The sequence below is a fragment of the Anolis carolinensis genome, chromosome 1, assembly GCF_035594765.1.
Source record: "Anolis carolinensis isolate JA03-04 chromosome 1, rAnoCar3.1.pri, whole genome shotgun sequence".
Classification (NCBI taxonomy): domain Eukaryota; kingdom Metazoa; phylum Chordata; class Lepidosauria; order Squamata; family Dactyloidae; genus Anolis; species Anolis carolinensis.
This window is the reverse complement of record NC_085841.1, coordinates 280,440,764-280,512,852: the sequence shown is the minus strand read 5'-3', so window position 1 is coordinate 280,512,852 and position 72,089 is coordinate 280,440,764. Positions and strand designations below refer to the sequence as shown.

Here is a 72,089-nt window from a genome sequence, read left to right as displayed (position 1 = left end):
CCATATGTTACTTTAATTAAAAAAAACTAATTGGTGGTTATAATAAAAATAATGGCTAACGTTCTATTGGTTGCCTTCAGACAGGCCCTTTGACAAAAATCTTGTTAGGCACAATGTGCAGAGTGGGCTCTTAAAATTGGTGAGTTAAGGTACAAATCTAACAAGTGATTTAATGGTCTGCTGTAGTCAGCCTTAACCACCAAAGAGGCCTTAAATACTCAGTTAAATGTTTTACATAAAGATAATAAAGATGGTACTGTAAAAACCCCTTATCCATAGACCAATTTCCACTTGTCCATGCTTCAGAAATACCCCCCCCCCCCCAAAAAATTGTGGGTTTCTCTGTGTCTTCCTGTTTGATTCTATGGTTTTCTTGTGGCCCAAGTATAGTCAAAATATCGCATTCACTATTATTTGCAGTTTCCTGTATCCACTGTATGTGTGTGTATGTGCATGACGGGAGTTGTACGAGATAACATGTAATTTTAAAGTTGTAATTTTTCCTTCTTTGTAGAAAAATATGGATATGATAAAATATGAACAAAGCAGAAAGCTTTTGGTTGACTCTCTGGACTCCAGACTGATGTATTGTCTGAACTTTCCTCTTATATCCCCTGCTCCCAAAAAAGATCAACTCAATCCATTGTTGAATAGCATGTGGACACATAAGTAAGTCCCATTGATTTAATGGGTCTACTGAAGTCAGCAGTAAAAAAAAGATTTAGGCTTTTGATGCCAACAATAATAATTATCACACCACCAAATAACTATAATACACAAAAATATTCCAAATATTCCACATACATTGTCGCACCTCAGCACTGGTTCACCTTGCTACAACACACACACTCCACCACAGAAGGCTTGGGTTTTCCAGTTTATTGATAAAGAATAGCAAAACGTAATAAAAAGCAATAAAGAAAGCAATAATCCAATTGCGAGTGCAATCCATAAAACACAGTTCAGAGTCTTCGTAGATAAAAGTACAGAGTCCCCCCCCCCAAAAAAAAAGCAAGGCAGTTCCGAAGAAACCAGGTAACATGAGCTTTAAAAGTATAATTCAAACACAGATTCTAAACATGAGACGAGGCATTAACCGAAACTAAGCAAGAGATGAATCTCCAATAGTGATGTTGCTCTGACTGAAATCTTTCCAAATTACATCTCCTTTTAACTCTCCTTGCAAGCTAGAAACATATTCCTCTAGGCTCTAGCTCCCCTGCGCCTGCCTCCAATTCTCACGGAGCCTAATCTCTACTTAAACGTGGAATCCCTGTCTAACAAGAATTCATCCTCTTCATTTCCATCTGGGCTTTGTAGATATTGACAGTTCTCAGACTCCTGTGAAAGGTCATCCTTATCACAAACTTCAGCAGCATCTCTGCTAAACTCAGAGATTTCCACATTCCCCTGTTCTGTCTGTTTTTCTAAGCCATCAACACTTCCTGATTCCACCTGCATTTCAGAGTCATCAACATTCCCAGGGACAAACTGCTGTTCCACATATCCTGGAACAGACTACTGAAACCCAAATCGTCTTTCAAATCCCCCTTCATCATCAGACTGAACCACAACACACATTATCATGGTAATGCATATCGACATTCTATAGATGAAGACAGCATAATCTTCCCAATCTCATAAATGGAGAGACTGACGACCTTATCACATGAGCCAGGAAAAGCACTGACCCGTGTCACTCTCCTACATTGATAACATATATTATAATATATATATATTGATAACATATAACATATAATTGATAATCCTATAACATGTAGGAAGCATCACCTGAGCTGCAAGAATCTGTTCTGGCTCCATTGGAGCCGGCTCAAAACGGGCAGGCTCCTGTGTTGGGATGCTTCCCCTCCAGTTGTGGGCGGGGCCTTCACCAGAAGTCCAGTGATGTTGTGGGATGGGCAGTGTGCCCATCCATTGTTGGACAGTGGGGAAGCATTTTACTGTGCTTCCCAAGCCCTTTCTCATGAGGTCCTTAGACTGCTACTGCTACTGATTTGCATCAAGCAAATTTGAACCTTGAATTCCCTGTGTATTCAGGGAATGCACATTTGTTTACAATATGTGTGAAAACTTCATGAACATGTTCCCTCATGTTGTCTTTGAGAAATGGTGGCATCCTGTTGCCAGACCACAGTTAAGTTTACTTATAGAACAATAATTTCAGGGGGATTGGGGAAGTCAGATTAATACACAAACCTGTGTACCAGTTTGCATATTGGGCATTATATCTACAGGCCAAGAGGTCATAATTATAAATATGAAAATGATAAGCTGGCAGAATTCAGTTGAAGCAACTAGCAAAATGTCTTAGGAGCAAAACAGAATAAGGACAGGCTTAAAGACAGGCAGACATGCAGATAGACAGACAGACTGACAGACATCCTACTGTAATAATCAATGTATAATCCAAGCTGCAGGGTTAGTTAAATAAAATGTGAAGGCTGTATTAATGAACCCTTTTGGTATCCAGCACGGCATTTCATTTTCTTTCACAGGCTACATAATGCAGAGCCTGGGAATAAATTATAAATGAAATCTCCATCATATGTTTATAAATACACTAACATTAGCATTTTACTTCCTCATAAATCTCCCTTAAACATTCAGGCGCAAGATCGAAAGCCCTGTAAAACAATGATATATTCTCGGCTCACAGGCCTTGACTAGTGGCCCATTCATTTCTACCGCTGTTCTTCAAACATTACTTCTTTCGTTCATGCCCCCTCATTTAAAATCCATTTTAATTTAAAGATGCTCGGTGCCGTCCTAGTGGTACATTTACTCATCCTAGTTATACATCATGGAGCAGGGAAAAGAAAATTGTTTAATCTAGAGATACGGTTCAATGTGGTCACCACTGAACAGTGGAGTAATTACCAGATCAGCTCCGCTAAAAATGCACTCAGGGTGTTCTGTGACCTATCATCTTCTAATCTGCATAGTGAAGTATGGCTTCATAACTATAAATTGCTGACTTAATTAAAACCAGGACCTTTCTGTCATTTAATTACAGGGAGAAAGGTTATTGCTTAAATGCAATTTTCCAAATGTGATTTCTTAACAGTTATTAACTGCTTCACCATCATTTATTGTTTCAGATTTTTCAATTTGAAAATAGTCCCTGTGACAGAAGTAATGACTTCATGAAAAACTCAATCTAGATGGAGCTGAGTAGACCCATTTGTTTCTCGTAAGTGGAGCAGACAGAAAACTTGAAAATGTCACCGGAGGATCTTCTGATTGCTCTCACTTTGAAGGAGTAATTAAAAACCTGGGGTTGTATTAGAGGTGAAGGGAAGAGGTTTATGGCCATTTCAGAGTTTGACCTCCCCCCAACCATTGGCAAAATAAGATAGATGCATTATCCTCTCTGCAAGATGGGAGAGAGGCGATGGATACTTTTCTAGGAATGAATGTATACTGATTCCAGCCACACATACAGATGTATATTCCTAAATCACACTATAGATCTGATGGTGAAAAAATAAAATGGAAAAGAAAAAACGAGCTCTCTGAATGGGCGCAAAAAGAGAAAAAACAGGTTCTCAAGGCATTCTGTGTCTTGCTAACTGGTGCTCACATTGGGGGAAAATATAAATATTCTTCAAAATGACATTTTAGCAGCATTTCATTACCTAAAACAGACCTGCTCATCCATGAAATATAGATAAAATGGTCTTGACTTGCATGGCACTTAAACCAGTTGTGCCATGGTGTAACGAAAAGAGGGTAAGAGAGAGAGGAAGACTTTCAAAATTACAGATCAAATTCTATTTCTACTTGCCCATTTCATGTTGTTCTTTCAAAATGAGCTTTCAATTATTAATTAAAGGCATCTCTTATGCCTTGAACAATAGTTTATCTTCTGGGAGAACTTGCTTGTGTGATAAACTTGTGATGAAACTGCATTGCATTATACTTTTGGAAATTCCTATTTTAAAAAGTTATAGAACAATGTCCTAGGTAAAGTTTGTTGAAAACTGATTATGTTTTCAGCATTTTCATCACAAAAACTCTGTGTGGCAATCTGTTGAGAGCAAATGCTAATTTTCCAATGTTACCCAATAGTTTTTGTGGCTAAGTGAGGATACAGTCTGAGGTATTTGCTGTTTGAGGCTAGCCATCTTAAGTGCCATGGCACAAAAGAACAGAGAACTGGAGAATGAAGAAAAAATTAATGTATTTATTCACAATTTCCTCAATGGAGGATTAGTTTAATTTTAAAAGTTCTACAGCGTATTGATACACTGTATTTTTATTCAGCCTCCTGCTTTTTTTCTTGGCAAATTCGGAGTCTATTTTTGTTCAACCTTATACTGTCCAGCTTGAAGAAACTGCCAAGAAGTCATTTTTATATTCACTTTTTTAAATCTTTTTTTCTTTTTTTTCCTTTCCTGTCTTCTCTTGACCTTTTCTCTCCTTTTCTTTTTTGCCCAATTAGGGGTTTTTGCTTTTTATTATTCTGTTAAAACTAATAAAGATTATTTTATAAATAATAATAATAATAATAATTCCTCCTCCTCCTCCTCCTCCTCCTCCTCCTCCTCCTCCAATTTAGCATTGTCATTTGACATGGGATGGGTTAGGGTTAGGGTTATTTACTAGAAACAAACAACAGTTCCCAAAGAGATATAATAATAACGGATATGGTTTGGATCTAAATCTAGTGGAACTAGGCTGCCAGTGTCTGGTTGTTTTAAGACAAGTGGTCCTTGGTTGAGGAGGCTTTCCAAAGCCATTTTCCCTGACTACATAGAAATGAGTTAACATCATTTCACTCACAGACAACGTCCCACTCATAGATACACACCTCATAAGTTCTTCCCTGACCTGGTGTCCATGTTTATTAGACAACTCTTATCATCACAAGAACCCAAACAATTTACCATATTTGTAGTCCAACACATCTAGAAACCACCAGAGTTGGTAAGGGAGAAATACGTAAAATATAGACACATGGGAAATGGAATCACAGAGTTGGAAGAGATCACATGAACCATCAAGTCCAATCCCCTGCCATGCAGGATAATCCACATTTTGGCTTGGTTTCTTTAGAGTTGTATTTATAAGCCAGGAACCCAGGCTGTCAAGCCTTTTATACAAAAGTCTCTAGTGCAAACCATCTGATATCTGATGCACATATAGGGCAGCATCCAAGACCTTCTTGTGCAAAATAAGGAGCAGCAGCAATGAACCATAGTGGGCAACCCCAGCCACCTACTGAATATATACATGTTTGCCTCTCCAGGACATCTCCCACATACCACCAGCAAAAGGTCCTTAGAGACAAATTATGTGCTTTTTCCTCATCCACCTCACCTATATTACTCAAGGTCAATAATGTCTATAATTTAATAGGATGACGATATTGTGGGAGACACATTCACCTCCAGCTAATTTCACCATTTAGGCATCACTATTGAAATGATCCTGTCATATGTCACTTACAAGTTGCACAACTGATAGCGATAGTGGTATAAGACCGCATCATATAGTGACAGCAATGTGATGTACTTCCAGGGACAACTAGAGCAGTTGCAGAGATAACTTTAGCACTTTCTTGCAACTTATCAAAATAGTTATCTCGTGGTGGTCAGCTATGCAGTTGCAAAGGTTAGAAATTCAGCTTAATTCAGTATGCCTCCTTCTTTCTTGTTACAACCCATCAGATAAGCAGTTGTTATCAAGAAAAGCTTCTTCAAGCTACTTTCAGTGCCAACTAATGTGAGGACCCTAAGAAGGGGCATGGTGACACAATGAATCCAAGGACCTATTTTTCTTCATGCTGACTCTTTTTGACAATATAATTACCTTTTTTAAGTGGCAGTTTCTTAATAGTTAATAGCACAGTCTGCCCATGGCTTCCATTTTTTTGTGCTGTTATCTCTGCTCAGGAACTGGAGATAACAACCTGCCGAAGCCCAGGAAGCTGATACATGGAACAGAGATGTGATTGGCAAACTGTTTCTTGGAACAAAGCATTGGTGTGAAAGACTCAGAAGCTGTATGATAATTATTTTGTTAATATAGCTGAATTTTCCAGTTGGCATCAAGGTTTAGGGCAGTTAGATAAACATGATAAATCTTTCTTGATGAAAGCTGTCACATCCTTGGAGTCTGAGTCCATAAATGATGAAAGGAAAGTTCATTTGAGATCAGTATGACAGGGAGTTAAGGCAGCTGAATGTCCATTTATTACCTGCTCTTAGGCAGCAACTAGAACAATAAAAGTTAACTCGTGTGGTATGGAGTTATTTATTTTGTGTCAAATGCATTGCATAAAGAAGTATAAAACTGATAAAAAATAGAGGGAACATGAGCAGCTAACTTTTCCTAGAAGCTAAGGAACCATTTAAGTACCATTTTGCACAATGCAAAATGACACTGAATATTGATTGAATAGGAAGACAAAATGAAGATACAACTTGATCTATTAGCAACATGCCCTAATTGATTCATGTGAGTTTGATTGTCACAAAGCAGTTCAACAACACCTTGAATTTCAAATGCATTCTCGGCACTGAAAGCATTGCAATTATTTCCTCCCACAGTAGATCATGATCAGAGCTGAGAATGCATCTGAGCAATTAAAATTGACTAGGGAAGATAAGTATTAGTTGCAGTCTTTAGGAGTCGGGCAGGAGACATCCTTCAAGATAGATCCAGGGATTCGAGATGCTTGTCCCTAGCAGCTCACAAATGTAACACACACACACACACACCCTTTAAAGGCTAACATGATAAAACATAGTCTTGTAATGTAGGTAATTACTTCATTTGCTCATAAAAGGAGTTCTCTTCTGTGAATGCAAGCCTAGATTGTTATAGCAGTATCTGCTTTGGGAGGATAATGAAAGAGGGCCAGAGTCACATTGACACTTGATTATGTCTGCAGTAAACCATAGAACAAAGTTTGAATGGAAAAATAATAGGATTCGACTCAAGCTGATTCTACTGTTGCGTGTGTAGCCTTCCTACAAAAGGCAAGGTAAATCAGCACCTACCCACAGCATCCCTTATTAATCATGCATGAGCAGAAAAACAGAAAAAAAGGGGGGGATAGATAAGCTTCTTTTATTAGATACTCCCAGCTTGCTCATCAGATAATCACCAAAATGGAAATCGTAAGAAAAATGGAAGTGAGTATAAAAGAAAGTAATCTCTGGATGTTGTTGAGAAGTCTTCAAATGGACTCTATAGGATTTGACATGTTTTTGTTTACTTATGAAGACTTATCTCGACATTACATTTTCAACTGCATATTATTTAGTTCCAAATAAAAGGTTTGCTGAAACCTCTTGAATTTTTCTTCATTTTTGGAGTGCAGGGGCCTATCTCAACTCCTTCCATATTATTTCTGCAAGTGGCACCATTTTTTTCTGTTAAAGAAGTAAGATCCAGTACTTGAGTCCTGTTCTGTGGGATATCAGAAAAAGAGTCTTTCCCCCTTCAATATGATTGCGTTTTGGATATTTGAAAAATGTGATCATATTCACCCTTAGCCTTCTGTTCTCCAGACGAAACATGAACATTTTTGTAACTTTTACCTCATAGGGCTGGTTTTCTGCTGTGGACAGTCTTCTTCCCATTCTCTGTTTCCTTTTTAAATAATACCCAGAACTGGTTTGATGGCATTTTCCTGCATAGAAGAGAGATGGACTGGATGGATGGCCCTTGTGGTCTCTTTCAACTCAATGATGAAATAAATCATGAAATAAATGCTAATAAGTGTAGGATAAACTCCACTCCAAAAAAAGCATTCTCAGTGACTATCAAAAGAATACAAATCTATGTTGATACTTGATATACCTATGGAATAAGGACAATTTCAGACTATATCAAGTACTAGTTAGTAAGAGTGTAAGCCAGAGGGTAAGGACATTTTTGTTGTTCTTTTACTTGCCAAGTGCTATGTATAATGACAGTGCTAAATAAGTAAGTAAATAAATAAATAAAGTCATGAGGAGTAATGTTGTTGCCTAAGACAAAGAACAAAATGTTGAATGGGAGGGCAAAAGGAGACTGGATTGGGTGTTGATCTTTATGTCAATAATGGTGATAGGACAGTATTCTCCATTGCATCCTGATCCAGCAAGCCAATTTAGAGTTTCTTAGGAAGGCCATATGACATACAGTTCTGTCCATCAGCACTTCAGTGGCTCTTCTCATCTCCCAAACATCTGTTGTCATAGATAGGTGTTGTCTTTCACCTAATTAGACAGTCTCCAAGGAAAACACACAAAGGGAAAGGGAAAGACAAAACTTCCAGTTCTGAAAACCACCTCTTCTCCAATCAAGAGCACTTTCAGAACGTATGGTGTTCCTTTTTTATCCTTATTTTATCAGGTAGACTAATGCATTTGTGGCAATAAATATAGAATATAGTCAAACTGTATTACCAAATCTAATCAAGCTTTCCAATTTCACTGGATAAAATATTGGCATTGCCTATCTCATAATTTTCAACACAGAAAACTGGAAATTAAAAAAGGTATGTGTATTTACAGATGGTTAATTTTGAAGGCTCCGTCAGAAAGAAATGCTTTACAGAAAGCATGATTCCCTTCTATAAAGAGAGCAATATGACTCCTTGCTTTTCACAATTTGAATAGATAGCTTACATTTGGTAATGCGATACAGGAGCGTATTTACAGATTGTCAAACTGTGCTACATTTCTGAGCTCTCAGTGTGCGGTATGTACAGAAATGCATGCCTATCACACGAGCACCTCATGGGTTGCTGACCACATTGTATGACATTCAGTTTAATAGCCTGAAAATACAGCAATCCTTGTTCAGGTTTGTTCATTTGATAAACTGTGACAAGTCAATTGTCATGCAAGATTATTCTGAAGTCTGGGATTCCAGTTATTTAGTGTCTGCAAGAAATGGTTCTGGAGAATTCGAGAACTTAACATTCTAATGGCAAGCCCCTGCCACCATTGTCTCTTCCCACAATTGTAATTCTATGTTCTGATAATAAAATTTCATTAGTGTCGGCACATTCTCTTCCTAGTCTTTGAAGTACTGTCTCGTGCTGAAACAATTAGCAGTACTTTATGTCCTATCACTTGACTGTTTGACAAGCAGTGTGAGCGAACTAAATTGTGAGGAATTAAAATTTCTGACAATTCCCATTACTTTTAAATTGCTGATAAATTAAAGGATATTTACTTCTACAAATATTAAAGGTTGTTTAAAATTTAAACTGACTTTATTTTATCAGGAGGTTCTGCAATGTGCTAATTCAAAATGACTACACGGCCTTATTTGAATAAATTACCAAGTCATATTCCAAACGCCAAGGACATTTCCTCCAGGCAGGTTTTTTCTCTCTCTTCCCCTTGCCTCCCATTTTCTCCAGTCTTCTTCTTTACTGTTTGTGTCAGTAGTAAAAAAAAGAAAGAAAGAAATACTTATGAATATTTCAGGATTGCAGGTCGGTGAGTTACTTGCTTCCTTTAACCCAGAGTAATGGTGAAGCAGATTAGTATACATCTGATATTTAATAATAAGTATGCTCTCTGGACTATTGATTCTGTCACAAGACATTAATTGGAAAGAAGGAAAAATGTTGGTTGGGATTCTGTTCAATATTTACAAGATTGTAAACCTGATTTACAATCTCATAACTTCTGGGATTCATATTTACAGATTCATGTTTACAGCTGTTAATGTCTTTTAAGCCACAAAGTGCTCTAAACAAGGGGTGCAAGAGGCACTTCAGAGCGAGGCACTGGGAAATGAGGACTGCCGAGCTTTCCCAGTCCTGGGATACATTGAGATGGGCAGGTTTGGAGAGAGACCCCTTTAGGTCTTGCTGCAGCTGCTTTTAGATGGTTAGCATCCTATTCAATATTTATTTATGTATTTATTTTTAAAATAATTTTGAGTATATAATAGGCAAAGTGCGTTAAAGCACTGAGCTGGAGACCGATAAAAAAATGGAATTAGGAAAACTGGAATAACTGTTTATTTGAGAAAATACAATTGGACATTATAGCATGTGTAGTTTGGGAAGATACACGTGAAGATATTTATTTATTGTGTCAGAAGCAAACTGAGGGTTCAAGCTGTAATGTATTTGAAAACACAAACAAAGTTTTAAAAACTTGCCATTATACTAAATGTTCTTTGACCAGTAGCTGGCCACTTGGAGTGCCTCTGGTGTTGCTGTAAGAAGGTCCTCCATTGTCCATGTGGCAGGGCTCAGACTGCATTGTAGTAGGTGGTCTGTAGTTTGCTCTTCTCCACACTCGCATGTCGAGGACTCCACTTTGTAGCCCCATTTCTTAAAGTTGTCTCTGCACACATGAGGATAAAATAGAAGAAATTGAAGAGAAATTGAAGACTTATATGAAATGGATAGAAGATGGTGAAGCCAGTATAGATATTGTACAAAGATTAAGAAAACTGTGTTCATGGTTAAAGATAAAGATATTGAGGAAAATGTGGTGTGGAGAAGGGGAAGGGAGGGTAGAGAGGGGGAGAAAATGTTTACCTTGACTGGTATTTTGAATAATTTCTCCATTTTTATTATCTTTTCCCAAAACGTTGTGCTCATCTCCATTTCTAAGCTGAAGAGCCGGTGTTGTCTATAGGTCATGTGACTGGCATGACTGCATGGAGTGCCATTACCTACCCACTGGAACAGTACCTATTGATCTACTCACATGTGCATGTTTTCGAACTGCTAGGCTGGCAGAAGCTGGAGCTAACAGCAGGAGCTCACTCCGCTCCCTGGATTCGAACCGCCAACCTTTCAGTCAGCAAGTTCAGCAGCTCAGCGGTTTAATCCACTGCACCATTGGGGGCTTCTATCTCTATATAAGTTTTTATAATATAAAAGTGTTTAGTGCAAGTGTGTGTGTTTAATAAAGATTATTTCAACAAAATGTAATAGTAATAATAATAATAATAATAATAATAATAATAATAATAATAAAAAATAAAACTTTATTTATAGTCTGCCCTATCTCCCCAGGGGGACTCAGGGTGGATTCCAACATACAAAAAGGCAAACATTCAATGCCTTAATAAAACAAACATGTACAGACAAAATAATCCAGAATAATCCCACATATGAAAACAACATGAGAACCTAACATCAATAAATTAAACAAAACCATAATCAAACAAAATTATATAGTGACATAAAACCTAAACATAAAACAACCACATTGATTTACAGGAGCCAACAGAAGAGGAGGGAGGGAACATCTTTATTTCTTTAGGGAGAGAGTTCCAGAAGTGGGGGGCGATCATGGAGAGGCCCTTTCCCTTGTTCCCACAGCCTCGCTTGAGAAGGGGGTGGATTCGAGAGCAGGGTCTCCTCCACTGACCGCAGTGCTTGAGCTGGTTTGTAAGAGGAGATATGATTGGTCAAATAGCCTGGATCTGAGCCCTGTCTCTATGAAAGCTAATACAAGAAAGAGTTGTGTGGTATCTTATATATTTATTACAAATCTCACTTGTACAAAAATTATAAGTTTATATTTGCACAAAGTTTCATGGATGACACCCAGGTTAATCAGATATAAATTATATTATTTCTCTTGTATAGACAACACATTGGCGGGAGAAGAATTGATAATGATAGCCAAGGAAAACTAAATACAGAAACTACTGTCAGAAAAACTAAAGCATTCAGAATGCAACAATCTGAACATGAAGTAATCCAGGAGGACTATAAGAATCTACTATTCGAATTCAAGCAACTGGTGAGAGACTGGAAGGAACCACTGAATGAACTGCAACTTAAAAATCCTTCTCTCTTTCTCTGTCTTTGTTTCTCCTATCTATTAATTACTTTACTCCAGAATGGGGCCATGACAGGTTGAAGTGTCCTCTCCCTGTTTTTGAATATTGCCATTTCTGGTGTCAAATTTGTGTTTATTGTTTTTGAAGAGACAGAAGACAGGAGCAGAATTCAAAACGATCTTAACAGACTAGAGAGATGGGCCGAAACTAACAAAATGAAGTTCAACAGGGACAAATGCAAGATACTACACTTCGGCAGAAAAAATGGAATGCAAAGATACAGAATGGGGGATGCCTGGCTCGACAGCAGTACGTGTGAAAAAGATCTTAGGGTCCTCGTGGACAACAAGGTAAACATGAGCCAACAATGTGATGCGGCTGCTAAAAAAGCCAACGGGATTTTGGCCTGCATCAATAGGAGTATAGTGTCTAGATCCAGGGAAGTCATGCTCCCCCTCTATTCTGCCTTGGTCAGACCACACCTGGAATACTGCATCCAATTCTGGGCACCGCAATTGAAGGGAGATGTTGACAAGCTAGAATGTGTCCAGAGGAGGGCAACTAAAATGATCAAGGGTCTGGAGAACAAGCCCCATGAGGAGTGGCTTAAAGAACTGGGCATGTTTAGCCTGCAAAAGAGAAGACTGAGAGTGTAGCGGAACCTTTGTGCTACGGTCCTTGCGAGCGCAGTGGGAGGGATTTGGAGACGGACAACTGGAGTAATTCCAAGAAAGCAGTTTTATTTGGCAAGTGGCCACTAGGGTTCCCCCTCGCACAAAATAAGTGCTTTCTCAGGGAGAACCCCCAGCGGCGGGCTGAGTAAATATTTATACACACTACAGGGTTCGGGTTATGCCCGCCCACAAGCAAATTCATTGGCTTAGAGTTGTGACGCTGCTTGACTTGCATCCAATCAGCGCTGACCAGCGGCCCGGGCGCACTCTTTCTGTGCCGTGTTCACAATCATTCAGAGCGCCTGCGTGCGCATGCGCTGTTTGTTTATCTTTAGCTTTCATTTCTTCAGAAACACATGATTTCCCAGAAACCACATGTTTCTGTGAGTTTATGCACCCGGGTCGCTAGCCGTCGCCATCTCTGCCCATATATGGTATTTCCTGGGGTTCTTTAACCTCCCGCCTCACTCCCCCATTTTCTTTTTGCAAAGCGCGTGTACAAAAGCTGAAGCAAAGCATTATGGTTCCATCCAATCCCGCTTGGCTTGGAGTATGGCTATCTTTTCTCCAGGTAAAGATTGTGTGACACACCTAGTACACATTTGCATCATTATTGGAGTGCAGCACATAACTATGAGAACAATGAACAATCCTAAAATCCCTACCAACAATATGTCCTTCAACCATTCTACTGAGGGTAACCAGCTAGTCACCCAGGAGAAGGGAGACCAACCTTCTACCTCCTGGACATTATTGTAAATTAACTTTTGTAATGACTCGATGTCATCTTCAATAGTACTATTCAAGTTATGAAATTTCACTACACAACGCCCTCTAACCATGGCGCATAAACCCCCCCTGGCCGCCAGTAGGTAGTCAAGGGCCAGCTTATGCTGTAGGGCCATCTGGCTGATTTCTTCTACTTCAGACTGGATTTCCCGGAAAATTTTACCAGTGGCATTTATGGACTTTTCAAGACGGCAAGTCAGGCCTAGAACACTTCTACGATTTGCTTGAGCTACAATCCCTGGGTAGGCACCCAGGGTCAACAAGCCTGTGATCAGGCCTCCTCCTACACGGGAGGCTTCTGAACCTGACAGGGCCTTGTTAATTATGACCTCATCCGAACATTCTGGTCCTAGAGGGCCTGTTTGCACAATGTCCCGTTTCAGGCGCTGATGCCTTTTGTGTAAGACCTGAACTGGGAATGTCAAATAACCCACACCGACACACTGGTAGTTGCCGGGGTGATAATTTGTGGCCCATTTATCAAAGAAAAACCATAGATTTGGATCCCTAATTTGCCATAACGGACAGAGACTTTTACCTAGGCTCAGTTGGGTTAATTGTTGCAGTATGTTCATATAAGATTTTAGGCCCTCAATAGAATCATTCACACTAAATGTAGGATAATCTGGATACATGCTAGCCCACTCGGTTGCGGTTAGATTTAATCGTGAGACATAAGATGTATTAAATCGTCCATGTAGATAGAACCGGTCTCGACAATGGGAGTAATTGCCTAATCGGGAAAAGAACGCCTGCCTAGTTCCCCAGTGTCTCCACTCAGAATTCCATATTCCCGATCCTCCACAACAGAAGCACAAACCCCTGGTGGAGGTATGGTATCTAAGCCGTCGAAACCAAGTTTGATTTATTTTTTGCGGTATGCTAGAAAACACAGTAGGTGGACCCTCCTGAGCCTTGGACAATCCCTCCAACACAATCTGTGGTTCATCAATTAAATCGGGAAGAAATGAAAAATCTCCTATGGTGAGGGGGTGTTCATATATTAACGCTACCTCTTTCCCGTGCTGCTCAAACATATAATTGGCATGTTCTTTTATCCAATTCCCATGTGCTCTTTTTCCAAAAGAGAGAATAAAACTCAGCACAAATAATATACCAAAAACAGTACGCTTTCCTCCCCTCCTCATAACTTGTCTCCCACTTTTTCCTCTCAAAATGTCTAGCCACCATCTCCCGGAGAGCGCCTTTGTTGGGCCATGCTGCGACATACTTGACCACCGACGCTCCGTTGCACCCGAAGGGATCAGCTTCATGGCCTTGTTGACCCCTCAGGGAGTTGCCGGATGATCCTGAGTCTCAGGTCCTCACCAGGAACTCGCTCCGTCCGCCACTCCTCAGGTGCTAGTTTTACACGGGTGTAATGTATCCACGGCTTAATCTCCTTCACCTTCACTGCAGTGGGGGTAGACAGGAGCACAACATAGGGTCCTCGCCACTTGGGTCCCAATGGCTCAATCTTCCAATCCTTGACCAAAACCTCGTCACCTGGTGAAAAACAATGTAGAGGTGTGGTAGGGAATGGTGGGTTCAATTCAGAAATGTATTTTTCTAACTGCTGCATTTGTCTGCCCAAAGCCTGAACCTGGGCCAATGTCTGTTTCTCTCCTATGAGGTGTTGCTCAGCTCCTGTCTCTAAGGCTCCCTTCAAGTTCAAAGGGGGTCGTCCATAGAGTCTTTCAAAAGGGGAGAGTCCTGTCCGTTTGTGTGGTGTACATCTGATTCCTAATAATGCCATGGGCAAAACCACCGTCCACGGCAATCCTGTCTCCTGGCAAAGTTTCCCAAGCTGAGCCTTTAATGTCCTATTCATTCTTTCCACTTTTCCAGAAGATTGGGGTCTATATGCACAATGTAACTTCCATTTTATGCCCAAAATTCTACATAATCCTTGCACGGCCTGTTGAATATATGCGGGGCCATTATCTGATCCAATTTCTAAGGGTATGCCAAATCTGGGAATAACATCTTTCATTAGAGCTCTTGAAACCTCCACAACCTTCTCAGTCTTTGTAGGGTAAGCCTCCACCCATCCTGTGTATGTGTCCACGAACACCAGTAAATATTTGTATCCTTTGTATGGGGGCATTTCTGTAAAGTCAGTGACTAAAGCTTCAAAGGGTACCCCACCCACATGTTGGACCCCTGGTGGCTTGAGGGGTCCTTCTCTGGGGTTATTTTTGATACATGTCCAGCATCTTCGGGCTGCTGCTGCCGTTAGGCTATGTAATCCATCGATATACAACTGTCGTCCTAGCAGATTTGCCAATGCCATTTTTCCTAAATGTGTGTTTTGGTGCATGTGTTGGACTAAGTGCCATGCCAAGTCCTTAGGGACGTAGACACGGGCGTCTGGCATCACTATGAGTTCTCCTGACCACTGACCCTTCTCCTTTAAGGCCCATTCTTCTTCCTCTGGTGTATATGTAACGTTATGTTCAGTTAATTCTACCTGTAGGGCCATTACCTGATGTTCAATATAGGGCAGCCTAGCTGCCTCTTTGGCTGCCAGATCAGCCTGCCTATTTCCTTGCACTACGGGATCGTCTCCACGTTGGTGCCCTTTACAATGCATCACAGCCACCTGCCTTGGCTTCCAAACCGCCTCCAGGAGATCCACAATCTCTCCGGCATGTTTCACGCACTTTCCTCCAGACGTGAGGAGCCCGCGCTTCTTGTACAGTGCTCCGTGTGCATGGAGGGTAGTGAAGGCATATTTTGAGTCTGTGTAGATGTTAACCCGCTTTCCGCTTGACAATTCCAACGCTCGGGTCAGGGCAATCAATTCGGCCTTCTGGGCAGAAGTCCCCGGGGGCAGTGACCCTGCTTCCAGCGTCTCTCCCCCCCACCGGACAACCGCATAACCTGAGTGTCTTTGATTATTTTCCATAAAGGAGCTTCCATCTGTGAACAGAGTGTCGTCCACCTTAGTTAGTGGCACATCCTTCAAATCCGGTCGACTGGAGAATACCTCGTCGTCTCTCCCCCCCACCGGACAACCGCATAACCTGAGTGTCTTTGATTATTTTCCATAAAGGAGCTTCCATCTGTGAACAGAGTGTCGTCCACCTTAGTTAGTGGCACATCCTTCAAATCCGGTCGACTGGAGAATACCTCGTCCATCACCTGGGCACACTGATGGATCGTGGTGTCTCCTGGAGTCGGGAGCAAGGTGGCCGGATTCAGAGTGGAGCAAGTCTCCAGGGTCACCAGTGGGTTGTCACACAATAATCCCTCGTATTTCATTAACCTCTCACTTGTGAGCCAGCGTGGTCCCTTAGTGTCTAACAGTGCCTTAACGCTATGGGGCACCTTAACTGTCAGTGGCTGTCCTAGGGTCAATTTATTCGCTTCTTTGATTAAATCTACTGATGCTGCCACAGCCCTCAGGCAAGGTGGCAATCCATGAGCCACTGTGTCCAATTGCTTTGACAAGTAGGCAATCGGCCTTTGCCATGAACCTAGTGGTTGGGTCAATACTCCAACCGCTGTTCCTTCCCGCTCTGCAGCGAACAGAGTGAATGGTTTTTCCAAATCGGGCAGTCCTAATGCTGGAGATGACATCAATGCTTCTTTTAATGCCTTAAACGACTGTTGACATTCTTCTGTCCACTCAAACGGATCTTCTCTTCCACCTCTCGTAGCCTGGTACAGTGGCTTAGCCAACACGGCGTAGTTGGGGATCCACTGTCTGCAATATCCTGCTGATCCCAAAAATTCCTGCACCTGTCGCCGGGTACTGGGAGTGGGGATGGCACAAACAACTTCCTTTCTTTCAGCTCCTAACATCTTCTTTCCTTCGGTCAGATGGAACCCCAAATATTTCACCGTGGGACAGCACAACTGAGCCTTTTTCCTTGACACTTTGTAACCCTTCTCTTCTAATTCCTTGAGTAACCTCAAAGTATGCTCTCTACTGCCCTCTAGTGTCCGGCAAGCGACAAGCAGATCATCTACGTACTGAAGCCAAATTCCCTCTTCTTTAGGTATTACAAAATCCTGTAAGTCTTTGGCCAGGGCTTGACCAAAAATGGTCGGGCTGTCCCGGAACCCCTGAGGAAGGCGTGTCCAAACATACTGGGTCCTTTGCCCTGACTGCTGAGATTCCCATTGGAAAGCAAAGATCGGTTGGGATACAGGGGCCAATCGAATGCAAAAGAATGCATCCTTTAAATCCAATACAGTAAACCATTTGGCAAATGCTGGTACTAGACTCATCATGATGTATGGATTAGGCACTACTGGGGTTAGGGGAACGGTGACTTGATTTACAGCCCGCAAATCTTGAACTGGGCGATATTCTCCTTGTCCTCCAGGTTTCTTGACTGGGAGCAGGGGCGTGTTCCACGGGGAACTGCATGGTACCAATATCCCATGCTGCAGAAGTCGCTCTAGATGCTTTCTGATCCCCTGCACCGCCTCTCGACTGACGGGATACTGTGGCTTGCATATGGGTCCCATTCCTCTTTTCACTTCCACCACCACCGGTGGAACATATTTAGCTAATCCTGGAGGATTATCTTCTGCCCATACTAAAAGAGTCTCATGCCATGGCCATTGTATTTCTTCAGTAAAAATCCTAACTTGAAACAGTCTCCATTCCTCTTCCATGGGAAATGATATTTCCATTTGTCCATTCTTCATGAACTGGAGTTGTGCTTGTAATTTTGATAAAATGTCCCTTCCCAACAAAGGGACTGGGCAGTCTGGAAGATATAACATCTTATGCTTGACCTGATGTCCGGCCAGATTGCAGGTGCGTTCCTTGAGGAAGGGGCACTTCTGGGTCTTCCCAGACACCCCTATTACTTTCGTAGTTTCCCGAGTTGGTGGACTAATTTTTGTATTTACTACTGATTTTTCGGCACCTGTGTCCACTAAAAAGTCCAATTGTTGGTCCCCGATTTCAAGTGTGACCATCGGCTCCCCGGGGTCCAACAAAACAAGAGCCTGGCTTCCTCATTCCTCTCCTTCATCCATATCTTCCCATTCTTCTTCCATCACAGCTGCTGCAGCTATCACCTCTCTCTCAGGAAAAGGTACGTAGTTTCCACGTCCTCTTCCCCTTCCTGGGTTTCTTCCTCTCTCAGGCCTTCCTCTTCCTCTCAGTCCTTCCTGACTTCCTTCTCTTCCTTCTGGGCATTCACCTTTCCAGTGTCCAAACTTCTTACATTTAGCACATTGGTCTCGACCTAACCTCCGAGGGGGCCCTCTTCTTCCTCCTTGTCCCCCTCTGGCATATCCTCCTCTTCCTCTCTGTCCACTTGCACTCTGTTCCATCATGGTGACTAATGCTTGGTATTCCTGCTTCTTCTTCCTGTCCTTCTTCTCTTCTTCTACCTGGTCCCTTGCCATATAAACTTGATCTGCGAGTGCCAACAATTCATTCATAGTCTTTCCTAGAAATCCTGGTTGCTTTTGAATCTTTCTCCGGATGTCAGGAGCCGCTTGACTGATAAAAGACTGTTGAATCGCCCTCCTACCGTTTTCATCCTCCAAATTATACGGGCTATACTTTCTATATGCTGCCTCCAGCCTTTCCAAAAAGGCTGTTGGTGACTCAGATTTTTCCTGTACCACTCCCTGAATTTTTATAATGTTGACGGGTCGCGGCGGGCCCCTCTTTACCGCTTCTACCAATATACGCTGGAATCCTTTCAGTCTCTGCAAATGTCCTTCTTCTGCGGTGTCCCATTGGGGATCTATTTCCACAGGAAACCTCTGTGCTCCCCACTCGGCTGCATCACCATCTTGTGGGGCCCCAACCTGGGCTATGGCTACCCCATTATTCAACACTGCTCTTCTCTCTTCTGATGTGAACAACATATTCAACAATTGTCTGCAATCTTGCCAGGTGGGATTATGGGTTGCCATAATCCCTTCCAATAGCCTAGCCATAGCTTGGGGTTCTTCACTATAAGGTGGAGTATTATTTTTCCAATTCAAAATGTCACTACTACTGAAAGGCACTACCTGGTATGCTTGAATTATCTCATTCCTGTTGTTTATCACAGGCACCGTTCTCAAAGGCATCTGGAGGGCCGGTCCGGTCGGTGAATCACTAGGCCATACCGGAGCTCCATGTCTCCGAGTTTGTGCCGGAGAAGCATCACTGGGCATCCGTTGTGACCTCTTCTTTTCCTTTGTTTCCTCCTGATATTTTTCTAGGCTAGGATAGTGTTTCTTGGCTGCTTCGGTTGACTCTGGAGAGTAGGGTGGGGGTCTCGTTCCTAGTGTAGGTGCACCGGGGGCTGTTCCCTGGGGTGGGGGCGGTGGCAAGGGTGGCAGCAATAATTCATGTTGTCTGGCCTGTACACTCAACTGTAAATCTGGGTAGTCCTCCTCGTTGGATTGGAAAACTTCCTTCTTTTTCCCTTCCTTTTTCACCACCATACATTTGCCATTCCTGCACTGTCGAACCCAACCTGGATCTTCTCTAACTACCCGTTCCCAGGTAGCAATATAGACCCACTGGTTCGGATGATTCACAGCACAATATTCTTCCACTGTTCGGATCAGTTTCAGATCCCACGTCCCTTCTACTTGCCAACCTAACTCAAACTCTGGCCATTCTCCCTGACACAAATTCCTCAGTCTATAATCTCTCAGGTCCCTTGGATTGCCTGCTACGGCTCGGGTAGCAAAAGAGCCAAAATTATCTAAGATGCATTGTAAGGGAGTGGAGCTCTTTGAATTTTTCCCTCCCATCCTGCCTAATAGAGGGGACTGCCTTGGCCTGGGCACCCGGACACTCAACGGCATGCGTCAGGAAACACAAGACAGAGCCCCTTTCTACCTCCCTGGGAACTTTTTTTTGTGTCCCTCCCGGCGCCGGTGTTCCCTTAATGTCTCATTCAACCACTATACTTGCCAGATTTCTGTAGACGTCGGACCAACCTTCGCCCCTGGGCTTTTCCCTGGATCCTTTTCCCTCCTGGCTGGTTTCTATGGAACCTCGCTGGTGTTGCAGCTCCCACCGTCAGTCGGCGTTGGCATCAGAGGCAAGCACCGCAGCCGGTCTTGCAATATTCAGGGGCTCCTTCTCGTCTCACGGTAGTTGCCTCTGGCCCCTACCGCTGAGTTGGGACCGTCCCGCCAACGGGATCCGTCTCCGACCTCCTTGGCCCGTCTTACAGGAAATCACGTCGGGGTCACCAGAAAATGTAGCGGAACCTTTGTGCTACGGTCCTTGCGAGCGCAGTGGGAGGGATTTGGAGACGGACAACTGGAGTAATTCCAAGAAAGCAGTTTTATTTGGCAAGTGGCCACTAGGGTTCCCCCTCGCACAAAATAAGTGCTTTCTCAGGGAGAACCCCCAGCGGCGGGCTGAGTAAATATTTATACACACTACAGGGTTCGGGTTATGCCCGCCCACAAGCAAATTCATTGGCTTAGAGTTGTGACGCTGCTTGACTTGCATCCAATCAGCGCTGACCAGCGGCCCGGGCGCACTCTTTCTGTGCCGTGTTCACAATCATTCAGAGCGCCTGCGTGCGCATGCGCTGTTTGTTTATCTTTAGCTTTCATTTCTTCAGAAACACATGATTTCCCAGAAACCACATGTTTCTGTGAGTTTATGCACCCGGGTCGCTAGCCGTCGCCATCTCTGCCCATATATGGTATTTCCTGGGGTTCTTTAACCTCCCGCCTCAAGAGGAGACATGATAGTCATGTACAAATACGTGAAGGGAAGTCATAGGGAGGAGGGAGCAAGCTTGTTTTCTGCTGCCCTGCAGACTAGGATGCGGAACAATGGCTTCAAACTACAGGAAAGGAGATTCCACCTGAACATCAGGAAGAACTTCCTCACTGTGAGGGCTGTTCGGCAGTGGAACTCTCTGCCCCAGTCTGTGGTGGAGGCTCTTTCTTTGGAGGCTTTTAAGCAGAGGCTGGATGGCCATCTGTCAGAGGTGCTTTGAATGCAATTTCCTGCTTCTTGGCAGGGGGTTGGACTGGATAGCCTGTGAGGTCTCTTCCAACTCTACTATTCTATGATTCTATGATTCTATGATCTGTTTGTCTTGTGCACAATTCAATGGCACATTGCTGACAGAAGATAGCATATATCCCATTGAAAGAGGACTAGGTGTATGAACTCCTGATAGTGTGGCCAACATTAATAGGTCCTTTCATGGTATTGTTAGAGTAGCTAAGGAGAATCAATTAGCATCTGGTTTTCGTTTCATAGAAAATAAGGCCGAATTAGGAGTGAATGAGGGGACAGAGCTCTACAGGTCAATCCCATTGCCTTCCTGTCATGCAAATCCTATTTGATCATTTACATTTATCTGTGGCTGTTTTTATTTTTATTTTTTAAATTAAGGTTTGTAAAGCACTGCATAACTGAAAGGCTGTAGAATGATTCATGAAAGGGAAAGGAAAACAGAGATAAGCCACAATTTAACAGTTCTTCCTGTTAAAAATAGTTTTTGCTGGGTGAAACCCAAAAATATAATTAGCATTCCCTAGTACAGTGATTCTCAACCTTGGTATCCCCAGATGTTTTTGGCCTACAACTCCCAGAAATCCTAACAGCTGGTAAATTGGCTGGGATTTCTGGGAGTTGTAGGCCAAAAACATCTAGGACCCCATGTTGAGAACCACTGCCCTAATAGAACATCTGCTCAAGGATCCATTCATACTATATATTTATAGTGCTATGATCCCACTTTAACAACCATAATAAGATCCTATAGGCTTGTTCTTTCCTGAGGCACTAGAACTCTCTGGCTGAAAGTTCTAAATATCCTTCTTTAAATTGCAAATCTCAGGATCCCATAGGATAGAGCCATGATACCTAAAGTGGTCTCAGTTTGAGCATAGTCTGAGGACTCATCTACACAGCTGAATAAAATCCCATATATTCTGCTTTGAACTGGGATATATGGCAGTGTGGACTCAGATAATCCAGTTCAAAGCAGATATTGTGGGATTTTCTGCCTTGATATTCTGGGTTATATGGCTGTGTGGAAGGGCCCTGAGGAGCAATTTGTGGAACCATCATCTCCTATTCCCTTTTCCTATACAGGCTCCCATACAGAATCTTGTGGGGCAGATGACATCAAAGCTACCTACTTTTATACCTTAATTTTCTGGTCTTCTACTGCAGGATTTTCAGGTGACTAGCCTTTGTAGTAACTGAAACAATAGATCTGAAATATTGACTGAATTCTGCATTATCTTGGACTCACTCTCTTTTTTAACCTTTTCCAGATAATTTTCAGGAAGAGATTAGATTAAGCACCCAGGTGATGCTACAACACATTGCAGCATACCATGTCTGGACATAGGCAGTGAGGTGGCCTAGTGAAACTAAGAAATACTACTGGATCCCACATAAACAAAGTGTTTCTGAAATGCCACAATTTGATCCTGCCCATCTCTGTTTTTTTATTTTTGGTTGCAGAGCCATTGCATGTAAAGTTAGATAACCATTGTTAACCTTAAGTGTTATTTCCTGCTATGTTCTCCCCCATTTTTTGAGTTTACCTCCACATCCTATCTTTCCTGCAGATACATTTGGCAAGCCAGTAGGACCATGATTTTCTTAAATACACACAGTAGAACATTTTGGAAGATTTGCTTGAATACCTCTATTCTCATGTAGGTCAACGCTCAGGGTATTTGTCTTTTGCTGTGAGAGTTCTTGCTTTCAATTCCTTAATAGTTTTTTTAAAAGAGTGAAGTTTAAAGCAAAGATAACAAATATGGCCATTTAAAATTGGTTGGATTCCAACTTTCATGATTCTTGATCATTGGTTATGGTGTTTAGAGCTAATGGGAATTGTTGTCCCACAAGATGCATACCCATTTTAAATGCTCTTATTTTGTTATGCTGTGTTCTTGTATTGCAATTTGGCTGAAAAAATCTGGAGGTACAATAAAAAAGGAATTTTTTTTCAAGTTTTGATAATGAACTATGTGATGCTGTCCTTACATGGACCTAAAGGTTTTCTGCTGCTATGTGAAATCTGAAACAGTAGCTGTCCTCTTTTCCATCACATCTTCATACTTTCGCATTTACTTTAAGCAAAGCACATTAGATTATGACTGTACTTGAAGATAAAACTTGGGAAGAAGAACTCCTTCCAAAAAAGCAAATCACTTCTTGCTTCCTTTTATTGTTTCAGTTCAAGACTCTATAGTAAGACTGTATGCAGATGGAAAAAGAGAGAGCATTTCTGCTTTATTTCCTTTGAAAAAACACATAACTACTAGTGACTTCTGAATCTTGCATTTGTTTAAAGTCCTTACACATATTCCCAGTGCTAAGAAGGGGGGAAAATACATAGTGTGCATGCAAAATAAAATGTGTGTAAATAAAGAGTGAGTCCAATTATGGGAGAGCAAGGAAATAAAAGTTCCATTGCTGAATAGGCACATACACCAAGAGACAGATATTGAAACACAGAAACTTTTAAAAGTTTGCGCCACTCTGATTAAATGTGGGCTTTCATGAATAATGGAAAGCATGTAAGAAATCTTGATGGCAAACTTGATGAGAGGCTCTTAAAGAAGGACAATTACAATGGTGTTGGTGCCTTTTGGTTGCTGTTGTTTTGAGCAAGAAGAGCGGTTAGAGTGCTGGCAAGTGGAACTTGCTCCTGACGCCACTGTCAGAGCTCATTTATTCATTTTAGGAGGTGTTCATGCACTAAACACACCAATTCACAGCAAACATTTCCCTGGTGGGGATGTTGAGGAACCAGCCTAATGTTCTGTGCAAAAGTCGCAAGAGGAAAGGTAGTGAAAATACAGGGCATCCATTCTCATAGCACTGAAAGGGAGCTTGGAGGTTATCTGTTTCCCATCCCAAGGACTTCAGCTCAGCTGTCGCAATACTCCAAATGCTAGCTGACATGGGGTACATCTCTATTATAACAACATTTACTGTGAATAATAATCACCCGAACTTCCTGTGGAAAATTGTTCTATTATGTACATTTTCAAGCTGACATGACTCCCAAAGTAGCTTATAAGATATATTAAACAGTATCAGATAACATAATTGAAACATGTTCCAGAAGCATTCTCTCCTGACATTATGCCCACATCTATGGCAGGCATCCTCTGTTGGAGACTAGTCAAGTGGGGTTTATATATCTGTGGAATGTCCAGGGTGAGAGAAAGAACTCTTGTCTGTTGGAGGCAAGTGTGAATGTTACAACTGGCCGCCTTGATTAGCATTGAGTAGCCTTGCAGCTTCAAAGTATGTCTGCTTCCTGCCTAGGGAAATCCTTTGTTGGGAGGTGTTAGCTGGCCCTGATTGTTTCCTGTCTAGAATTCCCCTGTTTTCATAGAATCATAGAATCAAGAGTTTTCTGGGCTGTATGGCCATGTTTCAGAAGCATTTTCTCCTGATGTTTTGACCACATCTATGGCAGGCATCCTCAGAGGTTGTGTGCTTTAAACAGACAAGAGTTCTTTCTTCCACCCTGGACCTTCCATTGATATATAAACCCCACTTGTCTCATTTCCAACAGACCTCACAACCTCTGAAGATGCCTGCCATAGATGTGAGCATAACGTCAGGAGATAATGCTTCTGGAACATGGCCAGACAACTCAGAAAACTCATAGCAACCCAGTAATTCCGGCCATAAAAGCCTTTAACATCACAATTGAAACAGATAGCAGGAGAATAGAAACTGAGTAAAATTCCACCATGGGCTCATCTCATAGGAACTGTGATTCTGACAAACAGCATTCATGATAATTAGTGTGCAATGCATTTCTCTGAATTTTAATCTTTTTAAAGAGAAAACCTTTCCTTTACTCCAAGGTTGCTGTGTCACTGGAGAGAGGAGTTAGTCAGAGGTGGAACTGGTTGGTAGGAGATGAGTATTCCTGCAAAGAAGTGGTTCTTTCCAGGGTTGAATTTTAATTTTTGTAAAGCATGGATACTCACATATCAGTATATCAGTATATATTGTACCTCCACTTAACAAAAATATGTTTATTTGCATGCATGATAGGGTGGGTAGAGGAAGTGAAGCATTCATGGCCATGTGGCCAAAAAGTACTGTGAAGGACTGGAAATACAGTCTGCTCCCTAACAGCAAGGTGAGTTTAGCAGGGGAAATGTGTTGCTGCTTACTGTGATCTCACCACCATATGTGTAGTACATGTGGTATTAATGGAGTCATTGCTGTGCCAATGCAGATTGGGAAAATATGGTGCCAAATAAAGAAAAATTATCACTGTAGACAAGTCCCACAAGAGGCCCAAAATGGTTGGGTGAATGGAAAGGTTCTTACTTGCATTGAGAAGTCAGACTTGGTACCAGGCAAGTGAGATCTATTGCCAGGCATCTAGAGCAGGAATTCCCAAGACTGGTATACCTTAACATCAGGTTCTTGTTTCTCCATTTAACCATATCTATGACGACTGTATATCCCACCACTGCCCAATCTACAGTCTAAATAATGTGAGTATTATCTGATCCAGCTGGAGTATTCAATTTCATCATGATCTCTAAGCATTACTCTCTGACCAGGTATACCCAGTAAATGATGCTATTCTGGAATGATTGTTAAGAGTGCTACATCCTTAGAACATGCAGAGAATTGTGAGTTGTTTTTGTGTCACAATCTCACTTAGTCTGGCATGGTGATGTAAAAGCTTGCCCTTGGTATGTTACGCTAGAAAGGGGGGGCGAATCCATCTTGAATTTTCATAAAGTTTTTGACAGAGTGTCCTTTAACCACAAATATCAGTTGCAAAATATCAGATAAGAGGGATATATATGATTTATTAAAGAACATCAGACAGAATAGACAGCATTTACAATGGAGAGTTCATAACGATGAAAAGTCAAGCCCTTGCTGTTCTGCTTCAAACATATATATGTGTTTTGTGTACCTATCTAGACCCATAGGAAATATGGAATATATCTATGCTACAGTTATAGATTTCTGATACTACTTTACCTGCCATGGCACAGTCCTGCAAAATCCTTGGTTTTGCAGGACTGTACCATGAGACACATTCAATTCCCTTTCCAAGGCCTGCAGCACTAAAGTTTTTGAAGGGACAATTCTAAGTAACTACATATCCAAGACTGCATAAAATGAAGCCATGATTTTTAAAGTGTTACCAAAGTGTCAAAAATTGCAAATTACATCTGTCTACTTACATGTTCTCTCGTCAACTAAAAAATGTTAGTTGTTCAAATTAATCACCAAAATTTAAATTGATTTGTCTTAAAAGCAAGTATTACCCTAAATCGCAAAGAGAGTGTTCAATGGGATGTTGTCATAGGTTTTCATTTAGAAATGATTTATTTGGAGCTACCAATTGGTAGTCATTTAGTATGTGTGTATGTATATATATACTGGACATACTTCATTCTATGAGGAATTCAATAATATAAAAATTAACATTAAGATATTGAATTACCTTAGTAATTAAGACATTGAATTACCAGTTTATGATGAAAGGAAAAGTTGAAAGAGTTATCGGGTTTAGGTGTTGTTTTTGATGTTGATCTCATAGGGATTTCAATGGAATTTTGTTTGTGTTTAATGCTTATTAAATCAAGGCATCTTGTAAAAATCTGTTGTAGGATGGCTAAAGTGTAGGGGGAAAAATCAACAGGGAAGGCCTTAAGAAAAATGTTATCTGCTCTCACAAATCCATGCAAGTTGTACTTTTATGTTTTTCCCAGCAGGTGGCGCTACAGCTGTTGTCAACTGTTGATAGCTTGACTTTACAATTAATACATTTAGGTTTTTCAATTTATTTTTTTAGCAGGAGGAATGAAGTTAAAGGGGAGGAGGACAAGCCCAAATGTTCAAATTTTGGAGAGGCATGCCTTAAGGTTCCTAGTATGGTATAGGTTAAAATCCTATTTGCGTTCACATGAAAGCAATCTCCAATGAAATCAGTGATTTACTTCAACAGATAACACAGATAATTGCTTTGGATTTGTGCCTTTTTAATGAAGTCTGATATTTAAGTGTTTTGTTTCCTGTTTATTTAGTAGTATATGAATGTAAGAGACTGTCAGGGGGAAAGACTTAAAAAAATGGGCAAGCTGTTGACGGCTGCCCAAAATGTGAATAAAAGACATAGCAATACAGTATTCCCTCACTTATTGCTGGGGTTAGGTTCCAGGACCACCCGCAATAAGTGAAAATCTGTGAAGTAGGGACACTATATTTATTTTAATATTTATACATTATTTTAGTAGTTTTACACTATTTAAAGTTTTTATCAACCAATCGTGTGTTGATAAATAGCCTCCTTCTCCTTCTGTTGCTGCTTGGGCTCCTTTTCTTTCCCTTTGGCTTCTCCTTCCTCCCTTCCTTAGGCTGTAAATTGTAATTTTTTTATTATTCATAATAGTCTTTTAGAGTTTATTGAAAAACCGCAAAACAGCGAATCCAAAAGTGAACCGCGAAGTAGTGAGGGAACACTGTACAGCACTTACATTTATTGTGGTATGCTCCACATGACTCCCAACACAGTCTCACTCCATTTCTTGAATGATTGTTTTCTTCTTCCCTTTATACAACATCATATATGATTCCTAATATATATTTTTTCCATAGGCTCAGCTACAGAGTCTTTCTTTCTTAGGTTCTGTCAAAGCACTCCTGATAGATGGCCATCCAGCACCTGTTTGAAAGAGAAGTAGATTCCACCACTCCAAGGCAATGCATTCCACTGTGGAGCAGGTCTCACCATCAGGAGTTTAGACTGAGTCTCTTTTTCTATCATTTAAATTGGTTGCCCTGAGTCTTACTCTTTGCAGAAGCATAAAACAAGCTGGCTCCATCTTCATTGTGACATCCTTTCAAATATTTAAACATAGCTATCGTGTCATCTTTTAACCTTATCTTCTCCAGGCTAACTAAAATAATCAGCTTCCTAAGCTGCTCCTCATAGAATATGGTAGCCAGGCCTTTTACCATTTTGACTACCTTCCCCTGGCTGGACACATTATTTCCTGAATTGTGGATCCCAGAACTGGACACACTATCTGACCAAAGCAGAATAGAGTGAAACTACTATTTCCCTTCATCCTAAAGAAGCAGCATTGTTTTGTTTTTTTTAGCTTACCACATCACAGTGTTGCCTCATGTTCAGTTTGTGATCTACTAAATGTCCTAGATCCCTTTCATGTTTACTATTGTCTAGTTTGGTGTCACCCATACTATATCTGTGCATTTATTTATTTATTTGATCTAAGTGTAGTACATTACAGCTCTCTAATCTATTAAAAACATTTTGCATTCTGATACTATCCTCTGTGGTACTAAAATACAATAAGCATGTTCTCTATTCCATTGTCCAAATTATTCAGATGTTAAATAGCACTGGACCTATGACACAACCTTATGGGAGTCCACTGGTCACTTCTCTCCAGGATGAGGAGGAGACATTGGTGAGCACACTTTGTGTTTGATTAGTCAACCAATTATAAATCCACCTAACAATACTAACATACAATATAATGGGAGACCTTGTCAAAGGCCTTACTGAAATCAAGATATGCTATGGTTCTATCAAAAATAAAATAGACAAGACTAGTCTGGCATGGCTTGTTTTTGAGAAATTTGTGTTGGCGTTCACAGATGATGGCATTCCTTTCTAAGCTGACTGAGTGCTAATGGTATGGGTCATCTCCCTGAAAGTTGATAAAAAAGGTTTCCCCAGACAATGTGAAACAGAGGCAAGCTCTGATGAAATTAATGTATCATTACTTTCAGTTGTATACCACCAATGCTTTGGTGTCTCTTCAAAGCATTGTTAATGGAATACTCCTTCAATCTGCTGGAACTGCTCCTGTTCTCCAGAAACAGGGCCGGCCCCACCATAAAGGCCAGTGACGCTGCCGCCTCGGGCGCAGGTCCCGGGGGGCGCCGTCAGGCTGGGAGGGAGGCGGGGCACCGCTCTGACGGTGCCCCGCCGCCCGACCAGTGCGCCCTGGCCTTGTGGCTCCCTCTTTCGCCACCCGGGGAGGGGAGGAGGGATCGCCTCCTCCCCTCCCCGGGCGGCGAAGCCTGCTTCTTTCGCCGCCCGGGGAGGGGAGGAGGGATCGCCTCCTTCCCTCCCCGGGCGGCGAAGCCTGCTTCCTTCGCCGCCCGGGGAGGGGAGGAGGCGATCCCTCCTTCCCTCCCCGGGCGGCGAAGCCTGCTTCTTTCGCCGCCCGGGGAGGGGAGGAGGCGATCCCTCCTTCCCTCCCCGGGCGGCGAAGCCTGCTTCTTTCGCCGCCCGGGGAGGGGAGGAGGCGATCCCTCCTCCCCTCCCCGGGCGGCGAAGCCTCCCTCTTTCCAACCCTGGCCGCGCCTCCCACGCTGCGTGGGAGGCGGGGCCAGGGCGAATAGCATGGGAGGCGGGGCCAACCCTGGCCCCGCCTTCCACCCAGCGTGCCCTGGCCCCGCCTCCCACGCAGCGCGGGAGGCGGGGCCAGGGCACGCTGGTTGGGAGGCGGGGCCAGGGCGCAGGAGGCGGGGCCGGCGGGGGGCGCTTTTCAGCGCCCCCGCTTAATATTTAAATTTATCTCCAACCGGCCCTGTCCAGAAATTCTCAAAATTTGGCTCCGAGATTACTTCTTTTAATACCCTTGGATCTAGTTCACTAATTGTAGAGCCTTGAACTCATTTAGACTACCCAAGTATTTTTGTGCTACCCCTTTACCTATTCTATGCTACATCTTCCCTACTGCTTCAACTGCTCCATTTCCTAAGATTGAACACTGTTTTCCTTTTGGGAGAAGACCAGAGCAAATAATGAGTTGAGTAGTTCTGCCTTTTCTCTGTCCCCTGTTAACATTTCACTATCTTCTCCACTCAGTGGCCCTGACATTTCCTTTATCTTCCTTTTGCTGAACTTACACCAAAAAATCCCCCTTTATAGTTTTTAAAACTCTCTAGCAAGCCTGTGCTTGTTCTACATTTTAGTTTTTCTTACTTTATCCCTACAGTTGCTGGTTATTCATTTGCGTGCCGTACTGCTTTTCATGTTTCCTGCATGAATTCTCTTCTGCCTTAACTTGGAAATGTTGGCATACAATTTGTACCCAGCCATGATCCCTTCTTTGCTTTTTCTTTGTCTTTTTTTTAAATGCTATCCTGGCCCATTGGTGGATTTTTCAGTAGTTCTCTTTCTGATGCCTGTCAGGGCTCTCCAGTGTCAAGTACTATTTTGTCTCAGTCCTTTTGATGATAAATCTCTTATGATCTAATATTCTTTCATGCATTTCCTCATTTTTTGGACATTGAAACAGTAAATGTCTCTCTCTTTCAATCTCTTCTCTGTCATGTTGGTTACACATATTCTCCTTCCTTCAATTGCTTGGCTATGACTTCTCCCATGAATTTAGGATTACTGGCATTACTTTTTGTAGGATCCTCTTTTAGTTTTGCACATCTCACAAAGCTAAGTTCTACAGATTTTGCACACAAAGAAATGTGCATGAAAATGGATATGAATTCTCATTGCTGTCAAATTGGCTATAACCTATGGTGACTCCATGGCCAAGCCCCCTTCCACACAACTGAATAAAATCCCACATTGTTTGCTTTGAACTGGCAGTGTGGACTCAGATAACCCACTTCAAAGCAGATATTGTGGGATTTTCTGCCTTGATATTCTGGGTTATATGGCTGTGTGGAAGGGCCCGAAGGCTTCTGGAAATTGCAATTACATCTGGATTCCAGGACATACTATCATCTGTAGTTCTGATCTTGCAACCTCAGGACTGCGACTTCCTGTAATGTAATGTAATTATCTTCTTTCCTGATTTCCTCCTAATTTACCAAGCATTTTCACCTTTTCTAATGAGTTATGGTATTTCATGATATGGCCAAAGTATAATAGCCTCATTTTGATAATTTTGGCTCAGGTCCTAGTGCAATTGTATAGATGTTGAAATGAAGTCAAAAAGCAATTTAATAAAAGTCACATGATGCCCTCATGAAGATTTTGAATCCAGATATTTTTGTTGTTGATTGAACTAACAGAAAGTTGCCTTACATAGCCCATTGCTCCATCTGCCTAACACCATCTCCCCTGATCAGCAATGGTTCTCCAGAGTTTCAGATGAACACTGACCCAGTCATGGCTGAATATGACAGGAATAAAACCAGATGCCTTGTACAGATGAAGCCTATCCTCTGACATTGAAGTTTTACTTTCCTTTCTCTTCACATTATGTTACTGTAATCTTTAGGACTGAAAATATGCAACATATATTTAAACAGTTAAGGAACAATGTTCCCACTTGAGTAGACTTGGTTTTCAGGAAGAACTTGAAGGAATTACCATCTCTAATCTCATCATATACCAAAGAAATCTTGGTAATAGTACAAGAGTGGAGAGTTTACATTGGATTAAAAAGATGAGTAATGCCTTTTTCCTCAGCTGCTCAGAATCTTAAATCACTCTTTCCATCTATTTATATTCATTTGGTCAGATGCCGTCCGCAAGACTTTTATACCAACATATGTTCACAATTGTATTTCTGGAGACATCAGTATTGACTCATGAAGCACTGAGTTATGTTAGTCATCATCAGCAATGGGCAGAAAGCAGAAGAATGCCATATTTAATAGTCTGAATCTTTTTTCGCATTAAACAAATGTCCAGTTACAATCACAAATCTTATATATCACACATGGAATGGCTTTAAATACTGATTAGGAAGGATGTTTTCAACTTATGCTTCTCATCATATTATACACACACCCTATATCCAAAGATCTATTTTCCTCTGGTCACCTTGTTCACCCCCAACTTTTCCTTAAGTTTTTAAAAATGCCCCTCCCACTAATTTTGTTAAAATTCCTTGATACCTTTTCCATTCTGCATTAGCGTCATGTGGGCCTGTAGCCGGGGGGGGGGGGGGAATTGGGTTCAACCCCCCCCCCCCCCGAAATTTTTCAAGTTAAAAAAAAACCTGGTTTACTCATGAATTTTAACTGGTTAACCAAATCACCATGCTAAGTCTATGAGACGCAAAAAATTAAAAGTCCCTCCAGGCACTATCTCAAGCAGATATTGACAGGCATGTAGCCGGGGTGGGGGTGGGGGTGGGGCTTCAAAATGAGGAAAGGGAAAGCCCAGATAACAGGCTCCAGTCAGAGACAGAGGAAACTTTGCTTTGGAATCAGAGGCCCCTTCTACGCTGCCATATAAAAATCCAGATTATCTCCTTTGAACAGGATTATATGGCAGTATAGATTCATACAATCCATTTCAAAGCACATAATGTGGATTATCTGCTTCAGTAATCTGGATTACTATAATGCGCTCCACTTAGGGCTGCCTCTGAAGAGTTATCAGGAACTTCAGATGTCCAAAGAGCTGCAGCCAGGTTGCTAACAGGGGCTGGCTACAGGGAGTTACAGCCCCATGTTACAGGCTACCAGTCTGTTTCCAGGCACAGTTCAAAGGGCTGGCTATGACCTTTAAAGCCTTAGACATTTCAGGTCCAGGCTATTTGGCTGACTACACCCCCTTGCACGAACCTGCCCAGGCCTTGAGATCTTCAGGAGAGGCCCTTTTCTTGGTCTCACCCCCACCTCAAGCCCGGTTGATGGAAACGAGAGAGCAGGCCTTCTCAGTGGCTGCCCCTCAACTCTGGAATTCCCTGCCCAGGAAAGCCAGAATGCTCCTTCCGGCGGCAGGCTAATCCTTTTTATTCAGACAGGCATTTAAAGATGAAGGTGTTTAAGATCTACCCAGGGGTGCTGTGGTTTTTAACTCGGAACATGTTTTAAATGGATTTTAACTGTGACGTTTAGTGCTGTTTGTGTTTAATTCTGTTTTAATGTTTGTGTATTTGTAGATTTTAAATTGTATACTAATGCTTTTATTTCAAACAGCTTTGAGTCCCCTTGAGGAGATAAAGCAAGGCATAAATAGATATCATCATCATCATCATCCTGATCTGGATTATATGGCAGTGTAGAAGGGGCCAGAGTCTGACCATCACGTGCCAACTTGAAGAGAGGACATTGGAGGTTAAGCTGCTTCATTCTTTAGAACGTTGCAAATTTAAGTAACAGCAACAAAACTTCAGACAAGGTTCAAAGCATATGTGTACATGCACAGAAATAGAAATATAGCACAGGCAAAATGCACTCACAATAGTGAGTTGTCCTATCCCCTGAAAAGTTACTGCAGACACCATGGTCTATCCATTCATAGAAGTAAGTCAAAATTCTGATATCTGCTTTGGTGACCACTTCACATATCTAATGATACAGGCTGTAGTTCAAAAAGGTATATGCCGTATGTAAAGCTGCCAAGCGAAACAAAGAGCAGACAAGGCTTCTGTCCCTTTCATGGTTGTGCAGCAAGCAACATCTGTTGTGATTTCCTCTTCTACACAGCAGTTAAAGAAGAAGAGTCCTGACCCTTATTTCACTTGCCAACCTTAGTCACAAAAATATGTTAATCTTCATGTGTTAAGTGCCCCTTTCATTTTGGAATAGTTGAAGACTGTGTCTCTGATCCGATGTTTTATGCATTCCTGGTTGTTGTTGTTGTTGTTGTTGTTATGTGCCTGCAGGTCATCCTCAACTTATGGGAACCCTAAGTCTATTATAGGGTTTTCTGGGGCTGGGAGTATTCCACTTGCTCAGGGTCACTAAGGTCCATATAATCCAAATTATCAAATCAGATCATCCACATTATCTGCTTTGAACTGGATTATCTGAGTCTACACTGCCATATAATCCAATTCAAAGCAGATAATCTGGATTTTATATGGCAGTGTAGAGGGGGCCTTAGTGAGTCTTCATGGCCCAACAATCATTAGATATGTGAAGTATGTAGAAGAGGAAAGCACAACCATGAAAGGTTCTGGCCCAGCTTACTTGTCCGAACATATCTCCTTCTACGAACCATCATGGAGGTTAAGATCTTCTGGGGAGGCCCTGCTCTCGATCCCACCTGCTTCGCAAGCACAGTTGGTGGAGATGAGAGACAGGGCCTTCTCAGTGGTGGCTCTGGGACTCTCTTCTCAGTGAGATTAGATCAGTGCCCTCCCTCCTGGCCTTCTGAAAGAAAATAAAGACATGGTTGTGGGATCAAGCGTTTGACCAGTAAAGTACCAGTAATACAATGCAAGAAACAAATAGGGAATATGTACAATTGACAATTGGAATGGCCGTGGTCTACGATTTTGGAATATGCTTTTTTAAAGTGATTTTAATGGCTATATTAAGTATTTTAATTCTAAGTTTTTGTGTTTTTATGTTGTTTATATCTTATGTTCAATGGTTTTACTGATTTTAATGCATAACTATATGTTTTTTGTTTAGATGTTTGATTTGGTTTACATGTATGTAAGTCATTGAATTTTGCCATATTATATTATAAACCGCTTTGAGTCCCCTCAGGGGTGAGAAAAGCAGTATATAAATACAGTAAATAAATAAATAATCAAGGAATTGGACTATGGCCATACTCTGCTGTAAACATGGAACCAAAATGGCAAATAAAGTAACAGATCACTTTAGAGCAGAGGACTTCCTTTAGCTTTAAAAAAACACCATTTTTCATCAAACTGATTGAAAGGCCTCTTAATTTTAACATAGCAAAGGCAGTGAGGCTGTTTAGGCCTTCCCATGGACCATTCCACCCATTTCAGTTGCTTCCTGTCTCGCAGTTAGTTTTGGGATCTATATTTGTGCCAGCTCTTTTAGCTATGGGGCCACAGTGGGACGGTGGGTTAAGCCACTAAGATGCGAAACTTGTTGACTGGAAGGTCGGAGGTTTGAATCTGTGGGACAGGGTGAGCTCCCATTGTAAGCCCCAGCTTTTGCCAAACTAGCAGTTCAAAAACATACACATGTGAGAATAATAATAATAATAATAATAATAATAATAATAATAATAATAAAACTTTATTTATACCCCGCCACCATCGCCCCAAAGGGACTCGGGGCGGCTTACATGGATCAATAACTACTGCTGTGGCGGGAAGGTATTGGTGCTCCATGTAGTCATGCCAACCACAAGACCTAGGAGGTATCTATGGACAACACTGACTCTTCAGCTTAGAAATGGAGATGAGCACCACCCCCCAGAGTCAGACTCGACTAGACCTAATGTCAAGTTTTCTTCCCAGTACTTTTAAGAGAATACATAATTTTCCACAATTTTTGCTGCCATCCAACTTCTCCCCAAGCAGGGAAAGGAACCCCCAAAAGAAAGCAAAAGAAGGCACTTTTAGGACCATCAGATTTGACTTTTTGAAGAGCCACTGTTTGTTTAGATTGGGCATAGTAATGTTTGCCTAAAAAAATAGATTGCACAGCCCCAAATTTTCCCATAGAAAAGAATAGGAGTCAAGTCTCATCTATCTTGAAAGGTTCCTGCTCACACATCAGGAAGCAAAAGCATATGCAAAGCTGAAATCTTTTGCATCTATCTTTGTTTAAATTTGCAAGGCTATTTAATGCTCACCACACTCTTGAGCCTTACAGTGTAAGCATTTTTCTTTTAGCAGGCTTTCCCCCACTTCATTTTTAACAAGGAAAACTGCCCCTCCAAATAGAAAGCCCGCTTGTTATTTTGAAGCAGTGAGGCAAAACATGTAGCATGAAGACTACGTTTGGCTTGCCGAGCAGATGTCTACAGATCACTTGATGTTAATTTCAACATAAAAGCTATTATATTCCTGGCCTTGCCCTATTAGTTGTTAAATAATTATTTATGGTTGACGCATGAAGTCTTAGAACCTTAAAAGAAGGGCCATCAAGCCTACTAAACTAACCATGTTTGACATAAACAGTTTTCTGTCATGAAAGAGTTTCAGTGTAATGTTTATTTAATATATAATTCCATTTTGAAAACTAAAATGTAATTTGGCATTAATTTTTGTTCCTCTTTTTCAGAAAGTCAGTCTTCAACATGATCAGCAACACTACCTTACTAGCAAGGAAATAGACAGTCCAGGTCAATGATATCTACAATCATGAAGATAGGATAATACTCCATTTTTTTAGATCAGTTTTAACTTCAAAGCTTGGTTATTAGCTAATACATTGCCAATGCAACTTTTGTGTCCCTGATTTAACCCAAGATCTGGGTTTCTCAGTGATTGATAAGCCACAACCATAACGGTAAAACTGCAAAAAGAGTTTGAAAAAAGATTCAAGCATTGAAAAGGTAAGTATATGCCAACAGAAATATTATGGTGCCTTTCACAATGAACGTAAGCCATTTAAATGACAATACACCTAACAGAAAATGTATGAAACTTGAAAATGCGTGTTAACACGAGTTAACTGTGCAAAGTACTGGAGAAACATTATCTGGCCTTTCATATGCTGCTGTCGGAAGCCATTTTGATGATTTGCTTCAGCCTATGAGCATTCTCTCTCTTTTGTCTAATTAAACTTTTGCATTTCTAACAGTTGAGCTAGGATTTTAGAAAGCTGAAGGACAAAGATTCTGAATGTGGCATTAGATACAATTCAGTTGAGATGCCTACATCAATTGCACTCGCCTCTTGAAAGGAGCATTCTCTCCATTAGAACAAACATCGTGGGTGTATTTTTGTGGGTCATCTTTCTCTCTGTTTATGATTTGTTTGCAGTGTCTATTTGAATAAAAAGTAGCGAACCAAAAGGTTGGAGTAAATGAATCCAAATGTAGGATTTACACTTTTTTATATGTTCAATTTCTTGTCCTAAACTGCCATCCGGGGTGGCTAGGCCTAGAACAGGAAGAATTAGTTTACTGAAACAGACAATTGAGCCCCAGAGTAACAAATAAGAAGAAAATAAAGGCCCCCAAAAGATCCCTGAGGTTTAGACGTAAAGAACTGAGATGGACAGACAGTAACTTGCCCAGTCCATGGCTCAGAGCCCAGGTCAATGGCACATCACATTTCAAGCAAAACCTGCATTTTTCTCCAATTTTTCCAGCTTTCCAGTTTCAGTAGTGCTGTGGCAGATGAGTGCAGCCAAGGTATCTGTGAGTCCCAAAGACAAGTCCATCATTTTATCTAAGTCCATATAAAAAAAGCTTCTTTTCTTGTTGGGTGCTGTAAATTTCACCCTCGGTCAGAGCCGTCTGAGTAGCGTGGAAGGCCTGGAGAGGGCTTAATGTCTGCTTTCATGAGGAAAAGACTGTGACCAAGGAACAGATTTTGTCATATGATTGGCTTTACAATTATTATTAATGACAGAACCATTTCTCTCTGCAGGTGTCTGCTGTCTGTGATAAATGCAACGTTTCCTTGAACATTATGGCATAAAATAAACTAGCAAAGGGAAGCAACCACCCAGGCAGAAACTGCGAGAAGGAGGGAAAGTAGCAAAACTCATTTACATCCATCTTTATTTATCAAACTTAGCAGCTTTTTGACACGCTTCAACTGGAGGTAATTTGAAAGATTCCTGGTAAAGTATGCCTCTTTTGCTAAATGTTGCATGCAATTAAAGTTTCAGAAGGGTAGCGAAGGGTTGGGCTACCCTCCCTATTCTTGTCATGAAAATTTTGAGCAACCTATGTTAAAAAGCAGTCTCACAAAGCTGTAAACACAGAAAACAAGCTATGTGCCCTGTTTTCAGTGAAATTAATATTAAATTGAATTACCTGGACATATATATGTCCTCTGGCCCTTAAACCTTTCCTTCTGTTCTAAAGTGGAGCCCCAAATCTGTCTTACAGGTCTTGCTCTGCTTCAATTAGACAGAAGGATAATTTAAAAGAGGGTCCATACAAATTCTTTAGCATTCCATAAAACAGGTTTCATTCCCTTGTATCAAATTCACATTTTAAGGTTTCATCCTTATATGAACAGCCTAGTTAATGTGGGTTGGAAGTGGGGTTTCATGAAATAATTATACATATTTTTAACCTTTTCATTTCATTTTTATAGCAAAAAAAGCACTGTTTTTAAAATGTCTAGTCAGACAGCACCTCTAGATTTGATGCAATCTGAAGACTTTGAATCCAAGATCCACAATTTTCAAATGAAGCAGAGTTTTGTGGATATTAAAGTCTGTGTCAGCTGAGCTTGGAAGATCTGGAGTGGGGAACATATGACAGTCCAGACATTGCTGAATTATAATTCCCGTCAATTTACCATCCAATGGTAAGGAATGAGGGAAGATACAACCCAGGAGCATCCAAAGCACCACATCCTTCTCACCCCTATTTTTCAGAGCCTGAATTAACAAAATTCCTTCATAATGGTCAAAATACTTCAACAGAAGAGTCCATCATATTATGCAGTGTGTCAGAGGATGAGATCTTGAAAGATGCCATACTAGGGCGCAATAGAGACATCTTTAAGCTCACCCTTATGAGCTCAGGACATTTCAAGATGCTCTAAGATTCTGTAGAAAGTATTGCCTTTATCATAGGAATGCTAGAGAAGAATAATAATATTGTCTTGATACTGTTTATCGTGTTTTTCATATATTGTGGTTTTCACTTTTGTGTTTTTTTATTTTTCTGTATTTTCTATTAATACTGTACTATGCTGGAATGACATTGAATTGCTGCCGAGTGTTAGCCGCTCTGAGTCCCTCAGTGAGAGAGAGAGGGCGGAATATAAAACAAAGTAAATAAATAAAATAAATAAAACAAGTGAATTCAAACATTTGTTACAAATTTCTCCCCATAGAGATATTCAATGTATTGTCGAAGGCTTTCGTGGCTGGGATCACTGAAGATGTCAACCACATCAGGCAAAACATCAGAAGAAAATGCTGCCAGAACACAGCCATACAGCCTGGCAACTGCATAACACCCAATTAGTTACAAAGTTCTCATAAGTAATCTTTCTTTCAGGAAAAGATAAAGGGGGTTCCTTCCAGTTATTTCTTTCCTGGTGAATCCAAATGGCCAGGTTGGCCTCTCCATTGCTGTTATGTTCTTCTTTGAAGGCAGCAGCCCTTTGTTCTCTAGTCGATGGATGAGGATATTAAAACAATGTGAACAATTCAAGTTGTTTTCTGATGACAATTTTAGCAAATGCTTTCAGATTCTGCATCAAAGGGCATGTCACCATGGGCTTTTTTCAGAGACTGGATGCATTCATTTGGTTCATTTAATGCCTCCTTCCAGTGCTATATTTCATAACCGAGTTAGCAGAATACTGTTGTTCTGGGGTTTATCCCTCTCTTAAAGAGTGCCTGTCTCACAAGGGAACTGATTTGGAGTTTAATGTAATGCTTTCACATGGACTTCTAACATAGGACCCTTCTACACTGCCATATAAACCAGATTATCAAAGGAAATAATTCTCATTATCTGCTTTGAACTCAGTTATCTGAGTCTACACTGACATATAATCCATTTCAAAGCAGATAATCTGGATTTTATCTGGCAGTGTAGAAGGGGTTGAATGTCTTATATCACCTTTAACACTACACAAGCACAGCTTTGACCAAGCCACAATCAGACTTTTTGTATTGGTGAGGGAATCATTTAGCTAGTCTCCTATTTGCCCTATTTGTTAGTTCCACTTTTTCAGCTGCTACTAAAATGCCCCATTATCCATGTCTTCTCGTTTTCCATCTTTATTCTCATCTTATTATTTCAATTGCTGAAAATTGTACTTAAAATTTAAAAAGTAGTTTTCATTCAGTTAACTCAGCAGGGTATGGAGGAAAGGAGTAGAGAAAATCTGTCTTTCCCAGTTGGTTCAAACAAAAGCAAACCGCAATTGCCTCCCTACTTTGTGTTCTTGCTTTTTAACAACTTTTGCCATCTACAGCACACCTTGATGTTTCTTCAACTGGCTTGAACTGGTTTTGCCTTTGGTGGACAATATGTTTTAAATCCAGCAAAAAAATTAACTTGTGCTTTTTTCTACTGTTATTGTTATGTTAGCCTGTTAAGTTTTGAGATTGCCATTTATGTATTATGTTTGTATTTTTTCCTTGGTTTTTGTATTGCATTTTTTTGTCTGTTAAGTTTTTGCGATTGCCATTTATGCATTATGTTTTATTTTTGCTTTGGTTTTTGTACTGTGTTTTATCTTCTGTAAGCTGCTTGCAGGGGAGTAAGCCCTTTTGAACACAGTGAAACTTGTTCCTGAGTAAACAGATATGGGACTGAACTGTGAGATAAATTCATAAGTGACTAGAGCTTCTTTCTAGGCAAACAGAAAACAAAACTCATGTAAATTCAACCCTAATAGTATATCATTAGTCACACTTTCATCATCAGGTGGCAACCAAGATCTTGGCTATGTGAAATATGTGATTGGCTAGGTTTCCCAATACATTGACTTCAGATCAGAGCTTTTTGAATACAATTTGTCCCATTACACATTAAAGTATTTTAAAAATAGACCATTGCCTTGTGAAAGCAAACCACTTATTACTTTATTTTTTTATTCTACTAATTACTTTGAGTACTTTCTGTTGCCTTTTTGAGGAACCCTTACAAAGATGGATAAGAAAATTGCATTAAACATGGAAAATGCCTGTAAAAGTACTTCTTTATAAGTCATCAGAAACTGTTATCACTATGGGTATATCTATACTGTAGATTTAATACTATTTGACACCACTTTAACTGCCATGGCTTAATGACATGGAATCGTAGGAGTTGTGGTTTGGGGAGGCACCAGCACTATTTGGCAGAGAAAGCTAAAGACTTTGTTAAGCTACAGCTTCTATGATTCCATAGTACTAAGCCATGGCAGTTAAAGTGATATCAAACTGCATGAATTCTACACCCAGTCTCTATAGACAGATTCTTGTTCTGAGTATCAGGCCTCTTGAGAATTGTCCATGCTTCTGCATTTAATCATACCTATAATGGAGTTTTATTGATTCTTTTCCCCCTCACTGATGGTTAATTGTGATATGGCCATGGTTTCCTTCCCATCTGTCATCCTGCTTCCCTCAGTATCCATGGTCCCATTCTAGCATGTTTTTTAAAACTTTTCTTACAATCTTAGTGCAAAGTGTTATGATGATAAGGTGTAAGACCATTACCTCAGGCTCAGGAGGGAAATCAGGCAGAAAACCCAGTCTCGTGAGAGATGCAAAAAGCAATGTTTATTGTTATCACAGCTATGATAAGGCAAACAGCCATACACACCCTAAAGGTCTGTATCATGCAAATGGCTGTCCAAAACATGTCGTAGCAAACAAAGAATATATACCTTGGCTTATCTAAAATTGACCAATGGCTGAGGGTCTTCCTCACCTTCCACACCCACTTGGCATAAGTGAAACCTATGACCTCACTTATTTATTTTATTTATTTACAGTATTTATATTCCGCCCTTCTCACCCCGAAGGGGACTCAGGGCGGATCACATTATAACACACATAGGGCAAACATTCAATGCCCATAAACACATCAAACAGAGACTGAGAGACACACGCAGAGGCAAGTTAACCTTCTTCTGAGGGGATGTTCGATTCTGGCCACAGGGGGGAGCAGCTGCTTCATCATCCACACTGACGGCACTTCCTCATTCCAGGTCATAAATTAGCTAATCTTACCTCCCCACTTTATAAGTGGTACCTTATCTCCTACTTGATAGATGCAACTATCTTTCGGGTTGCTAGGTCAGCAACGAGCAGGGGCTATTTTTTATTTTTAATTGACGGGTGCTCACCCCGCCACGGGCTGGCCTCGAACTCATGACCTCATGGTCAGAGTGATTTAAGGCAGCTGCTCAACAGCTGCGCCACAGCCCGGCCCCTTGTTGATTTCAAGCTAACCTTTGGTATTAGAACTTTCTGGAGAAAGGCACCAGCTCACAGGAAGGGAGGGGCATATGCAGAGGCAAAGCCACATAGGCAAAAGTTTACTATTTTCTGGCTTATGGTCCCTTCAAAGGCACTACAGCATTTCAGCACTACCACTGCAGAAAAATATGAAAGCACACAGTACTGCAAAAGGAAAATGAGATGATGGATATAGACATGGGCATGTTCCCTGTCTGTATTAGGCGGAAAAGCACCCCTACCCTGGGTACAAAACATTAATGGCAAGTCCTGGAAACTCATGTATATCATATTAATATTTTTTAAAATCTTGATAAGTATAAGTACAAATACTAAAATAATAATACAAGGCTTTTGTCAGTCTGGGTGTGTCCACTATCAATTCACTCCTCTCACAGAAGTATTTTTAAAATGTGAACCAAGTAAAATATCTCCTAAAAATTGGTCTTTGTTACCTGTAGAAACTGCTAACTCTCTGCCATTGTGATCCAGAATATTGTTTGTGTTGCAAGAAAGAATGCAGTAAGTTTTACTACTGGTGTTTGCTTTTATGAAAGCTCTCCTTTCATTGTTTAATCTTCTCATGATTATCCCATATGCACTGTGTGCAAGTAAGAGTTTAGAATAACCCTGCCTTTAAAAAGTATCCTTTTGATTTACATTCTGTTTGCATAAAGCTTTTCAAAGTCTTAGAGTAGTATTTTCAAGAACAATTTCATAACTCAGGCCGGAATTCACTCTCACAGTTATGAATATGTATCCAAATAATATTCACAATCCCAACATTTTCAGTACTGTAGTACAGTGCTCCTCTAGATGTTTTGGATTTCACCTCCCACAATGCCTCACAATGCTAACTGGGATTCCTGGGAGCTGAAGTCCAAAACACCGGGGGAGCACAGACTGAGAAACACTGGTGTAAGAAATAGGTAGATCATTCAAGTCCTGCAATCCTGCTTCATGTGGAATCAACCACTGTGAGTAACAGATACTCCTATCAATTGGGACATAGCAGACACAACTGATGTTTCCACCCTCTTCCTGTGAGTAATCTCCAACATGAACAAAAACTTTGTCAGAGATCACCCATGGGAGGTGGTGGGGAAACATCAATCCGATATCAACAGGTGAACAGATCTTCATTGCTCACAGCAGCTGATTCTTGGTAAATTGGGACTGCAAAGGGGCCAGGCCAGGAGAGTCTACTTGGGTAAGTACAGCTAAGTATAATGAGATAAGTTGCATCTTCTGGTTCTACCTCCCCCCACCTTATCCCTGACCATCAACTACTTAATTCTATATCATCTGCTTAATTAATTAAGAAGTTGATCTAGAACTTCAGCCATTATGTCTATAGCCAGGACAGATAGAATGTAGCCTCCCAGTTGCTAATGGACTGCAACTTCCATCAATTCCAACTAGCATAACCATGGGGCTGCAGCCCTGCAGGCCCATATTGGATGTGCTCCTGAACAATGAAATGTTAATTGATAAACAACTGTTTTCTGTATTCTTTTAAAAATATTTTCAATTTAAATAACAATACAAAAAGACAATGCATCAAGACCTATGCAAATGCATTAACGCAAACAGTTTTGGCCTTTAATGCATTTTGTTGTCCTCATCTTGTCTTGTTTTTCCTTTATTCCCTTATGTTACCAGCTATAGAACCAACACTTTAATGCAACAAATTCAGCTCCAAAATCAATATTGGCAACAACTGTCTATTAAAATGGGCTTCATTTTAACTGACCTTTAAAATTGGTTCCACCAACATTTTCACTAGATTGCTTGTGAACACCGTGGACTAATTATTTGTATGAGAAGACAATTTTTATTACACTAAAACAAAGTTGCCGTATTGGTTTCCATTATGCAAGGAGCTTTCTAGAAAATAAATGTAACTTGGAAAGACTATTGATGAAATGTAAATGCAGAGATATCACTGAATGTTAAGAAAACAAAAACAATAACCATAGATTTATATAAATTTAAAGTGAATTAAAAAGACACAGAAATAAATGTTTTTGTGCCTTTGCTTATTCATTAGCCAAAATTAAAACCATAATCAAGAAATCAGAAAAAGAGTAAGTCATGGAAGGGCAGCCATGAAAGAACTAGATAAAATCTTCAGGTGTAAATATACACAATTAAATACCAGACTTAGAACTATCCATGTATTTCTGATTTCTATGTATGGTTGTGAAAGCTACAGTGAAGAAGAAAATTGGTTCATCTGAAATATGGTGCTGGAGGAATGTTCTATGGATACTATCAGAGGCAGTCCACCGGCAAGGCCATTTAAGCGGCCACTGGTGGCACAATCATTCTGGGGGTGCAGTGAGGCCCCCAGAAAGATGGTGCCACCCCCGCCTCCTTCTTCAGGCCTTGTGGGCCTTCTTCGGGCCACCCAGCCCACCGGAAGGGCCGACGCGGGCTCCAGAAGGCCCGCCTGGCACACCGGAAGGGCCGATGTGGGCTCCAGAAGGCCCGCCCAGCCCACTGGAAGAGCTGACACGGGCTCCGGAGTGCCTGACGCAGGCTCTGGAAGGCCCAATACAGGCTCCAGAAGTCTGCGTCGGCCCTTCCAGTGGGCCAGGTGGGCCTTCTGGAAGCCGTCTGTTGGAAGCAAGGCAAGTGTTACACCCCAAGGCTGCGTGAGCACCCCGAAAACTACACAGGAGCCAGTATCACACACAAAACAGTTTATTATGGAATATATATCTATGTGCAGTTAGCGTATAAAGTCAGTATAAGAAATAGTCCTTAATGTAAAGTCTTTAACAGTTCAAAACAAGTTCAGTAATGTCCCAATTGTAATCCACTAGTGAAACTCATTAGTTCCACCAAGAAATCAAAGTTAGTCCATAAATCAAGAAACAGGAACAAGACGCTGCAAATCTGCAAACTGTAATCCACTTGGAGAGTCCCGTTACAGGAAAAAGGAAAGCAGGGTAAACAAAGGAAGGTCTACTCGAGAGTCATGGGATGTGACGTGGCTTGGATGGAACTGGAAACCAGGCACGGGAACAAGGCAGGAACCAAGGCTAGGAGCTAGATACTGGAACCTCTTCCAAGGAAAGTAAAGTTGACACCACAACGAGAAACACAAAGGAGGACACCTTTAAGGGTATCCCAAGTTTGCAAGAATATGGGAGTGCATGATGCCCAAAACTTCACATGGGAAAGTTAGTCATTATCGAGTCTGAGAGCTAGCCTTTTGCTTCTTCTCACACCCTCCCTCCTGCTTCTATCTCTCGTGAAAGATTCCCTCCGATTAAAAGACACATTTTTGCCCAAGTCAACACCATCTGGCAAAAGCAACCTTGAGGAAGCATTGGAATGCTCTCTAATTAGTGGATCTTCTGGCACCACAATTTCAGGCAGCTGCAAAGGCAATGGGCCTCGTCCAGAACGGCCCCTAAATCCGAAGTAGAATCTGTTTCCAAATCCACCTCTGGATGAAATATAGGCCATGATGGCTGAGCCACAACAGCAAGTGGGGTTTATTTGTCTGTGGAATAATGTCCAGGGTGAGAGAAAGAGCTCTTGTCTGTTGGGAGGCAGGTGTGGATGTTGTAATTAATCACCTTGATTAGCATTTAATGGCCCTGTGGCTTCAAGGCCTGGCTTCCTCTTGCCTGGGAGAATCTTTTTTTGGGAGGTGTTAGCTGTCCCTGATTGCTTCCTGTCTGGATTTCCCGAGTGTTGTTCTTTATTTAGGCTTTTCCTTAATCCTTCCTTATTATCCAACATTTTTGCTTATCCAACGCTTTTATTTTTCAGTGATTGGTTTGGGGGGGAGGCGCCAAAATTTCTGTTAGCCTATACTTGAAAATTACCTTGGACCTGCTCTGGATACTATTTGATAAAAAGGCACATGAATGGGTCGTAGAACACCTCAGGCTTAACCTCTCCCTAGACGCCAAGATAACTAAACTGAGATTGTTATAATTTGAATATATCACTAGACAATATGATTCATTGGGAAATATAATAATGCAGTGGAAGGCAGTAAGAAAAGAGGAAGACTGCAGTACAGGTGGATTGATTCAGGTGGTGGCCCTAAGTTTACAAAATCTAAGCAGGACATTTGATGACCAGAGTTCTTGGTGGGCTCTCATTCATAGGGATGCCATACATCAAAGTCAATTTGATGGCAAATAATAAGAATGCAATGACCTTTACTTAAATGACAAGCTTTCAAGTGGTGCAGTACACTATATCCTACTAAGGTAGGTTCTTAAGGATATTCTAAGACTGGCTCAGGCTGAGGGAAAAAACTGTCTATACCAGTGGTTCTCAATCTAGCATTGATGGGGTGGAAGTGGAAGTAATACTTAATGCATTCAACAAATACTAGTTTATATTGGCTTGCTTTTTTCTTGTCATGAGTGACTTGAGAAACTGCAAGTCACTTCTGGTGTGAGAGAATTGGCCGTCTGCAAGGATACTGCCCAGGGGACACCTGGATGTTTCATGTTTACCATCCTTGTGGGAGGCTTCTCTCATGTCCCCGCATGGGGAGCTGGAGCTGACAGAGGGAGCTCACCCACTCTCGCCGGATTCAAACTGCCAACCCATTGTGCCAATAGGTTTGCTTAAACTATATGCTACAATAAACTCATTTTGTACTATCACAGTGTGTGGAGTATTTTGTAAACATCAGCTGGTAACAATGACAATTAAATCTGTTTTAAACACAACTTGTTAGACAACAAATTGTGGAAATGTCAAACCAGCAGTGGATGCTCTGCAAGGATTCGGAAATGTTGTAGCACATTGTGGGTTTTCAAATCAAAAACATTAAGTATTTCAATGAGGGTTAGGGATGGAGCCAGAGCAGTGTAGCGCTGTGCGTGTTAGGCCACATCTCTGGAGACCAGGGTTCAAATCCCTGCTCAGCCATAAAAATTAGTAACCCTGGGAAAAATCAGCCTCAGCCACAGAGGAAAGCAATGGCAAACCTCTTCTGAAGAAATTTTGCCAAAACCCCCCAATAAGTTTGCTTTGGCTCAGAAACTACTTGAAGATGCAATAACAAGCCCAGGGATTGTATATACCAAGCATGGGCAAACTTCAGCCCTCCAGGTGTTTTGGGCTTCAACTTCCACAATTCCTGATGGCCTCAGGCCCTTTCCTTCCCCCCCTCAACCGCTTAAGCCTGGACATTCCACATATATAAACCCCCCTTGCCCAGTCTCCAACAGGCCTTACAAACTCTGAGGATGCCTGCCATAGATGCAGGTGAAACATCAGGAGAGAATGCTTCTGGAACATGGACATACAGCCCGAAAAACTCAGAGTAACTCAATACTAATTGGTATTGATAGTAACTCAATAGTAACTCAATACCACATATTGGAGCCCACAGTGGTGCAGTGGGTTAAACTGCTGAGCTGCTGAACTTGCTGACCAAAAGGTCAGCGGTTCAAATCCAGGGAGTGGGGTGAGCTCCCACTGTTAGCCCCAGCTTCTGCTAACCTAGCAGTTCAAACACATGCAAATGTGAGTAGATCAATAGGTACCACTCCGGCAGGAAGGTAACAGCGCTCAATGCAGTCACATGACCTCGGAGGTGTCTATGGACAATCTCGGCTCTTTGACTTAGAAATTGAGATGAGCAGAGTTGGACACGACTAGACTTAACGTCACGGGAAAACCTTTACCTTCACCCTAAGTTTTCAGCAGCATTACTTTTCATGCCCTGCGCAGCTTTTGAGTCTCGTTTAAGAGGAAAGCAGGGTAATATAACAAGAAAACAGAAAGGAGGAAAACATGAAATTGAACAAAATCTGGCTACTCTAAAATCAGAACAGTAAATAAAGATCAACACTCTGAAAACAGAGGAATTACAGAAATGAATCAATCAGGGCCAGCTAACACCTCCGAACAAAGGATTGCCCAGGCAGGAATGAAGCTTGCAAGGCCATTAATGCTAATCAAGGTGATTAATTACAATATTCACACTGGCCTCCAACAGACAGGAATTCTTTCTCCCACAGATATATAAACTTCCCTTGCTTAGTTTTCCAATATACCTCACAACCTCTGCAGATGCCCGCCATAGAGGTGGAGAGAATGTTTCTGGAACATGACCATACAGCCCAGAAAATGCACAACCACCCTGTGATTCCGGCCATGAAAGCCTTCGACAACATAAGAAGAATACTTGGCAGCTTGGGAGCAGGAGGGAGAGCATTGGAGGGATTCCAGCCACTACCAGGGAGGTTGGTCTTCTTATCGCTCTTATCTTTCTCTTGTTTACTTGGAAAACTCCTCGGGGATTTCTCCCAGGTAAACATACACAAGCTCGGGCCATCCCTCTCCCTCTCCCTCTCCCCCGCTCGTTCCTCCGGAGCAACCCGAGCCGCCTTGTAAACGTGGCGGTCCGGCAGCTTCCTTTCGTCCCCGCCCACAATCGGAAAACTTCTCTCGGCCAATGGTGAGGGCCGTAGCATCGGAAGGGGCTCGGAACGCGGCGGTTGCAAGCGCACTCTGGAGTGGCTGCGACGGGGGATCCCAGCGCCCGGCCCAAATTAGGTCATTCCTGGGAATTCCGAAAGCGAGACTTTTTCGCCCGGGAAGGGACGAACGAAAGAACGAGCGGGGCGAGAAGGAGGTCGAGACCTCTTGAACCCAGAAGACGCAAGGGCCGGGGTTTCGGGTCCGCACACGTGTCTGCTGGGCTTTTGCAAGTAGCGTGACTCCCTTGACCCTCTCAAGGTGCTAGTCCTTTTGATTTCCTTCTGCAGCCCTACAGGTTGCAGAGTTTGCCCTGCTCTCGGTTGCCCAGAGGACACAATGGGCTTGAAAGCCAGGCTCCTGCCGCGCGTGGTGCTGGTGCTCTGCCTGGGCGGCGCCCTGGGGGTCCCCACTTTCAGGAAGGAGAGGGCCGCCCACCCGGAGCCCCAGCTCAGCCAGCAGCAGCACGAAGACAACCAGAGCTTCCAGTACGACCACGAGGCCTTCCTGGGCAAAGAAGAAGCCAAAACATTCGACCAGCTCACTCCTGAGGAGAGCAAGGAAAGGCTGGGGTAAGGGCAAACTCTCCATGGCACCCTCCACGTGCAAAATAGAAAGGAGGGTGCGTCCACACATTGTTTCCCCACCCTTGTTGATGATGATCAACTACCTTGGTTACTTGATGCAGGGCATGGGAATCCTTTCAGAACCATTCAAATTATATACAGTATTATCCAGTGGGAACAACATTAACAATAGGTAAAGGTAAAGGTTTTCTCCTGACATGTCCAACTCTGGGGGTTGGTGCTCATCTCCATTCCTAAGCCAAAGAGCCGCCATTGTCCGTAGACCCCTCCAAGGTCATGTGGCCAGCATGACTGCATGGAGCGCCTTTACCCTCCTGCCGGAGTGGTACCTATTGATCTACTCGCATTTGTGTGTTTTCGAACTGCTAGGTTGGCAGAAGCCAGGGCTAACAGCGGGAGCTCACCCAGCTCCCTGGATTTGATCCGCCGACCTTTCAGTCAGCAGGTTCAGTAGCTCAGCGGTTTAATCCGCTGCACCACTGGGGGCCACAACATTAATAATATGTGGTCATAATTAATATTGGGTTGCTCTGAGTTTTCCGGGCTGTATGCCCATGTTCCAGAAGCATTCTCTCATAACGCTTCACCCGCATCTATGGCAGGCATCCCCAGAGATTGTGAGGTCTGTTGGAAACTAGGCAAGTGGGGTTTATATATCTGTGGAATGTCCAGGGTGGGAGAAAGAACTCTTGTCTGTTTGAGGCACACAACCTCTGAGGATGCCTGCCATCGATGTGGGCAAAACATCAGGAGAGAATGTATTGTCAAAGGCAAGAATTCTTGCTCCCACCCTGGACCTTCCCTTGCCTAGTTTGCCAATATACCTCACAACCTCTGAGGACGCCCACCATAGATGTGGATGAAACGTCAGGAGAGAATGTTTCTGAAACATACAGCCCAGAAAACCCAGAGCAACCCAGTGATTCCGGCCATGGAAGCCTACGACAACACATAATTAATATTGTTATTCTGTGTGTGTGTGTGTGTGTGTTTCAAGCTGCCTGTGGACTTATGACAACTTTTTATAACTTTTTCATATGGTTTTCTTAGGTAGTTTTGGTGGTTTTGCTAGTTCCTTCCTCTGCAACAGAGCCTTCAACACCTGGCAATAGTTTGTTATTCATCTAAGTAGTAGCTAGGGTAGGCCCTGCTTAGCCACCAAGCTCTGACATAACCTGCTGACTTTAGGATATTTAAGCAACATTATTCCCAGTGCAAAGCTATAATGGTACTCTTGAATGGCATGGTGGCATTCTCCAAAGAAGCTCCACACTACTTTATAAAGGTGCCTCTAGGTTGTAACCTCAGGGAAAATGACATAACGGTCTCTGACTGTGTGGCAGGAGAACTCTGCAGGGAGGGCGGAGAAAGGAGGAGGAGGAATGGGAATCCTGAGCTGCTGATAACGTGGCAGAAGGAGAGCCCCATCCTCTGCTGCCCAGAATGAAAAAGCAGGCTTTGGGAGTGGGGAACTGTTTGAGAGGAAATTTTCATCTACATCCAACTTGCATCTCTTCTGAAGTCTTTCTCTGCAAGGTTCAGTTGCATCATTGCCTCTTTTCAATGGGAGGTGCAGCAGTTTTGAAAAAGGTGCCATGAGAGATGATTATGTGTTGATCCTACTTCCAAAGAGGTGGTACAAAAACAACAGTCTTGTTATAAACCAGTCCAAGACCTTCCAGATGTGTTGAACCCATCACTCCCAACTAGCATGCCTCATATCTCTATGGGGGCAATAGCTGGAAGAAGATAGCCCAACACTTTTGTAGGCCATTGGGCAGGAAAAGATTCATTTGTGGGAACATAAACCTTTATGGCCCAGAGCGCTACCTCCAGATACATACAAGGTCTTCAGTTACAGACAGTTTTAAGGGGGCAATGAAGTTAAGGATTCCAGAGGAAGACCAGAGACATAGAAATTCCAAGAAAAATGCTTTGCTGAATCAAACTAAAGTAGTAAAGCTAAAAGATCAAATTGGAATAGGTATGTTGCATTGTGATGGTCAGGAAAAGTATAGCCAAGGCTTGCATTAACAAAAAAGAGAGCATTTCTTCTCTTGGGATGTTCACTAACGGGCATTAATCACCAAAAGTCCCAAAGGGGGGCTGTCTGGGTTGGAATTAGTAAATGTTGACACTCTCGGACTTGGACTGAGCTGAGGATAGGAATGGGCCCCACTTTATGTTGGAAGTAATTGATTCTCTTTCAGTATTTAGTTGTATGTCCTACTTTACTCATTCAGCTGGGTGAGGGGCCACTCCCATATTGACTACTTTTTAACCTATATTCTGTATGTTTATTACATTTATATTCTACCTTTACTCTAAAGGGCTTGTAGTATGCGCTCACAGCTGAGAGAATGTAACAAGCTTGCCCTTGTCCTGTGAGCATCATTTTTAATTGGGAACCGAACCTGGTTCTCCCTAGTCCGGCACTGTGACACCACACTAGCTCTCTTGATGTGTGTGCCCTGCACAGCATGGCTATCTGACTCTTAGATCAAAAATATCTCTTCTCAGGGCCTGCACCATTGTGAGGCCTGGTGAAACATGTACTTTAGACCAGATTATTCAAATTGCCTGTCCATGGACCAGTGCTGGCTCATGAACTCTTGCGTACTGGTTTGTTCTGTGTTCTGTTTCTGATTCATGGCAACCCTAAGATGAGCCTATCATGAGTTTTTCTTGGGCAGAAAGGGATGACTCGCCCAAGGTCACCCAATGGGTTTCCATGATCAAGTGGGAAATCAAGACTCCAGAGTTGTACACAAACCACTATGCTACACTAGCTTTTCTAGTTTCCAGTACCTGATGAATTTGCAGTAAAGAAAGAAATGATTGTAGTCACAAATACAGTACTAGTCCCTAGCACAATGGGGATAAAAAGCCAGTCTTCAACATACCTTGAGATGAACTGCATGGATGAAAATGAATGTTCTGCCCTCCACCTCACTGGTATAGCACAGGAGATTTACCTAATTCTTCTTTGATAGTGCCAGTCAACATTCACATAAGTGTTTTTGCTCCCAGGTAAGTGGAAACAGGCAGAGCCAAACTGACACATCTGCATTTCCCCACTTCATGTTTGAGCTCCATTTTTTGGGTGCTGAGGCAGAAAAGGGCTGCAAAAAGTGAACTTCTAGGATGACAACTCTGAGACTCCCCCAACCAACACAGTCATTGGGAGTTTTAGTTCAGAAAGTCAATTTTTCAAACTCTTAAGGCAGTGTGAATCAGCATGCTTCCCAGTTTCCTCTTCAGCTCAAGACTTAGAGCTGCCAGATGTCAAAATTCACTCTTTGGAATCTGAAGAAGTGAAAACAGAACAGTTAGATTGCCAAGAGTTTATGGCTTTATAATAGTGGTCTCTCTGAGGAGCAGTCATGAAGGAAGTGGCAGACTCTTGAGGACACATCTTTTGAAGCTCTCAGGAGAGGTAAGAAGAAACTTTGTAGGGTTCTAGGGTCTGTTAAATAGGAAACATTGATTCATTGTATCTAGAGGCAGCTGCTTATAAATCCCCCAGTAGCAACCTTTTTGTCTTGGTGACTGGCAGTTTCCAAGTGCTCTTCACCTTGGACTAGCTACAATTGACAGCTGTGTTTTGCTTCTTGTTGACTTCACTTATCTTGATTACTGGCTTGTAGATACTATTGGATCGGGTGAAGACATTGCTCTTGTTCCTCTCTTCATTTTGCTGGCTAACCTCTGGCTGATTTGATTGACAACGCTATAGCTCTCTGCCTAACAATCACCAACTCTTGATCACTTGCTGATTGTTGAATAGGACACCAGAGGAAAAACTACAGATACCTTATTTACTTTTAATAGTTTGTAGAAGAGGGAATTTCAGTAGATGTTGGTTGTTGTCTGGTTGTGTAACAAGCACTATTTGCTTCAGTCCCCTCTTCTAAGAAACCGAACCTCTTTTTGAGTTTCCAGTATGGCAACCCTACATGGGGTCTGAGTTTCCCACTAAGTTTAGAATCACAGCAAGATGGCATACCCCCGCCTCCATTTTTCAGCCCTGAGGAAGGCTTCCTTGGTGACCATATTACATAATTTTTAGGCCCCATGAGACAACTCCTCCCCTATCCACAGCCCCATTTACCCAGGATTTTTGTACATAATAAATACGTATGTGCTGGTTTTATCTTTGAGTGTATCATTGTCATTAGAATAGTAATTTTAATGCTATACAAATGGCCCCAACATGCGCTATTGATGAAATGTGACCTATTTTCCTGCTTCTTGGCAGGGTGTTGGCCTGAATGGCCCACATGATCTCTTCCAACTCTATGGTTCTATAAATCCTATAAATGAATAAATTTCCCTTGTTGCCGTCCTGTCCCTTTCCAACTGGGGACACTTTACAAGTGCAAATCCAGCTGAATCTCTGCTTACAAATGCTGTTGTTGGCTAGAGTTTAGGAAAGTTTCTTTTTTTTTGGATTACAATTCTCAGAATCCCCCAGGATGGATGAGGACTTCTTGCAATTGGGTTCCAAAAAATAGTTGTCCCATGTTTTGCTTCCACCCAGAAAAGAAAGAGTTGATTCCAAAGGAGGAAAAGAGTTCTTTGGAAGAGAGAAAAACCTCTGCCTCTCAATAAGGGATGGCAGGTCTTCTAATTATCCTGTGAACATAACATTGTATGTCTTTGTCCCCTCCTCAGCCTTGATATGTATGCTTAGTATTTTCTGATCTCTTTTCCTGTTCTGAATTTAGAGATGGAATTGTGCTGTTTATTCGTTCAGTCACTTCCGACTCTTTGTGGCCTCGTGGAGCAGCCCATGCCAGAGCTCCCTGTCGGCCATCAGCACCCCCAGCTCCTTCAAGGTCAAGCCAGTTCCTTCAAGGATACCATCCAGCCACCTTGTCCTTGGTCGGCCCCTTTTCCTTTTTCTTTCTGTTTTCCCCAGCATCATTGTCTTCTCCAAACTTTCCTGTCTTCTCATGATGTGGCCAAAGTACTTTTAGAGCTGGAATGAGGAGCAGATATTCCTCTGATCTCAGGCTACAAATCTAGAATCCCATTTTAGGACATCAAAGGGCACAGACCAGGGGTTTCTTCACTAGGGTTCCATGAGAGATTATGACTGACAGAAGATAAACTTTTATGTTGAAGACTACATAGATGGCACTGAACATCAAAAATAAATCATAATATTTCACAGTATTGTTGGCAGGTTTGTGATACATTATGGTTACATTGCCTGAAAATTGTAGCTTTTTATATCATAAGCCAGACTTTATAATTATTAGCCCTTTTTGAAGGAGGCAGAAGTAAATGTTTCCCATCAAATAGCTTATTGAAATAGTGCTGTGATCTGCGGTTCTAACGTTTAAAAAATTGCCAACTGGAATAGTTTTCATTTTGACACTGTTTGGACCATGTGTGAAGAATTGCTCTTGAAGAAAAACAGACTGGTAGAATTGGAATGGCTACATGGAACTCATAAAAGATACATTCGCCACAGTTTGGCTTCTTTTTATTTCATCAAATAACTGAGGAAGGATCATGTGATCCACCATTACATCAGGGAACACGTTGGGTTTTTTTTCTGTTAAAGGGATAAAATGTAATCATTTTTATTAGAACCGAATTTCAAATCAGTGTTTGTGATGTTTGGTTTACTGTGCTGCTGGGTTGTGTGTGTGTGTGTGTGTTGTCTTTGATGTTTCCTTTGTTTTCTCTTTCTTTTCTGACTGAACAGATGTGCTGTTATTGTTTATTGTCATTCTCATAAATAAATAAAAACAAAAAGAGACAAGAGAAAAGAGTATGAATTTTGTGGCCTCCAGAGGTTGTTGGACTGCAACTCTCAGCAGCTTTAGCTTGCAGAGTCAATGATGAGGAATTCTGGGAGTTGCAATTCAAGAATATAAAGCAAGGAAGAGGTCAGTATGTATCTGCATGTGGGAATGCAAGCCACTGGAGCCACCACCAGCCCACAGTATTTCTGTTACGTTCTGGCTCCACATTTGACCTTGCATTTTCTAGTTTCACAGTATGGAAAAGATTCTAAGGGCATCAATTGAATCAACTTAAATCAGGCTTTCACTATATGTTATATTGCATTTTGTGAACATAAACATATGCTACAGTCATATGTTTGAGCATTCTGTAAGAGCCATGGGGCCCAGTTGTTTTTATGAAGAATATATGCCAATACAGATATTCGAGGCTGCGAATGATGGTGTTTGCACTCCATCAAATCTAGGGAGAGGGCACCAAACTGGGGGAGGCTGATTGTAAGTTTCTCTCAAACAGTTCAACATGTATGGAGAAATATCTGATAATTCTCTGGTTAGTGATCATACATTCTAGTTCTCCAATAGGATTGGCAAGCTGTACTCCTCAAAAATACACATATTCAGTGAGACATACCTCTGTGCAGATATGCATAGATTTGAAATGGGACTTTGGAGAATACCCAATTTTATTCCCTTGGTCTTTCTCTTGACTAAATACTGCTGTGTGATATGTCTAATGTTAGTTCCCAGTACATGAGAAATGATCTTTTCTACTTAGGTTTACCTGGAGTTATTCTGTGACATAAATATCCGCACAGGTACATATCCTCTCATTTGTGGCCATTCCTAAACAAACAGACTATTTCAATGGTCCAGTTTGTATTTAGAAGCAGTGTACTGTCTATTTGAGAAACAGGCATTATTCAGGCAAATTTGCAATATATGTGAAATACAGAGTTTTGTGGAAAAGTTCCACAAATTATGGCTGCCACGTGTCCTGATTTGTGCAAATGGTCTCCCTGAGTAAATGTTTCCTTTTGGTTTGGTACTACCCTAATACACCTCTCAGCATCTCCCTATGTGATATATGTAGTGTGTTGATGGGTCATTTTGAATACCTTTGGCTTAGATAACTTCACAAGATTGGGAACCCTCCTCAACTTTTATTTAAAAGATGAAGAAAAATGAGGAATTATTTTTGGGTTTTGAAGATTAAATGTTCCATTACTTTTGTAATGATATGGTAGAAATTAGATGAATATTACTAAGATTGCCATTTTTTCATAGAGGTGTCCTTGGGATGGAAAGTGGGAAGATCTTTCTATATGGGGAGGGGAGATTTAGATTAGTGGTTTAATTACTTTGAGGGTGTTACATAATTAGCATAAACCTTTATGATATATTAGGGTCATTTCTGTTTTGTTGTACTTATATTACAATGATATTACAATAAATGATAAAAATAATAGTTTTGGATTACCTAGGTTTTTTGGCCTGCTAGACTTCATAGTTTCAGCATGATCCATGCCACAAACCTCAATTTCTACTCTTTTTTGCATGAAGTCTAAACTCTACTGCCTGTTCTTTTCCCAAAAGAATGAGTGAGAAATGACAGAGGAAAAAATAAACCCTTGGGTAGCAGAAAGAAAGAAAAAATCAGGATAAGTTTGGAAAACTACCTAAATCCTGTGTACTATCTGTAAGAAGCACACTTCATTTCTATATCTTAATTTTTTACTTCATAGTATATTTCTTTTGGGTTTTTTCCTCTTGCTGTTTACAGTTGATGAAGAAACACAGTTCTACATGTTCATTTAATTCATACACAAATATACATCCCATTAGTGATGTTCGTTACAGAGTGGTAAGAATGTCTAACTTTCACTCTATAATTGAATAAATTGTTGACATTGTGAGCGTCCATTCCATCCTACTCTATTCCGAAAACAACAGATAAGAAATTAATCTCTCAAGTGCTCAAGACAAAGATGCTGAAAACACTGATATGAAAATTGCTGTTGAAAATACAAAAAAAAGTTATTTTGGTCATTAAATGCCAATGTAATTTTTAGTAAAGATTAATGATTTTCATTCATTCATTTTTAGTCATTTCAATTACTGTTTCATTTAATGACTTCCAAAATTAGTGAAGACATTTATTTTATAAAATTTCTTAATGTTTTGACAATAACTAATTTCTTTTTAATGATGTAATATTCATGCATTAGCACTCACACTAGCATGTCCAAGCTTTGATCACAGTCAGCACCGTTCAGGAATGTTTACCTGCTAAAGGCTGTTGCAGACCTTTCAGCATTGTAGCGCAGCAGTTGTGCACTAGCTTTGCATTCAGGTCCTAGCTTCAATTTCAGTTTCTAAATCTTCAGTATGGGCTGGGAAAGTTCTTGCCTCAAATCCTGCTGATCTACTTCCAACCAGTTGAAAGACTACTAAGCTAGATGGACCAGTGGTCTTATAAGGTATAAAGCATTTCCGGTGTTCCTCTGACCTACAGCAAGAATTAAGAATCAAGAAATAACATACAAATTCTTACAGTGATCCTAATAAACAGTTTACTTTTTCTGTTACAGGAAAATTGTTGATCGAATAGATGACAACAAAGATGGTTTCGTCACAACAGAGGAATTAAAAAATTGGATTAAAAGAGTTCAGAAACGCTACATCTTTGAAAATGTGGCAAAAGTCTGGAAGGATTATGACCTCAACAAAGATAATAAAATTTCCTGGGACGAATACAAACAAGCCACATATGGCTATTACTTAGGTACGAAAAGTGAGAACATAACATTTGAATAGAGATAGAAATGATATTTGAAAAATGGTTTAAAAACATATTTTTTAATGTCAAGCAGCCTTAACAAGAAGTTCAAGACTTATTCTGCAAAAAATTCATGTGTGGTCATTTTGTGCAGAAAACAGGATTTTCTCTTCAAGAGCTTCCATTTTTAGCTGACTATCTAAACTGCTAAAACTCTGGAAGAGCTTCCATTTTTAGCTGACCATCTAAAACACTGAAAACAGGTCAGAAGCTTGAGGAGCATTCGGCTTCACTTTACACAAATTTTAATGTGGATTGAGTCCGGATATCTCTGAAGGAACGTGTCTTTGTTTAGACTTCATCAGAAGGAGACACAGAACCCTGCTTTATTATATTATATTTTCTTTACCCTAAAGTAAGCCTTGTGGTAAAAAAAAAAAATCCTACAGTGGCATGTATAAAATGTGGCAGAACTGCTTTTTTCACTAGGAGAACTTGAGCGACTTATAGCCCATCTCAGATGACAATATACTTAACATGTGATTGTTTCCAACTGGTAAAAAAAACAGCTTACCAAGGGCATCATTTCAGATATGGTGTGTGAGATTCACAGCAATCTTGGATTTAAGGCCTATTCTTAGCATCAATTAGCTGGTAAAAACCAAAAGCAGTTAGCTTGATTCAGCCAGATAGCATCACTTAGGGCCTCATTAATTTTTTGTTTGGGTCCTGCCTGTGAGTGACACTTGAGCTTTTGTGCCACCGGAAACTTGTGTTTGTCTCATCGCACTGTTTGTTCTGGTTTTCTAGAAAATCCAGTAGACTTCCAAGATGCAACAGAGCAGCACAACTTTAAAAAAATGCTACCTAGAGATGAAAGAAGATTCAAAAGAGCCGATCTGGATGGAGACTCTGAAGCCACTCGGGAGGAGTTCACAGCGTTCCTTCACCCTGAGGAGTTTGAGCATATGAAAGACATTGTTGTTCAAGTAAGTGACAGCCAAACTAATCTCAGTCCTTTGGTTTTCTACACAAAAACAGATTTGCAAAAAAGCATCCTCATCTTTCGCAGCACAGATTCCTATACAATAATCTCTGGCTATGTCCACAGAAAGGAAAGTCAGTTTAAGGAACCTGGCTTCAATTATTCATATAATTGTTTGGTGACCTCCCTAATATTATGTACTATCAATAAATATCCTATGAGGCGTCTTAGGGGCTGGGTGACATGAACATTCACAAACAGTTTCTGTGCTAGTGCACACTGCTATTGGGAAAAAAACCTGTTTATATAACACTGCTTTGGCTGGAAGTGTATGAGAATTAGAAATGTGGATGTCGATTACACTTGGTTTTGCCCCTAGCTTTGGTGAGTTATCTTATACAGAATCAGGCCATTGGTCTTTCGTGCTCAGTCCAGAGTGGCTGGCAGCAGCTCTCCAGGAATTTAGACAGTAGTCTTTCTCAACTGTTTTTGGACATGCTGGGCGCCCCTGAGCTAAAGCCCTGTCTTCACCATAGGAACTGATTAAAAAATAATTTGGTTTTATTCTTGACTTTCTTTATTAATTAATAGATTTTACTTTACTATTCAACCTGGAGAAAATCCTTATCTAATGTTATGGGATATTTGTCTATTTCTGTGGCACCTAGAAGAAAAATGTTACATGTTTCTACATATCTGAATCCATATGCCATTTTTTTTATTATTATTATTATTATTATTATTATTATCATTCAAATAATAGATGCATATGTATTTAGATCCTTATATCCTTATGTCCATGTATCTTAATCCATATGCATCTATTATATATGGATGATGATGATGATGACGACGACAGCATATGGATTTAGATATAAGGACATGATATGTGTGTGTTTATGTGGTCAGATAACAGCTTAGAATAAAAAGGTTTATAATGAAATTTGGGCAAAAATTATATATCCTTCTTAAGGCAGATTTCTCCCTAATTGTAATAGGAAACCCTAGAAGACATAGACAAAAATGAAGATGGATTTGTAGATCAAGATGAGTATATTGGTAAGTCATGACATGAGGATTTCCAATATTTATTATATATTCTGAGTGATAATCTGTACCAAACTATGCACTCATATACATCTCACCTTTTTGGAAAATGGAAATCTCTGTAACCATTTTGGAGATGTTAGCATCTTTGGAAAGGTATGACCTTGTCAGAAGTCACAATTTTTTGAAAAATGATGCCATAACCTCTTGATAAAATCATGACCTGTTAGAGTTGTAATCTTTTTGTGGAAATGGCATTCACCAGCACTCATGCAAGGCAACTAGGTTTCTCAGCTGTTAAACTGATGAACTGAGATATCTCTTTGTTCTGTTAGGGACAAAGATATGTCAGTGCACAAAACACACATATAAAGCAGAGTTTTAGAAGTGTTCTTTTAGTTGCCCCAAAACATCTACTCTCCCTTAAAATATATGTGCCTTTAAATCATGCTCTCAAGAGACAAAAATAAGCAGACGTCTTTAAAAGTAACATAGTTGGTTTACTCACAAACTTCATGTATTCAGCGTACAGGTACTTTGCTTATCAGTCCAGTTACAAATAGATTTGAAGTAGTTTCTCTGTGTAGATAACACAGGGCATCTTTCTTAGAATCAGCAGTCCATAATCTAAGCCTAATAGAGTCTCTGTCTAGTCTGAAAGTCCAATGAAGTCTCTAAGTATACTGTTTCTACAAACGTTTAAACTGGACTGTTTCTAAAGTGGAATCTGAGCCCTGAACAAGCCCAGACCTGATCACATGGTCTGCAGCCCCTCCCACATCAAAGAGTTATGAGTAAAACTGCATACCAATACACATTAATACAATACAGGAAGTAATTATATACATAACAAATAACTAGTGGAGGCTTGAGAAGGTTGCTATTTCCAACACACCTACTATTATATTGCACAAATCTGGCATTTTGTGAGACCACAGAGTTTTCCAGCTGAGGATTTCGGATGCCCTTCCCAAAACTGTAAATTCCAGGATTCCATAGAAGGTTGCCATGGCAGTCAAAGTGCAACACTATAAATTTGTAAGTGAAAGATCCCCTACTACCTCCTGAAGTGATTTAAAGAAAGGAGAATATGCTAAGAAAGAAATCTAAAAAAGAGTTTTCTAATTTACTTTTAGAAACATGTCTCAGGATGCTCTTAAGATGTCAGGTTTTTTGTTTTGTTTTTACTAAAAATATATTTACCAAAAAAGTGGGCTGTTCAAAGAACCATCTTTTGAGCATCTTGAGCTGTGTCTCCAGTTTCTTCTGTGGGTTTCATTGCATGCTCCCTAGTTTCTGCTTCTCTTACAGTTACTTTTGGTCCACCGCAACCAGTGTTCGTATGGCCCCATTAGTCCTCCATTCCTCATCCTGGAAGTGCGTGTCTTTGGAGAGATGGTTCTGTCAGTCCTCTGTATTGCAAAAAGTGGAGTGTTCTGGATGCATAACAATGAAATGTGCCCCTTCTGATCTCCCGTTCTTGCATTTCCAAAGTGCCATTGGCATTTTCTGCAGAGTGCTTGGTGTTCAGTACTAAGCAGTTAAAAGGAGAGTTAATTAAGAAGTACTTTTCCTGCATGGAGACCTCTTTTTAAAAAAGCTTTTCTAAAAGCTATCCAGTCTCGTGTAGCTGGTTTTTGTTTCCCTAAGTTTCCTTGTGCCTTTTTATTCCCTCTCCCACTCCTGCTCGCTTGATTCTGATGTTATTCACACAGACACTTGCTGGCAGAGACAAGATGCAGTATTGCTCTGGGTCCTTTTTTCTCCCATACTTCTGAACCTAGCATAAAAGATTTTGATTGCGTCTTAAGAGGAGATCTTGAAAGAGCTCTGAGTCTCCCTTCTTCTCCAGCCTTAGAAGAAACCCACCGGGTAAGAGGCATTTAGGGCCAAAAGTTCTCCTTGAAATGCTTCCCTATCAGACAAAATAAGAGACAAAAGGTGGTGAAACAACTCTCTTGATCAAAATGCTGCATAGATATCACAGCATAAACAGCTTCAGTAGAGGAAAGACAAATAGGGATCCAAAAAGTGTGCGACATATGGAGGAGTTGAAAAGAATAGTGGGAGAAGACCCTTTTTATACTGAGAAGCACAGTCTTTCTTTCATGAAGGGTACAGAAAGAATATTGTCTTCTTTGTGGTTTTACTTGTTAGTTACATTAGTAGATGGTTATCTGGGCCAGGATCCTGTATGAGAAGATGGGGAGTAAATTTCGCTCCATCTCTCCGGAGACTCTCTTCCTGTAAGCCTCACTTGTAAGGGCCCCACATCATTGCTATTTAATGGCCAGTGGGGGGCAAGAAACAACAGGGGTTCCCATCTATGCTCCTGTAGCCAGACGCACAATGACAAAGGTCCTAAAGGATTATGTTGCTATTATACATCTTGCTATAGCAGTGGTTCTCAACCTGTGGTCCCCAGGTGTTTTGGCCTACAAATCCCAGCCAGTTTACCAGCTGTTATGATTTCTGGAGGTTGAAGGACAAAATATCTGGGGACCTACAGGTTGAGAACCACTGTGCTATAGGGACATAGACAGGCACTCCAGCTCTCCGCCAACCATTAAATAACGGAGTTCATCACAAAAACAGGCAAGTTTTGAGCAGGTTGTTGGGGAGGGGCACTGTGTGAGAAAGGTACTAAATTCTTATTTCCCCCAAAATTAAAAAGAGACATATCCCAGCCTTATGTCTTTGTGGTCTCCTTGACCCAAATCCAATTGTTAGTCTAAACCAGGGTACATCCAGGCATTCAATGACAATTTATTCATCACCATTTCCATAGTTTCCATTGCTTCAGTGGGCCTAAAAGTTGGACTTAAGACCCATTTTTTCCACAGTGACAGAACCAGGTAGGTATCACTAATGTAGATCTTCAAATGTACCAGACACCATCAGTATCCATAGAAGTATCCATCAGTGTGGTTCAAACCACAGGAAAAGATATTTAATCTTGTCTTTGTATGTGAGAGAGGAGGGAGTTGTCCTACTTAAGCAGTGACAGCAGTGTGAGCAAAGTGTTTTGTGAAGATAAAGCTGCTGCCCAGAAAACAGAGAAAGAAAGAAAAACGAGAACACAGCTCAGCATTAGGAGACCATTTGGTATGAAATCCTAACCAGTCTCTTCTCTTTGAAATGTCACCAATGTTAGCTATAATTAGCAGAATGCAAACTTTACTTCTAACCCGGCATTTGTAAGAGATTGAGGACAAAAACTGGTTTGCATTAACCATGATTAATGCTGATTTGAAGAATGGAGTCCCCCAATCCATTTCCAATCCCTTAACCACAGTTGCGGCTTGTCTCATATGTCCTAGATAGGGACATATATCTTCACTTTGTTTTCCAACGCAATCATGTACATTCACACTTCTCTTTATACATGTCTTATAGGGTCATAAGGAGAAGACAATAGACACCAACACAAAGAGCAAGCATACAGTGTTCTCTTTAGAATAGTGGTTCTCAACCTGGGGTCCCCAGATGTTTTTGGCATTCAACTCCCAGAAATCCTAACAGCAGGTAAACTGGTTGGGATTTCTGGAAGTTGTAGGCCAAAAACATCTGAGGACCCCAGGTTGCGAACCACTGCTTTAGAAGTATCTGATTATCCTCTACTATAAAATTAGTAACTTTCCCTCGCAAACTAGATTAGCTAAGAACCAATGTTTCTCTAATCTGTGGGGTATATTGTGATCCTGGGGATAAAACTTGGAAATTGGGATTCTGTGCTTCTTGGGTTGTGAAGAGGGGGTCACCTAGAAAAGGCATGTACTGTATATACTCGAGTATAAGCCTAGTTTTTCAGCCCTTTTTTAAGGATTATTATTACATTTATTATTCTACTCTATTTGTTATTACATGTACAGTAGAGTCTCACTTATCCAAGCTAAATGGGCCGGCAGAAGCTTGGAAAAGCGAATATCTTGGATAATAAGGAGGGATTAAGGAAAAGCCTATTAAACATCAAATTAGGTTATGATTTTACAAATTAAGCACCAAAACATCATGTTTTACAACAAATTCGACAGAAAAAGTAGTTCAATGTGCAGTAATGTTATGTTGTAATTACTGTATTTATGAATTTAGCACCAAAATATCATGATATATTGAAAACATTGACTACAAAAATGGCTTGGATAATCCAGAAGCTTGGATAAGTGAGACTCTACTGTATTATTTTCCTGTATTTATTATTATTATTATTATTATTATTACATATATTATTTTACTCTATTATTATTAAAAAGATACATAAGCACATTTACATTGAAGATGAGAATAATGATTTAATCAGAGTTAGACAGTCTTAAATTAGAGCTTGATGTAAATATTCAAAAACATTTAACCTACTGATGCCTCAATTAATGTAATTTTTTGGTATCTATTTTTATTTCTGAAATTTCCCACCCTCGGCTTATACTTGAGTCAATGATTTCCCAGTTTTTTTGTGGTAAAATTAAATGCCTCGGCTTGTATTCAGGTTGGCTTATATTCGAGTATATACGGTAATTCTTTTTAATTAATGTAACATGACTTTTGGGCATCTTTATATTTCAGAACTTGAAGTGCTTTTTAAAAGCATAAACCCTGTAATTCTCCTAACAAGCACAAAAAGTGGGGAGTTGTGGTCCAGAGAAGGAGCTTTTCCAAACTCAGATATTTCCATTGTTGTATTGGACACAAAATGATTATTTTGCAACATGATACCGTTTCTTGCCCCCAGCTGACATGTTTGCACATGAAGATGGTGGACCAGAGCCCGACTGGGTAATAACAGAACGAGAACAGTTTGCAGATTTTCGAGATCTGAACAAAGATGGGAAGATGGATAAAGAGGAAATTCGCCACTGGACTCTCCCACAGGACTATGATCATGCACAGGCTGAAGCAAGGCACTTAGTCTATGAATCTGATGTGGATAAGGTACTTTTTTCTGTGACTAAAGTCATATGTGTTAGATTGTTGGTTTCTTTTTTACATAATGGCAGCCTACCAAGAATCAAGTCTTCATAGCTCTGAAAAGGTAGATAGGAGCATTAATGCCAAGTAGTAATCATTCAGGAAATATATGAAAAATAAACTGTAGTGGTGGACGAAGAGAGTATTTGTTGGATCCAAATAATATTTCCAGTATTATTTGAAAGGAACATTCTAATTGAGCATAAAGTACTCAGTATTGATCTGGGAAATTGCAATTAGGCTGGCACAAATAGGTTTCCCTGCCTGTCCTTTTCTATGCCACCCCTTAGATATTATTTGCAGAGAGTTGGCAAACCTTGATGAATGGGTGAATGATGAGAAGATGGAGAATCCCCCAAAATTAAATGTATATACCTTCAATTAGCAGAAGTCAGATCTTTGATCCAACCCAAATAATGTTTAGATTACCCTGTTGTCAAATATGTACAGTTTACGTTTTTTGAGAACAGTGTTCTCATCCCCTTTGGGATTGCTGTTTATTATAGGGCCATGTAATCTTCCTTTTTGTTTTTAGACACAGTGTTGAATGCCTCTTAGTAGAGACGGTATTTTGCTGTTGTTCTCATGTTTACATTTTTCCTTGCAGGATCAGAAGTTGACCAAAGAAGAGATTATAGACAACTGGAATATGTTTGTTGGAAGCCAAGCTACAAATTATGGGGAAGACCTCACAAAAAACCATGATGAGCTATGATGTTCTTTGAAAGGCAAATGCATCAGAGACTTGAGTCTGGTTTTCCTATATGTGACCAAAATAACAGTGTTGTTTTGGCAGGCTGGTTTTGCACCATTGTATTTTTAATTGAATGCAGTAGTTACCACTTTTTTCAAAAGAACTTGCACATTTTTATGATAGGTTTAGTTGTCATTGTAAGACTTTCTGATTGCAGCTTGATACACTCTCACCTCAATCCTAAATGTGCGCTACCCACTCAAATCAGTGGGGCTTGTCTAAACAGTAAGATGGGACCAGTCTTTTATGTGCCTGTGCCATATCATACTATAAGGCAGGATGGGGCTGAAATTTTGAAACTGCCTCAGAGCATTCAGACTCAGTATCTTAAGAAGATAGGCTAGATATGGCCTATGATATGTTAGTTTTCTTTGTGCAGGAATCATGTTTCTATGTGTAATTTCACATTTTGATTTCCCTGCCTGTAGACCACTAACATCAACGAGATTGCCAATTATAGAAAGCTGTCTTTCCCAAGCCAATGTTTGGAATAAAGCACCCAACATCCTCACTAGTATGACTGGGGGCAACAGGACTTGTAGTCTGACTCAACCAGAGGCTACTAGTTAGAGGAGGCTGGTGTACAACAATTATTAATTTTAGTTGTAACCCCAGATATTATTTGTGGAGGAGGAGTGCAACAAGAAGTTGTGTAAGTCCTGTTGCACTTTCAGTGATGCAGTGAGCTGACAGGTGGTCAAAGCTGCCATCTCAGTCATTATAAGGTGGCTATCTCACACCACTCCATCCCTTGTATACTGATGGTGGGGCTTAAAGAGAGGCACTAGAGAGCTGGTTTTGGATTTGGGTCTTTCTTGAAATGTTGTTATGTGCCTTCAAGTCAACTCAGAATTTTAGCTACCCTTCATCTAAGATTGAGAATGTTTTTTGCCCAAGGTCACCCAGTGAGTTTCCATGGCTGAGTGGAGATGTGAACCCTGATCTCTTTGAATTCTAGTCCAACAGCCAAACCCATTATGCCACATTGGCTGTCCATGTTCTTGAAATGTAACAAAGATAATTCCAGCATTCTTCAGAATGTGCGTAACTGTGTATACACATATATTTATACAAACACATATTCCTACAGGAACATAGCCACAGGTTTCTGCTATCTCCCCTGCTTTCTTTGAGGCACAAATGGCAGTGGGTGGAGGGCTTCAGGTGTTTTATGGTGAGCCCAGGGTATGGTAATGGCTCGGCATAGCATAATTCCACATGCAAAACTCGTACACTACACTTAGCCATGCAGGATTGCAGCCAAAATATGCTGACTCTGAGCAGTCTATTTCTCTACTGCCTTTCTTCATCGCTGCTATGCCTTCTCCTGTTGTCATTGCTTAGGCCAGCATAATTGAACCATTATAATATATCAGCAGAATACCAACTTGTCCAGAGTCTGTGTGTTAATGCAAAGGACTCTTCAATTTCCATGTTTAATTAGATACATGAAGGTTTCCCAATCACCCCATGGAGGGTCTGGTGATGTCCTTATTCAACCATATACCATTCACTGGGTGAATATCATACACATTATCGACAGTGATCCATATCTCCCCATATATGTATCCAAGTGAGGGGAGAAAATATTTTGAGTGGAGTAATTCTATTGAACTCCTGCCTTGGCACAAAAATATAACCCTACCATTATACCAGTGCATGTTGCAAACATTTCAAAAACAGTATCAACAAATTATAAGCTTTGCTTGATCAACGTCTACTGCAAAGCTGCTACTTTCTGCATATTCACCATGTTAGACAGAATGATTTATATCAGGATTGGTTGTGTGTGTGTGTGTGTGTGTGTGGTTTTGCTGAATTGCTTATTATGTGTGAATAGCAGTAATTTCAGTGGCAAGGAAACAATGTAGAGGCAGTCCCCAAGTCATGAACAAGATAGGTTATGTAGGTTTGTTCTTAAGTTGAATTTGTTTATAAATATGAATAAGTATATTTTTAAGTACAACTCCAGCCAACACACACACATGCATGCATGGTTTGGATAGCATAATGAAGGGTTAACACCACTGCAGTGTTTGTTTTGCTGTCTGTGTCCCTGTTCAAAACATTTCATAACACTTTCTATCCCTGAATTTTGAAAAATTTGGCTTATTGTGGAAACAAGGATTGGCGAGAATGCTTCAGTGGAGACACCTTTTCCCCATGATAACTCTTCCAGGAGTGAATTTCTCTTCCTAGGGGTATATTTCTCTCACATCCTGTTGTCTCATCCCTGTTTGTAACTATGAGTCATTTGTAAATCAGATGTTTGTAACTTGGAGACCACCTGTATTACCAACCAGCTCTTTTGTTTGGGCTGTAGAAGAATTCTTACATGATTCTCAGTTGGTGGCTGTGTACTTATGTATATACAGAGAAAGATATGCATTGCCACTTTAAGGAAATGTTCTGTTATCAACTACTATAAGCTTTTAACTTTGCTGTATTTTATGAAACCTATCAGCTCTGCCATGTACAACTGTATTTTTTCTGCCTGTACTGACTTGAAGATATATATGAACAATAAATGGGCAACTTTTGGGAGTAATTGAGAGATCCTAAATTCAGCATTAAGTTATTGATTAGTTAGAGTGTGGAGCTGTGCACCTTTTCTTTGCCGATGCAACTAATGGATTAAAAACATGGGGCTACCTGAAGCCATAGGAAAAGAAGATGACCACATCACAAGTAGATAGAAATCAAAGAACTCGCAATCCTGAGTCTGCAGGATCTGAGCAGGACTGTTGATAACAGGGTGACTTGGAGATCTCTCATTAAGTCACCATAATTAGAAATCAACTTGATGGCAGTTAACAACAAATGAAAAATGCAGTTCCAGTGTAAAATTGCCCTGATCTTTCCCCCTAATAACCTGCAAATTTTCTGACATAGCTGTGCAGAATATTTTTCTCTACCAGTCCAGACTAGTAATGTAAAGTGTAGAAACAACCAATATATTGATGTCAGTCTCACCCAAAATGGGACTCTAGATGAATTAGACTATAAATCCTACCTTCCCCATCAACCATTACACGTTGTCTGTAGAATTATAGGAATTATATAACCCAATATATGGAAAATAGCAGGACAGGTGCAACTGACACACCCTCTGTATTGAGATGTAGTTCAAATGCCTGCCATTTACTCTATGTAGCTGCAGGGTGATATTAATGTACTCTGTTCCACCATCTTACTACGCGACCATGCTGATTTCATCTGATTTTGGAAGCTAAGCAAGGTTGAGCCTATTAAATGCTTGGATGGGAGGTCCCTAGGAAATGCTAGAAATCTCTACATAGAACTTTTGGAAAACCTTGTTGGAGCTCCTGTTGCCAATACTATTGACAATACTGGCTAGAGAGAGCAGTGGGTTGATTTGATATAAAGCAACTTCCTATATTTCCAATCAACTGTTACTTGGTAAATCATTTGTGTAAAATCCTTTGGTTCAATGACCCTATTGTAGTTGAGATTAACATTTAGATCCAAAAGTGCCTCTTTTAAAGTGGTAGAAGGCCATTAAGATAAGAATACAGTATCAGAAGTATGGATGGAATTGCTACAGATATGATACCCATGGATTGGTCTTTTCCATCGCCAGGCATAAACTGGGAAAAGCTTTTTGTCTTATTGGCTTAGCAAGTAAAATGACTAATTGTTGAGTCCAAAATCTTTGTTATTTTGGATACATAATATATGTCTACCAAATATTTGGAGACAAATGTCTTCCATTCATTTTTTGATGTGTACAGTCAACGAATTAGAGCTAATTTGCAGGTGAAGTAGAGAGTTTTGCACAAGCAGCTTGCATTGAGTTCATATCTCAACAGATTTGGAAGATTCAGATTCACTTGGAAGGAGTTCACTGAGTAACCTTGGACTAGTCACTCTCTCTCATCCTAAACTTCCGCATAAGGTTGTGTGAACGTGAAGATGGAAGCAAGAGAGTCCTGTATACTACCTTGAGTTCTTTGAAAAGATATAAATGTGACCAATCAATCATTTTTGTGATGACCCCCATCCTACTGCATTATGTTCCTTGCCCCCGTATGTATGGGTTAGGGTGCAAAAAAGACCCACCATTTCCAATGATAACTAAGAGTTGCACTTGGTTGGGTAAGTCATAGTAGCAGCAAAAATAGATTTTAATACACTGATGGATGGAATGAACATCTTCAATGACACCGGTCTTTAAAACTTTAGGTAATCAATTTTTCAGAGCAATGTGCTCCAATTAGCAAAATATTTACAAGTGATTCAGAGCGGCATAGACCTTTGCATATGCCATTGCTGTTAGTCTTCCTGCGTGCCTTTTGCAACTGCAGGAGTGCTGAGTGAATGTGTGCACTAAATTCTCCTTTCAAGCTCAATGCACCGAGGAAGAGTAACTCTAAAAGAGACTAGGGCTCCTGGGTTTAAATTTAACACTATTTAAGGAAAGCAAACCTTTGCTAGGGGATATAACTGTTAACATTGTGATTTTTCAAGCCTCGGGTTTCTAATGGAGTTTGACTGTTCCAGAGATAACATATTTTTTCCTAGGTAACATATTTCAAGTCCGATTACGAGCAAATGCTACAAAATTTTACTGTAATGTGAAATACTGTAATGTCAGATAGCATTATTTATCTGCCTAATATGACAAAAAGCATTAATTGCTCGGAGCCATGATTCAGTCCAGCAATATGGAAATCCATTTTGTGCCTATCTCATCAGTTCTTGCCGATTTTTTCCTAATGAATTGTGATAGGAGATTCTGCTGGGAAATGTGTTTGTATTTTTTTCCACCTGCAGGTTCTCTATGCTCACTATTGCAACATAGATCCTCCATTAACTAAATGCGTTCGTTATAGTGATGCCATGACACATCAAGGGCGCATCTCTTTCCTCTTCGATATCTGAAGTAGCCTTAATCATTATTGCACATGCAGTTTTAATTTATTAGGATTTAACAAACGGACTAAGTGGCTAATGTTCATTGTCTTTAAGGTCCCATTTAACTATTCAATCAGATTGAATGTGTCATCCATTTCCAATCAAGGTAGTATTGTGCATACCCCATAGGGGAGGAAAAATGCAGCACACACCGATCTAATGATTTTTACATAAGGATTGCCTTAGTGCTTTACATTTTGCAACACAGAAGATGATCTTAATCCTGTTGAAGTCAGGGGTAAACTTCTCATAGCATTATTAAGAGTGTGCATCAGACAATGGCCTAAATCCAGTGTTGCATTGGCAAGACAGTGAAAGTAGTGGTTTGAGCGCTGGACTATGACTCTTCAGGACAGGGTAGAACTTCTCAATGGAAATCCACTGGGCAGCTTTGGAACTCACACACTCTCAGCCTTAAAAACAGAGAACCTTGTACAGAAGTAGGCTTCTATGCAGAGCCAATGCAGATCCAAGGGTGCTATGGATGCCCATGACCAAAATGCTTGTCTGGAGCCCCATTTACCTTGCATGTTTTGATATGTACACACTCTGCTCATCTAGAGCCCCTATTTTCTAGATCAGGGCTTCTTTAACTTTTTCCACTCATGATCTCTTTCTGTCTGAAATTTTTTAGGTGACCCTGGGTATATAGGTATCAAAAAGGTATAAAATCAAACATTTATACAGCTAAAGCGTTTTCTATAAAGTCACAGAATCATAGTTGGAAGAGACCACAAGGGCCATCCAGTCTAATCCCTTGCCATGCAGGAACACAAAATCAAAGCACACTCAACAGATGGCCATCCAGCCTCTGCTTAAAAACCTCCAGAGATGGAGACTCCACCATGATCTGAGTCCAGTGTAAACACTGCACATTCTGCTAATGGATTTGTGTAAATGTATAGGTGGCACTCAGAAACCTTTTACTGTTGCTAAATTTTTCATGACCCCAACATAGAGCTAAGGGGACTCCATTTGGGCTCAGAACTCAACAGTTTAAGAAGCAGTGTTGTAGGTAATATTAATTTTATACATGACAGGTGGTTTATCAAGACCAAAGCAGGAATAACATCATTAATGGAAGTGATGATGTCCATTTCTTGACCACATTTATCAGTGGTTGTCTTTACAGCCCTTTGTAATGTGTGAGAATAAGTAACATGGACAACTACTGATCAGGCATGTTCAGAAAGCTTTGTACATAACATTCAGAATATTGGAACCCCTTCTACACCTTCCATATAAAATCCAGATTATCTGCTTTGAAGTGGATTATATAGCATTGTAGACTCATATAATCCAGTTCAAAGCAGATAATGTGGATTATCTGCTTTCATAATCTTGATTATATGGCAGTGTAGAAAGGGCCTGGCTCTTCCTAAATGACATGGTGCAACCATGAAGAGTCATGGAGCCATTTTTGGATCCAGAGCAAACTAAAGTCCCAACCATCATGACATGTCTCACTCTGGGACCCATCATTAGCAAAAACGTACTAGTGGAGCTGATATACTTCCCTTACTGGCAGAGTTCTTCTCCACTTGTACACTTCCATCCAATGTAATCACCTTGGACAGGTTAATACTGCACTTGAAGAAAAGTAGGTTGTATTGCTTTTCTATGTAGTCAAGCTGTATCTGTTGGACATTGCACACTGACTCAGAAATGCAGAAGAGGGCAAATTAGTATTCTATCAGAAAGAGTAGATTTGGAGGCAGGTAAATTTAACTAAACTGGAATTACCAGATTTTCCTTGGCTGTAAGAGTCAAGGGGATACAAAATCTAGTGTGGCAGCCTAGGATGAACCCGAGATGCTAATTCTGAATGGCTGTATGTGTATTAAATTGATATTTTTAAAAATAGTATTTTTACATATTGCAAGATAAG

General features: G+C 40.8%; 1 protein-coding gene across 1 annotated transcript; it reads left to right on the top strand.

Annotated features, from left to right (window-relative positions):
- Positions 1 to 48,428: 48,428 nt before the first annotated feature.
- rcn1 (reticulocalbin 1) lies at positions 48,429 to 67,818 on the top strand. Its single transcript, XM_008106594.3, has 6 exons — positions 48,429 to 48,965; positions 57,328 to 57,521; positions 58,326 to 58,504; positions 59,499 to 59,559; positions 64,277 to 64,476; positions 65,120 to 67,818. Exons 1-6 carry the CDS (start codon positions 48,733 to 48,735, stop codon positions 65,225 to 65,227), a joined length of 975 nt encoding a protein of 324 aa, XP_008104801.2. The 5' UTR covers positions 48,429 to 48,732; the 3' UTR covers positions 65,228 to 67,818.
- Positions 67,819 to 72,089: the final 4,271 nt, after the last annotated feature.

Excerpts from the sequence above, each read along its gene's own strand:
- rcn1 (XM_008106594.3), top strand. The coding sequence starts at position 48,733 with ATGGGCTTGAAAGCCAGGCTCCTGCCGCGCGTGGTGCTGGTGCTCTGC. Across the intron at positions 58,505-59,498 it reads TGAAAGACATTGTTGTTCAA|GAAACCCTAGAAGACATAGA; the intron begins GTAAGTGACAGC and ends TAATTGTAATAG. Across the intron at positions 59,560-64,276 it reads AGATCAAGATGAGTATATTG|CTGACATGTTTGCACATGAA; the intron begins GTAAGTCATGAC and ends TCTTGCCCCCAG.